The sequence below is a fragment of the Zingiber officinale genome, chromosome 8B (assembly GCF_018446385.1).
Source record: "Zingiber officinale cultivar Zhangliang chromosome 8B, Zo_v1.1, whole genome shotgun sequence".
Lineage (NCBI taxonomy): Eukaryota > Viridiplantae > Streptophyta > Magnoliopsida > Zingiberales > Zingiberaceae > Zingiber > Zingiber officinale.
Window position 1 is genome coordinate 7440471 of NC_056001.1, and position 63017 is coordinate 7503487.

At 39.4% G+C, this 63017-nt stretch overlaps 4 protein-coding genes across 4 annotated transcripts; 2 read left to right on the plus strand and 2 right to left on the minus strand.

The window, feature by feature from the left end:
* The first annotated feature begins 42482 nt into the window (after window positions 1-42482).
* Window positions 42483-43786, plus strand: LOC122015934 (acid phosphatase 1-like). Its single transcript, XM_042573042.1, has 4 exons — window positions 42483-42500; window positions 42616-43064; window positions 43168-43380; window positions 43482-43786. Exons 1-4 carry the CDS (start codon window positions 42498-42500, stop codon window positions 43657-43659), a joined length of 843 nt encoding a protein of 280 aa, XP_042428976.1. The 5' UTR covers window positions 42483-42497; the 3' UTR covers window positions 43660-43786.
* Window positions 43787-45325: 1539 nt separating this feature from the next.
* LOC122017696 (40S ribosomal protein S10-1-like) lies at window positions 45326-47612 on the minus strand. The gene is made up of 5 exons (XM_042575367.1): window positions 47534-47612; window positions 47395-47443; window positions 46990-47272; window positions 46760-46898; window positions 45326-45582 (listed from the first exon to the last, which is right to left on the minus strand). Exons 1-5 carry the CDS (start codon window positions 47534-47536, stop codon window positions 45502-45504), a joined length of 555 nt encoding a protein of 184 aa, XP_042431301.1. The 5' UTR covers window positions 47537-47612; the 3' UTR covers window positions 45326-45501.
* A 236-nt stretch (window positions 47613-47848) lies between these two features.
* Window positions 47849-50240, plus strand: LOC122015418 (60S ribosomal protein L19-3-like). Its single transcript, XM_042572290.1, has 5 exons — window positions 47849-48028; window positions 49068-49190; window positions 49258-49571; window positions 49818-49858; window positions 49938-50240. The coding sequence occupies exons 1-5, from the start codon at window positions 47917-47919 to the stop codon at window positions 49960-49962; spliced, it is 615 nt and encodes a 204-aa protein (XP_042428224.1). The 5' UTR covers window positions 47849-47916; the 3' UTR covers window positions 49963-50240.
* A 2467-nt stretch (window positions 50241-52707) lies between these two features.
* On the minus strand, window positions 52708-53986 carry LOC122015417 (stress-related protein-like). Its single transcript, XM_042572289.1, has 3 exons — window positions 53836-53986; window positions 53525-53755; window positions 52708-53150 (listed from the first exon to the last, which is right to left on the minus strand). The coding sequence occupies exons 1-3, from the start codon at window positions 53881-53883 to the stop codon at window positions 52770-52772; spliced, it is 660 nt and encodes a 219-aa protein (XP_042428223.1). The 5' UTR covers window positions 53884-53986; the 3' UTR covers window positions 52708-52769.
* Between the last annotated feature and the right edge of the window lie 9031 nt (window positions 53987-63017).

The following is a 63017-nucleotide window of genomic DNA, read 5'->3' on the forward strand; positions in this document are numbered from 1 at the left end:
CATTTGAATTTAAAGAAGCCCAATCAATTAACATAGAGGGGGCAAAAGAAAAAGTAAACTAACAAGAACATATTGAACGTTACTGATAAAGCTTGGCCACCTACACTCAAAGCAAGTATCCTAATATGTTATTTTACCGATTTATAACAAGTACATAAGACTCTTGGTCACAAGCATGTTAACTATTTCTTTTTGAAGAATAAAGAAAGTAGTAAAGAGAAATAATTGAGTAAGCAAACATGCAACCACTAACCAAGACCGCCAAATCAAGCATAGAATGAAATAAAAATACAATAAGCTAAAAGCAAGAACATCTTATCAACTCCAGAAAGAATAAAAGGAGTTCAGAAAACCACATGAATGAACCAATGAACTATTAGAATCTTGTAAAACTTAAACATTTCTAAGACCATGAATTGATTTCTTTAATAAAATGCATCTTTAGATAAAGCTACTGATACATTTGATAATGAAATTACTAGAAAAAATTCCAATAAGAGCATGATCAATTGTTTCATCAATTCTCATTATAGCAATCAACTCTCCTTCCTAATATAAAATCCACCAAGCTAAAATGGCAAAAGAAGTTTAAGAACAAGAAAATGTAAGTTCTTGCCTTGAGCCATTTTTCTTTCAAGCATGGATAGTTGATAGAGTATTCTTTTATTGGGATCATGGACTACAACACAACAACATCACAATCTCATATCAGAACATCTTAGCATCCTATCAATACAATGAATAAAGATCTAAGCGAGTGAGACAAGAAAATTACCTTGCTTAAAGCAAGCATGAAGTAATTCTTTGCAGTAGATAAATCACCCTTCTTCTAATACAATTGCACAAACTCAACCACGCATCTCCAAGAGAAGGATTAAACTTAACCTTTTACTAGTAAATAATAAGTGACAACTTTAATAACACTAAGAAAAGAACAAAAAACCCAATATTCCAAATCAAGTCAACTCGGAATCCCACCACAGCTTTAGAAAGATGACTAAAGCCATCAAAAGAGAGAAAAACAAAAGAAACCATTTTGATGAAAACTAATGCTAATCACTCACAGCTTTAGAAAGATGATCCTCTGCATCTTTTCTATAATTAGAGAAGACATCCAACACTTTCCCTCTTAAATACTCGTGCATTGCTCATTGCATTGGCGATTCCTATTTTCTGTCCAATGACCACAAAGAATTATAAATAACTATGATCTAAAGTATGAAACTTCATTCCAAATTTGCTATTTTTTCCATGGAAGAAGGGAAAAAATGTAAAAAGAAATACTTATACTTGGAGGTATAGAAATGAGGAGTTGGAATGCAAGATCATATTCAGACTGCAATATGGCTAATTTCTCATTTGGTTCAGCAGGAAAATAAGTGTCCTGAAAGTTGTAAAGCTCATCAGCAGGACTAGTGTGGTAGTCATACAAACATGAGAAGGGTCATCTACTCCGATGGAACAGTGGCGACGACAAGGGCTCGAGCGACAGTGAGCATCGAGATCTACTCGCGGTGGCGACATAGAAGTGAGCACGACGACGTTTCGTGCCTGTGGTGGTTGCGATGGCAGAGACGCTCAGACGAGAGGGGCAGTAGATCCGCGAGAGAGAGTGGTCGGCTCCAGTTGATTGGGAGGCTAGGGTTTGGAGTGAAGTGGAAGAGATAGGGTGGCGATGGTTCTCATTTGGCCGGTGACGAGAGGGCGATGCGAGAGGGAGGCGGTGGTGATGAATCGGGGAAAGAGGAAGAGGAATGGGGGAAATGGAAAGAAATCGGGATAGGGGAAACTGGGTGCGTTTGGTTTGCACCGTTTTCATTTTCATTTTCTGGAAAACGGGCGTTTTCTAGAAAACAGAAAACGACTTTTTGTCATTCTCTGTTTTTCTAGAAAACGATAGCAAATTTTTTAGAAAACGCGCGCAAAAAATGCAAACCAAACACCGTTTTTCAGAAAACGCGCGTTTTCCAGAAAATGAAAATGGAAAACGCGCGTACCAAACGCCCCCTTAGGGTTTTGGTTATTACTTATGTATTTATATTACAATATTTCTAAAAAGTATTATCTTTTCTAATAACAGTACAACACTTCTAAAACATGCGTTGCATTTTAGCTATAATGCAACACTTATTTGAAAGTGTTGCTCTCAAAATGATACCTTAGGCTCATTTTGTAGTAGTGATATACTCATACAATGATCACGTTAGATTTTTGTTAGGTATATCTCATACCTACATGCATGCAACAGTTTCATACAATTTCCTATCATAATTACCATAACATGGACATAAGCATAATCATGCACTTACTCCCAACTTGATCATTACTTAAACATTGGTATAATCGTAAATCTTAACCTAAGCATATAAATTTATAGCATAAGCTTAAGCATAGACTTATGCATCAATATAGCATGAGCATTCATGACAACTTAAACATGGCATAATCGTAAACCTAAACATAAGCATGTAAATTCATATCACGAGCTTAAGCATAAACTTGTGCATCGACATAGCATGAGCATGCATAGGAACTAACATGATGGTAAGGAAATAATATGATTAAGGTCCCTAATCCAGTAAATAAAACTAACTTTTATTAAATCTAAAACATAGAAATTATACAATCAATCTAGAGCGATAAGGAAAGTACCCCTTTTAATGGAAAGCAAATATAAGGACCTCAACATGATTGTAAGGGAAAGACATGAAAAAATTCTAGCTTAACTTGTTGAAACCTAAAGATCCTAAACTTTCATTCCATTGATGAGTTAATAAGGCTCTGATTTCATAGCATTTGAAATGATGTAAACCAAAATTTAATTGGTACATATCAAATGAACTAACTAATCAACATCATCATACAAGGAAAGGTCATCAAGGACATGTTTTATGACCTAACTTGTTAAGTCCTAAAGATCCAAAACTATTATCACTTTGATGAGTTGTTAAGGTTACTGATTTCCTAACTTTTAACATGATACAAACTGAACTACACCATAGCATGCGATATCAAACAACTAGCATATCAACAATACCATTTCAATGGTCCTACTACATGGAAGATGTATATATATATATACACACTAAAACATCTTAAAATGCTTTCTATACATTATCGCCGAGTTTCCTAATTTTAGGGTCATTGTATGCATAAAAAAATGAAAAAACTACATGAAATGTAATGATTATAAACAATGTTTTGATTTCATGAACTATGAAAAATCTTAACGTTTTAACCAGTAATTAAATGACATTAAATTCAGTTTTAATTCATCTAAATATTCCTCATACAGTCCCTTAATTTTACATATTGTAAGTAGGATTTAAAGTGACTAGAAGACAAAGAACATGCACAAACTTGTAAAGTAGAAGCATGATGAACAACCTTTAAAATTTAGTGAGGAGACTATCCCTTCAAAAAATCCAAAACCCTCTATTCATACAAACAATTTGGAGCACAAGAAGAGACCCTAAAGCGAGAGTGTCACGCCGTTGGTTGGTCCTAGGAAGATCGTACCGGTTCCACTGTACAAAAATTTTGTACAAGTGTCGAACCTTTTCCTAAACAACCTATTGTGTTCTTTAGAAGTTAAATTAGGAATCGCAAACGGAACTTAACATTATTGATTCCAAATTTAACTTATCTGTTCTTAATAGTTTAGACTTAGATCGCAAGCGAAACTTAACACTATTGATCCAAGTCCAACCTATGTTACAAAGTTAATTAAATATTTATTTCTAAAATCGGCTCCCAGGTCAAACATGGCGAGGCACAAGACCTTCTTGGGTATGGGATCATCCACCACTGCCTCGACAAAGCCTTTAATAGAAATTCAATATTTAATTTTCTAAAATAACATTAAGTTTAACCAAAAAAATAATCGAATCACAAATTCAAAAAACAAAAAAAAAAACACAAACTCGAATTACAAATTCGAAACTCTAGAATCATATGCCTCTTGTGTTTGGTATTTCCAAAAATAACTATACAAAGAAAACTAGTATGATGCGGAAAACAATGACTAGTTATACCTTTCTTTGTAAGCAAATAACCTCTTGATCTTCTACCGTATTCCTCTTCTAATCTCGGACGTTGTGTGGGCAACGATCTTCCGAGACGAGAACCACCAAGCTCCTTCTCCAAGCTAGATTTGGACACCATCAATTCTCCAAGAGAAGTAGAGGTCCGACAACCACCACCAAGCTCCAAGGAATACAAGAAACAAAGCATCCTTTCTCTCCTTCTTCTCCTAGCTAGTACCGGCCACCATCACCAACTCCAAAAGAAAGATGAAATCAGCCACTAAAGAAGAAGAGAAGAGGAAATGGAGAACCTCTAGGGCCGGCCATACCAAAGAGGAAAAGAGAGGAAGAAAAAGAATAGAGTTAGCACACATGAAGACACCTCTACCCCCTCTTTTATAATCTTTGACCTTGGCAAATAAGGAAAGTTTAATAAAACTTTCTTATTTTCTTTGCCATGAAAAAGAAAAAATTAATTGATAAAAATCAATTTTATTTTCTCAAACATCATGGCCGACCACTTTAATCTCCAAAACAAGGAGAGTTTTAATTAACACAAGAATTAAAACTTCCTAATTTGTTTCCGAAAATTTATAAAAAATTTCTCCAATAATTTTTCCCTTCGTGGTGGTTTGTAAAAAGGAAATTTTATAAATTAAAATCTTTCTTTTAAACATGTGGATGATTTCCAAAAAAGGAAAGTTATCTCTAAAAATTAAAATCTCCTTTCAATCTACAAATAAGGAAAGATATCAAATCTTTTCTTAATCTTTGTAGAAACTTATAAAAAAGAATATTTAATTTTAAACTCTCTTTTAAATCATGAATATGATTAAAAAAGGAAAGTTTTCTCAAAATTAAAATCTATCTTTCAATCTACAAATAAGGAAAGATTTCAAATCTTTTCTTAATCTTTTGTAGAAAGTTATAAAAGGAAATATTTAAATTTTAAACTCTCTTTTAAAAACATGGAATCCACATAAGAAAAATTTATAAATAAAATCTCTTTTAATGTGATGTGGCCGGCCACATCATGCTTGGATTCCAAGCATTGGCCGACCACCAACTTGGCTCAACCACTTGGTCTTGGCTTGCCCTAGCTTGGGTTCCAAGCTAGCTTGGCCGGCCCCCTTGGGTTGGGTAAGAAGTGGGTATGTGGTGGGTATAAATATCCATATACAAGAGGCTACGATAGGGACCGAGAGGAGGAATTGGTTTTGGTCTCCTAATGAAAATAAGTTTTTCGTGTTCGCCCCGAACACACAACTTAATTTCATCAATAATAATTCATACCACTAAAGAATTATTATTGAACTACTGCATCAATCCCAAATTACATTTTGGGCTCCTTCTTATTATGAGTGTGTTAGTCTCCCTGTGTTTAAGATGTTGAATGTCCACTAATTAAATGAGTTAGCAACAACTCACTTAATTAATATCTTAGTCCAAGAGTAGTACCACTCAACCTCATCGTCATGTCGGACTAAGTCCACCTACAGGGTTTAACATGACAATCCTTATGAGCTCCTCTTGGGGTCATTCTCAACCTAGATTACTAGGACACAGTTTCCTTCTATAATCAACAACACACACTATAAGTAATATCATTTCCCAACTTATCGGACTTATTGATTTATCAAGCTAAATCTCACCGATTGATAAGTCAAAGAAATAAATACTAAATATATGTGTTTGTTATTATATTAGGATTAAGAGCACGTACTTCCATAATAACTAAGGTCTAGTTCTTTTATCAAGTTAGTATAAAAAGAACTTACCTAAAATGGTCCTACTCAATACACTTAGAGTGTACTAGTGTAATTTATTAGTCAAGATAAACTAATCCCTAATCACACTACGACTTTACCGACGGTTTGTTCCTTTCCATCTTAGTCGTGAACAACTGTTTATAATTTATAAAGAACTGATAACATGATTTTCTGTGCGTGACACCACACACCATGTTATCTACGATATAAATTAATTGAACAACTACACTTAACATAAATGTAGATATTTTTGACCAATGTGATTCTTATTTCTAAATAAATATTTATTCAAAAGCTAGGCTTTTAGTATACACTTTAACAATCTTCCACTTATACTAAAAGACTATGCTACCATATATGTTGTCATACATCTGATTCACAACCCTTCAACATGCCTATCAAAAGTTCTTGCCTTAAGGACCTTAGTGAAAGGATCTACAGGTTATCACCTGATGCAATCTAGGCGGCAACAACTTCTCCTCGTTATACGATATCTCGTATTGGGTGGTACTTGCGCTCTATTGTGTTTACTTGTCTTATGGACTTATGTTTTCTTTGAGTTTGCTACTGCACCACTATTATTACAATAAATTGTAATAATTTTTGGACAAACCAGAAATCATATCTAAGTCCATCATGAAGTTTCTGAGTCATACAGCTCATATAGTTGCCTTAGAGGTTGTCACATACTCAGCTTCTATGGTGGAGTCCAAAAAACATTTATGCTTAACACTCCTCCATTGTTATGACTTTACCTCCTAAAGTAAACACAAAACTCCTAGGTCAACTTACTATTGTCCTTATCTGATTGGAAGTCAAAATCCGTGTAACCCACAGGGATCAAATTATCTGCCTTGTAAACTAGCATATAATCTCTAGTCCCTCTATGGTACTTTAATATATGCTTTATGGCAGTCTAGTGTCCTGGTCGTTACTTTGATATCTGCTAATTATGCCCTGGGCAAAACAGATATCCAGTCTCGTACACAGTCTTACATACATTAGGCTTCCGATAGCCGAAGCATAAGGAACTGCCTTCATGTCCTTTATCTCCTTTGATGTCTTCGGAGACATTTCTTTAGATAAAGCTACTCCATGCTTAAAAGGTAGAAAACTTTTCTTGGAGTCTTGCATGCTAAAACGAGCAAGGATTGTTTCAATATATGAAGCTTGGAATAAGCACAATATTCTTTTCTTGCGATCCCTTATTACTTTGATCCCAATAATATGTGTATTCTCCCAAGTCCTTTATATTAAATTTGTTTGGACAACCATACCCTTACTTCTGACAATATTTTGATATTGTTTCCAACTACCAAAAATGTGATCTACGTATAGTTCAAGAAATACCACCATGTTTCCATCACACTTCACAAGACTTATCTGGTCACTGAATAAATCCATAGGTTTGGATTACTTCATTAGACCAGATGTCCAAGACCTTGAAGCTTTGCTTCAGTCCATAGACCGATTGAGCTTACATACTAGATGCTCCTTGCCCTTTTCAATGAACCCTTCTGGTTGCTTTATATGGATATTTTCTTCAAGACTTCCATTAAGGAAAGTTGTCTTGACATCCACTTACCAAATCTCATAGTCCATATAGATAAAAGAATCCGGATAGACTTAAGCACGGCTACCGGTGAAAAAGTTTCCTTTTTCAACAAACCTTGCTTTGAAAATTTCCACCTTCCTGTCTACCCCTCTTTTCCTATTGTAGACCTATTACACCCAATAACTTTTATATCATTTGGTGGTTCTACAATCTCCCAGACTTTATTAGAATACATATATTCTAATTCTGTATTCATTGCTCTTTTCAAAGATGTTGCATCTTTATCTTGGAGCGCTTCGTCATATGTCCGAGAATTAGGTTCATGTTCACCAGGGATCAAGTCCAAAGACTCTCCCAAAAGATGAATATTTTAGGTTGCCTAACAACCCTTCCACTACGACGAGGCACTTTCTGTAATTGTGTATCATCTGTGATACGTGTTGCAGTTTCTTGTGATATTTCATCTTGTACAGTTGGTACTAGATTAGACGTGTCCTTTATTATTTCCTTAAGAACAAATTTACTTATGGACTTATGGTTTATTACATAGTCCTCTTCTAAAAATCGTGCATTAGTGCTAACAATAACCTTCTGATTTTTAGGACTATAAACCTCCTTTCATTTCTCTAGGATAACCTACAAACAAGTGAACTCCTGTCCAACTTATCAGTGTCTCTCATGTGCTAGACCACCCAAATCTGAATATTCTTCAGACTAGGCTTACACTCATTCTGTAATTCTATGGGAGTAGAGAGTTCTGACTTAGAAGATACTATGTTCACTTCCATTTCCAGTGTATATCCTCAAAATAAATTTTGGTAATTTTGAATAACTTATCATTGATATAACTATTTCTATAAGAGTCCTATACCTTCTTACTACACCATTCTGTTGGGGTGTACCAGGTGCAGTTAGTTGGGATTGAATCTCGACTTCTGATAAGTGACTCCTAAACTCTCCCAAGAGGTACTTGCCACTACAATCTCAGCGTAGTGTCTTGATACTTTTACCTTGACGTTACTCCACATCATCCTAATACTCTTTGAACTTATCAAAGCATTTAGACTTGCGGCGCATCAAGTAAATGTACCCGTATTTTGAATAGTTATCTATAAAATAGACGAAATATTCGAAACCGCCTCTTTCCTAGATAGTCATAGATCCACACAAATCAGAATGAACCAATTCTAACACATCTTTGGCTCTATACCCCTTAGACTTAAAAGCTTCTAGGTTATTCTTCCTTCCAAGTAAGACTCGCAGGTTGGAAAGGTTTCCACTCCAATGAACCCAAAAGTTCATTGGCTATTATCCATTGAATCCTACTTAAGTTAATATAACCTAGCCTTAGATGCCAAAGATATGATTGGTTCATTTTCGAAGGTTGCCTTCTCTTATTAGAGTTAGAAGATATGTTATTAATTTCCATTTGTTGCATCGTGGGAGTTATTGGATTTTAAAATTACCAACCAACATACCAGAACAGATAACTTCCCTCTTTTTCTTAATAACAACTTTGTTATTAAAAGAGGCAGAATATCAAGTTCTTTGAATAGTTTAGAAACTGAAATCTAGTCCTTTCTAAACTTGGTATGTAAAGATAATTTCTCAAAATCCATGTTTTATTCCTATCAGAGGATAAATATCTCCCACTGCAACAACTGCTACTTTTGCAGCAGTGCCCATGGTGATTTTCTCTTCATATAGTTGTCGAATTTCCTGGAACCCCTACAATGAATTGCATACATGATCAGTGGCTCCCGTATCTACACACCAGGTACTGGTAGATAACACCACTAATCATGTTTCAACCACTAATGAATAAAATACACATATATTGTTCTTGGTTCTGAAAAGACAGTCCATCTTAGAGTCCAAGTATTGTTTTCAATTATAACTAGGACTACTAAGTCTATTCAGCTAGAGGATTGACTAACATTTGAAATCCTAAGAATCACAAAAATATTTAGTCAAGACTAACACCTTAAAATCCCCATGAATTTTGTATGCCACGATAGTGTGGACGTATACAAAATTAAAGAGGAGATTTTATCCATTAATTTTATTATCTCGTCAACTTAACTTTATGACAAATAAAATTAATAGTTGGTTTATCTCTGATCAAATATTTGGTCAAAACTTTGAATTTAAAATAATATTGATTCCTCAAAACAATATCATTTAAATTCACCAACAACTCAAACACTGTGAATTTTGCATGCCACGATAGTATGGACGTATATAAAATTGAACATTTGTAAGAGGAGGGTTATACCCATTAATAACCTTGTCAACCTATCTTTATGACAAATAAAATTACCTCAAACACCGTGAATATTGTATGCCACAATAGTGTGGACGTATACAAATTCAAACATTTGTAAGAGGGGTTTTACCCATTAATTTTATTATCTTGTCAACCTGACAAATAAAATTTCCTCATACACCATGAATTCTGTATGCCACGATAATGTGGACGTATACAAAATCTCAACATTTGTAAGAGGAGGGTTATAATTTTATTATCTTGTCAACCTATCTTTATGACAAATTAATAGTTGGTTTTCCTTCGGTCACACAAATAATAGCAGTGTCTCCGATGGGGAGGATACTATTAAATGAGCCAAATGTATACCATTACTTGATACTTAGTCCATTAAATAAGATTATGCCCCTTCCAATGGGGAAGATCACACGCTCTTAATTAATTTCCTATTACCATCCAAAATGGAAGTTTGATCTAGTGATCCGCAAACAAACTCATCTGATATGGACGAAGGCACTCAGAGCCAACGCGCAAGCTTGTTGCATTACTTACAAATCAGTAATGGAGACCGTGGGATTTATATACTAATCCCTCTCCCATTTAGTTATTTAAAATGAGGAATTTTAACCTATGCTAGCATACATCACATGCACGCACACATCACAGTAAATAAAAATAATAAATATGGAAATTAATTTTCCAATTATTATAGCTTCTTCCATCACTGTCCTTCGCGTGTTGCCATCCCTAGGGATCATGTCGTCGGGTCCATCGAGCTTCCCTTTCCGCTGCGCCTTTGGTCCTCCGATAGCACCACGCCTCGCAAGGATACGATCCGTGACAAAAATAGAATTTTTACATATATCGATCCTATATTCCACAAAGGAATGTACATGTATTCTAGATCGAACAAAAAAGTAAAATTCTAAAACTAATACAGCTCCTGCTGTATTTAATATTATAATCATGCACACACAATAAAATGCCCTTGACATGCCCAAGGGTCCAATCACACACAATATCTATATGTCATAATAGTTGGAGTCTGCAACCACAAAGTTAGCACATCTTACTATTATCCTGCCTAAATTATGTATAACATGTGCATAATCTATTTGAAAACCAAACACACAGAGGCAAACCCTAGCTCTGATACCAATTGTTGGTTGGTCCTAAGAAGATCGTACCGGTTCCACTGTACAAAAATTTTGTACCAGTGTCGAACATTTTCCTAAATAACCTATTGTGTTCTTTAGAAGTTAAATTAGGAATCGCAAACGGAACTTAACATTATTGATTCCAAATTTAACTTATCTGTTCTTAATGGTTTAGACTTAGATCGCAAGCGGAACTTAACACTATTGATCCAAGTCCAACCTATGTTACAAAGTTAATTAAATATTTATTTCTAAAATCAGCTCCCAGGTCAAACATGGCGAGGCACAAGGCCTTCTTGGGTATGGGATCATCCACCACTGCCTCGACAAAGCGTTTAATAGAAATTCAATATTTAATTTCCTAAAATAACATTAGGTTTAACAAAAAAGAACAATCAAATCACAAATTTGAAAAACAAAATAAAAAACACAAACTCGAATTACAAATTCAAAACTCTAGAATCATATGCCTCTTGTGTTTGGTATTTCCAAAAATAACTATACAAAGAAAACTAGTATGATGCGGAAAACAATTACTAGTTATACCTTTCTATGTAAGCAAATAACCTCTTGATCTTCTACCGTATTTCTCTTCTAATCTCGGACATTGTGTGGGCAACGATCTTCCGAGACGAGAACCACCAAGCTCCTTCTTCTCCAAGCTAGATTCGGCCACCATCAATTCTCCAAGAGAAGTAGAGGTCCGACCACCACCACCAAGCTCCGAGGGATGCAAGAAACAAAGCCTCCTTTCTCTCCTTCTTCTCCTAGCTAGAACCGACCACCATCACCAACTACAAAAGAAAGATGAAACCGGCCACTAAAGAAGAAGAGAAGAGGAAAGGGAGAACCTCTAGGGCCGACCACACCAAGGAGGAAAAGAGAGGAAGAAAAAGAATAGAGTTAGCACACATGAAGGCACCTCTACCCTCTCTTTTATAATCCTTGGCCTTGGCAAATAAGGAAAGTTTAATAAAACTTTTTTATTTTCTTTGCCATGAAAAAGAAAAAATTAATTGATAAAAATCAATTTTATTTTCTCAAACATCATGGTCGGCCACTTTAATCTCCAAAACAAGGAGAGTTTTAATTAACACAATAATTAAAACTTCCTAATTTATTTCCGGAAATTTATAAAAAATTTCTCCAATAATTTTTCCCTTCATGGTGATTTGTAAAAAGGAAATTTTATAAATTAAAATCTTTCTTTTAAACATGTGGATGATTTCCAAAAAGGAAAGTTATCTCTAAAAATTAAAATCTCCTTTCAATATACAAATAAGGAAATATATCAAATCTTTTCTTAATCTTTTGTAGAAACTTATAAAAGAAAATATTTAATTTTTAAACTCTCTTTTAAATCATGAACATGGTTAAAAAAGAAAAGTTTTCTTAAAATTAAAATCTACCTTTCAATCTACAAATAAGGAAAGATTTCAAATCTTTTCTTAATCTTTTGTAGAAAGCTATAAAAGAAAAGATTTAAATTTTAAACTCTCTTTTAAAAACATGGAATCCACATAAGAAAAATTTATAAATAAAATCCCTTTTAATGTGATGTGACCGGCCACATCATGCTTGGATTCCAAGCATTGGCCAGCCACCAACTTGGCTCAACCACTTGGTCTTGGCCGGCCCTAGCTTGGGTTTCAAGCTAGCTTGGTCGGCCCCCTTGGGTTGGGTAAGAAGTGGGTATGTGGTGGGTATAAATATCTATATACAAAAGGCTACGATAGGGACCGAGAGGAGGAATTGGTTTTGGTCTCCTAATGAAAATAAGCTTCCCGTGTTCGCCCCGAACACACAACATAATTCATCAATAATAATTCATACCACTAAAGAATTATTATTGAACTACTGCATCAATCCCAAATTACATTTTGGGCTCCTTCTTATTATGAGTGTTGATCCGGCAGTAAGAATGGGAGTCCCCATTTAGCAGAGTCAACGCCACGTGGAGGTCGAAAGGTAAAAGGCCAACCAGAAGCTTGGTCGAGCGGATAATGATAGTGACGACCAGATGAAGCTTCCGAGCGGAAGCAATACACCCCGGTGGGAAGTCGGGGTTCCGACGCTCATGATGAACAGTATAGTAGTGCCGAGCGGATGGCCCGCTCGGCCAAAGGAATAAAGTATCAACACTGCGAACAGTCCAGAGCACATGACCAGGAATACCCCGAACGGACGTATACCTTAGTCCGGTCGGACGTGATGGGACTGCCGAGCGGCATGCCGCTCGGTGCGGAAACAGAAGGGCTAGAATGACAAGATAGAAGATTATGCTATCTCATCAGAAGATTATGCTGTCTCATCAGAAGATTATGCTGTCCCATCGAGGCGTGCTTCGACTGGGCAAGCTCCTCGACAAGCCCATACGGGTATGGGCTGAGGACACGCGTGTGCCTCGGTGTATGTGCATCAACCTCCCGAGCTCTATATAAGAGCCGCGAGACTTCGGGAGGTATGAAAACTCGATCTTGAGCTATTCATCGCCGTCTTCTTCTTGCACGACTTGGCGTCGGAGGGTCGTCGTCGGGACCCCTCCCGGCCCGACTTCGTGCAGGTTCGCCGGAGGTCGGTGTAGAGCGCCACGTGCCCGGCGTCCTTTGATTGACTCGGACGGGATCAAGTGGCGTCGTGCAGCAGCGCTGTGTCCGGCGGAATAGATGGGCGAGTGGATGACCTCACCGTGATGCTCTCCCGGGAGGCCCGGCGCTCTAATTGAGGCGGAGCAATAGAAAGAGAAGGCTCAAGCTGAGCGGACCGACCGGAGCAACAGGCGAAATGGGGGCAAAATGGGGGTCCGACCGGAATTCAAGTGGGAGCAACGCCTGCCCCGATATCGGTCCGACGAGGAAGCCTTGATGAGTTTCGACAAGTATATATATTCTTCTCACTCCACGGGTATTCGGGAGTCAAGAAATTGGGTCAGATCCCCTGCTGGTCGGCAGGTCAGTTCTTCAATTATTTCTGTTGCTCATAAATTTGTAGTTTCTTGAGTAAAAACTCCCGTGCCGCTCGGCCGGGAGTGTATTAGCCGAGCCAAAGGCTCGATGGGATAAATCCTGTGCCGCTCGGCCGGGAGTATATTAACCGAGCCAAAGGCTCGATGGGATAAATCCTGTGCCGCTCGGCCGGGAGTATATTAACCGAGCCAAAGGCTCGATGGGATAAATCCCGTGCCGCTCGGCCGGGAGTAAATAAACCGAGCCCCGAGCTCGATGGGAAGATCCCATGCCGCTCGGCCGGGAGTGTATTAGCCGAGCCAAAGGCTCGATGGGATAAATCTCATGCCGCTGGGCCGGGAGTATATTAACCGAGCCAAAGGTTCGATGGGATAAATCCCGTGCCGCTCGGCCGGGAGTAAATAAACCGAGCCCCGAGCTCGATGGGAAGATCCCGTGCCGCTCGGCCGGGAATATATTACCCGAGCCCCTAGCTCGATGGGAAGACCCCGTGCCGCTCGGCCGGGAGTAAATAAACCGAGCCCCGAGCTCGATGGGAAGACCCCGTGCCGCTCGGCCGGGAGTATATTAACCGAGCCAAAGGCTCGATGGGATAAATCCCGTGCCGCTGGGCCGGGAGTATATTAACCGACCCAAAGGCTCGATGGGATAAATCTCGTGCCGCTCGGCCGGGATCTTCCCATCGAGCTCGGGGCTCGGTTTATTTACTCCCGGCCGAGCGGCACGGGATTTATCCCATCGAGCCTTTGGCTCGGTTAATATACTCCCGGCATCCCATCGAGCCTTTGGCTCGGCTAATACACTCCCGGCCGAGCGGCACGGGATCTACCCATCGAGCTCGGGGCTCGGTTTATTTACTCCCGGCTGAGCGGCACGGGGTCTTCCCATCGAGCTAGGGGCTCGGGTAATATATTCCCGGCCGAGCGGCACGGGATCTTCCCATCGAGCTCGGGGCTCGGTTTATTTACTCCCGGCCGAGCGGCACGGGATTTATCCCATCGAGCCTTTGGCTCGGTTAATATACTCCCGGCCGAGCGGCACGGGGTCTTCCCATCGAGTCTTTGGCTCGGCTAATACACTCCCGGCCGAGCGGCACGGGCTTCTCCGGCCAAGCGGCACGGGATTTATCCCATCGAGCCTTTGGCTTAGTTAATATACTCCCGGCCGAGCGGCACGGGATTTACCCCATCGAGCCTTTGGCTCGGCTAATACACTCCCGGCCGAGCGACACGGGAGTTTTTACTCAAGAAACTACAAATTTATGAGCAACAGAAATAATTGAAGAACTGACCTGCCGACCAGCAGGGGATCTGACCCAATTTCTTGACTCCCGAATACCCGTGGAGTGAGAAGAATATATATACTTGTCGAAACTCATCAAGGCTTCCTCGTCGGACCGATATCGGGGCAGGCGTTGCTCCCACTTGAATTCCGGTCGGACCCCCATTTTTAATGCTTCTCCGGTCGTTCCTCCTGGGCCGCTCGGATATCCGCTCAGCTTGAGCCTTCTGTTTCTGTTGCTCCACGAGCTTAGCTGCTCTTGCCTCAATTAGAGCGTCGATCAAAGGCGTTCCCGACGCGTTGATCTGTCCGGTCGAATCAAGGAGCCGGGCACGTGGCGCCTCATCTCCTCATCTCCGGCTGTCGGGCGGGAGGGGTCCCGGCGACCCTCCGACGCTCAAGTCAGGCAAGAAGAAGACGATGAAATAGCTCCGAAGATCAGAGTTTTTCATACCACCGGCGAAGTCTGCGGGCTCTTATATAGAGCTCTGAGGAGGCTGATGCACATACACCGAGGCACACACGTGTCCTCAGCCTATACCCAGTATGGGCTTGTCAGAGGAGCTTGCCTGATCCCTTACTGCTACAGTCTCTGATGAGACAGCATAATCTTCTGATGAGATAGCATAATCTTCTATCTTGTCATTCTAGCCCTTCTGTTTCCGCACCGAGCGGCATGCCGCTCGGCAGTCCCATCACGTCCGACCGGACTAAGGTATACGTCCGTTCGGGGTATTCTTGGTCATGTGCTCTGGACTGTTCGCAGTGTTGATACTTTATTCCTTCGGCCGAGCGGGCCATCCGCTCGGCACTACTATACTGTTCATCATGAGCGTCGGAACCCCGACTTCCCGCCGGGGTGTATTGCTTCCGCTCGGAAGCTTCATCTGGTCGTCACCATCATTATCCGCTCGGCGAAGCTTCTGGTTGGCCTTTTACCTTTCGACCTCCACGTGGCGTTGACTCTGCTAAATGGGGACTCCCATTCTTACTGCCGGATCACTTGCCTCCCCTTCAAGTCTAGTCGAAGGAGGCGATTAGTCCGACTGACTGGACTATTGTTTCGCCGAACGACTCTTCCAGAAATAATTGAAGAACTGACCTGCCGACCAGCAGGGGATCTGACCCAATTTCTTGACTCCCGAATACCCGTGGAGTGAGAAGAATATATATACTTGTCGAAACTCATCAAGGCTTCCTCGTCGGACCGATATCGGGGCAGGCGTTGCTCCCACTTGAATTCCGGTCGGACCCCCATTTTGCCCCCATTTCGCCTGTTGCTCCGGTCGGTCCGCTCAGCTGTGTTATCCGCTCAGCTTGAGCCTTCTGTTTCTGTTGCTCCACGAGATTAGCTGCTCTTGCCTCAATTAGAGCGTCGGGCCTCTCCTGGGAGAGCATCACGGTGTGAGGTCATCCAGCCTCGTCCATCTATTCCGCTCGGATACAGGCGCGTTCCCACAGACGGCGCCAATTTGATCCTGTCCGAGTCGCTGAATCGAAGGACGCTGGGCACGTGGCGCTCTCCTCTATCTCCGACCAGCTGCACAGACCTCCGGCGAACCTGCACAGAAGTCGAGCCGGGGAGGGGTCCCCGGCGACGACCCTCCGACGCTCAAGCCCATACTGGGTATGGGCTTGTAAGAGGAGCTTGCCTGACCCCTTACTGCTACAGTCCGAGCACGTCTCTGATGGGACAGCATAATCTTCTGATGAGACAGAATAATCTTCTGATGAGATAGCATAATCTTCTGTCTTGTCATTCTAGCCCTTCTGTTTCCGCACCGAGCGGCATGCCGCTCGGCAGTCCCATCACGTCCGACCGGACTAAGGTATACGTCCGTTCGGGGTATTCCTGGTCATGTGCTCTGGACTGTTCGCAGTGTTGATACTTTATTCCTTCGGCCGAGCGGGCCATCCGCTCGGCACTACTATACTGTTCATCATGAGCGTCGGAACCCCGACTTCCCGCCGGGGTGTATTGCTTCCGCTCGGAAGCTTCATCTGGTCGTCACCATCATTATCCGCTCGGCCAAGCTTCTGGTTGGCCTTTTACCTTTCGACCTCCACGTGGCGTTGACTCTGCTAAATGGGGACTCTCATTCTTACTGCCGGATCACTTGCCTCCCCTTCAAGTCTAGTCGAAGGAGGCGATTAGTCCGACTGACTGGACTATTGTTTCGCCGAACGGCTCTTCCAGGAAATTATTATCCGCTCGGCCGATGAGGCGGTAATTACGGCCTCCGTCAACGCCATCGTCCCTCCTTTCTTGTGCTCGAAAGGGGATTTCTGTCGAAGTATTTTTGATAAGCGAGTCGAACGGCCGTACGTTGCCTTATCCTTCCGCTCGGACGTTTATAGACGCCGGCTCGTCTCTCGATATTTAACGTCGGAGCTCGACGGCGCGGATATTTATAGCCGGTCGGCGCGGCTCTCGATCTTTAGCGACGGGGCTCGTCGGTCTTCCGCTCGGACGTTTATAGACGCCGGCTCGTCTCCCGGTTTCCCGGCCGGAGGGTTTATAGACGCCGGACCGTCTCTCGATTTTTAACGACGGAGCTCGTCGGTCTTCTGCTCGGGGATTTATAGACGCCGGCTCGTCTCCCGGTTTCCTGGCCGGAGGGTTTATAGACGCCAGACCGTCTCTCGATTTTTAACGACGGAGCTCGTCGGTCTTACCTCGAGGATTTATAGGCCTCGTCTCCGGTTTCCGTAGGAGGGTTTATAGGCGGACCGTCTCTCAATTTTAACGGAGCTCGTCGGTCTTGCTCGAGGATTAATAGGCGGCTCGTCTCTCGATCTTTAACGGAGCTCGTCGACGCGGATATTTATAGCGGTCGGCGCGGCTCTATCTTCGGAGCTCGTCGGCGCGGATATTTATAGCCGGTCGGCGCGGCTCTCGATCTTTAACGACGGAGCTCGTCGGCGCGGATATTTATAGCCGGTCGGCGCGGCTCTCGATCTTTAACGACGGAGCTCGTCGGCGCGGATATTTATAGCCGGTCGGCGCGGCTCTCGATCTTTAACGACGGAGCTCGTCGGAGCGGATATTTATAGCCGGTCGGCGCGGCTCTCGATCTTTAACGACGGAGCTCGTCGGCGCGGATATTTATAGCCGGTCGGCGCGGCTCTCGATTTTTAACGACGGAGCTCGTCGGCGCGGATATTTATAGCCGGTCGGCGCGACACTCGATCTTTAACGACGGAGCTCGTCGACGCGGATATTTATAGCCGATCGGCGCGGCTCTCGATCTTTAACGACGGAGCTCGTCGGCGCGGATATTTATAGCCGGTCGGCGCGGCTCTCGATCTTTAACGACGGAGCTCGTCGGTCTTCCGCTCGGACGTTTATAGACGCCGGCTCGTCTCTCGATCTTTAACGACGGAGCTCGTCGGTCTTCCGCTCGGACGTTTATAGACGTCGGCTCGTCTCTCGATCTTTAACGTCGGTGCTCGACGGCGCGGATATTTATAGCCGGTCGGCGCGGCTCTCGATCTTTAACGACGGAGCTCGTCGGTCTTCCGCTCGGACGTTTATAGACGCCGGCTCGTCTCTCGATCTTTAGCTCGTCGGCACGGATATTTATAGCCGGTCGGCGCGGCTCTCGATCTTTAACGACGGAGCTCGTCGGCGCGGATATTTATAGCCGGTCGGCGCGACTCTCGATCTTTAACGACGGAGCTCGTCGGCGCGGATATTTATAGCCGGTCGGCGCGGCTCTCGATCTTTAACGACGGAGCTCGTCGGCGCGGATATTTATAGCCGGTCGGCGCGGCTCTCGATCTTTAACGTCGGAGCTCGACGGTCTTCCGCTCGGGGATTTATAGACGCCGGCTCGTCTCTCGATCTTTAACGTCGGAGCTCGACGGCGCGGATATTTATAGCCGGTCGGTAGCGGCTCGATCTTTAACGCGGAGCTCGTCGGTAGCGGATATTTATAGCGCGCGCCTCTCGATCTTTAACGACGGAGCTCGTCGGCGTGGATATTTATAGCCGGTCGACGCGGCTCTCGATCTTTAACGACGGAGCTCGTCGGCGCGGATATTTATAGCCGGTCGGCGCGGCTCTCGATCTTTAACGACGGAGCTCGTCGGCGCGGATATTTATAGTCGGTCGGCGCGGCTCTCGATCTTTAACGACGGAGCTCGTCGGCGCGGATATTTATAGCCGGTCGGCGCGGCTCTCGATCTTTAACGACGGAGCTCGTCGGGCTTTTAGGCCTAGTTTGGACAACGTTTACCTGGCCGAACGGCACAGGGTCTTCGGAATTGAGCCTTTAGCTCGTACAATATACCTCCGGCTGAGCAGCTCGGGGCCTTCAGATACTATACCTCCGGCTGAGCAGCTCGGGGCCTTCGTCGTCGAGCGCTTGGCTCAGATAATTTACCTCCGGCCGAGCGGCACGGGGCCTTCAGATACTATACCTCCGGCTGAGCAGCTCGGGGCCTTCGTCGTCGAGTGCTTGGCTCCTATAATTTACCTCCGGCCGAGCGGCACGGGGCCTTCGGATACTATACCTCCGGCTGAGCAGCTCGGGGCCTTCGTCGTCGAGCGCTTGGCTCGGATAATTTACCTCCGGCCGAACGGCACGGGGCCTTCGGATACTATACCTCCGGCTGAGCAGCTCGGGGCCTTCAGATACTATACCTCCGGCTGAGCAGCTCGGGGCCTTCGTCGTCGAGCGCTTGGCTCGGATAATTTACCTCCGGCCGAGCGGCACGGGGCATTCAGATACTATACCTCCGGCTGAGCAGCTCGGGGCCTTCGTCGTCGAGCGCTTGGCTCGGATAATTTACCTCCGGCCGAGCGGCACGGGCTTCTCATCGAGCCTTTGGCTCGGCTGATATACTCCTGGCCGAGCGGCACGGGCTTCCCATCGAGCTAGGGGCTCGGGAAATATATTCCCCGGCCGAACGGCACGGGATCTTCCCATCGAGCTCGGGGCTCGGTTTATTTACTCCCGGCCGAGTTGCACGGGATTTATCCCATCGAGCCTTTGGCTCGGTTAATATACTCCCGGCCGAGCGGCACGGGATTTATCCCATCGAGCCTTTGGCTCGGTTGATATACTCCCGACCGAGCGGCACGAGATCTTCCCATCGAGCTCGGGGCTCGGTTTATTTACTCCCGGCCGAGAATGGGAGTCCCCATTTAGCAGAGTCAACGCCACGTGGAGGTCGAAAGGTAAAAGGCCAACCAGAAGCTTGGCCAAGCGGATAATGATGGTGACGACCAGATGAAGCTTCCGAGCGGAAGCAATACACCCCGGCGGGAAGTCGGGGTTCCGACGCTCATGATGAACAGTATAGTAGTGCCGAGCGGATGGCCCGCTCGGCCGAAGGAATAAAGTATCAACACTGCGAACAGTCCAGAGCACATGACCAAGAATACCCCGAACGGACGTATACCTTAGTCCGGTCGGACGTGATGGGACTGCCGAGCGGCATGCCGCTCGGTGCGGAAACAGAAGGGCTAGAATGACAAGATAGAAGATTATGCTGTCTCATCAGAAGATTATGCTGTCCCATCAGAGACGTGCTCGGACTGTAGCAGTAAGGGGTCAGGCAAGCTCCTTTGACAAGCCCATACTGGGTATGGGCTGAGGACACGTGTGTGCCTCGGTGTATGTGCATCAGCCTCCCCAGAGCTCTATATAAGAGCCCGCAGACTTCGCCGGAGGTATGAAAACTCTGATCTTCGGAGCTATTTCATCGTCTTCTTCTTGCCTGACTTGAGCGTCGGAGGGTCGTCGCCGGGGACCCCTCCCCGGCCCGACTTCTGTGCAGGTTCGCCGGAGGTCTGTGCAGCTGGTCGGAGATAGAGGAGAGCGCCACGTGCCCAGCGTCCTTCGATTCAGCGACTCGGACAGGATCAAGTGTGTTAGTCTCCCTGTGTTTAAGATGTTGAATGTCCACTAATTAAATGAGTTAGCAACAACTCACTTAATTAATATCTTAGTCCAAGAGTAGTACCACTCAACCTCATCGTCATGTCGGACTAAGTCCACCTACAGGGTTTAACATGACAATCCTTATGAGCTCCTCTTGGGGTCATTCTCAACTTAGATTACTAGAACACAGTTTCCTTCTATAATCAACAACACACACTATAAGTAATATCATTTCCCAACTTATCGGGCTTATTGATTTATCAAGCTAAATCTCACCGATTGATAAGTCAAAGAAATAAATACTAAATATATGTGTTTGTTATTATATTAGGATTAAGAGCACGTACTTCCATAATAACTAAGGTCTAGTTCTTTTATCAAGTCAGTATAAAAAGAACTTACCTAAAATAGTCCTACTCAATACACTTAGAGTGTACTAATGTAATTTATTAGTCAAGATAAACTAATCCCTAATCACATTACGACTTTATCAACGGTTTGTTTCTTTCCATCTTAGTCGTGAGCAACTGTTTATAATTTATAAAGAACTGATAGCATGATCTTCTGTGCGTGACACCACACACCATGTTATCTACGATATAAATTAATTGAACAACTACACTTAACATAAATGTAGATATTTTTGACCAATGTGATTCTTATTTCTAAATAAATGTTTATACAAAAGTTAGGCTTTTAATATACACTCTAACACACGCTCCCAAAAATAGCCAAGAACATTAACTATACTACCCGAAATTCACAAATTATAGAAACCAACTAAAACATTAATAAGGTAGGGAAACACGCCTTCAATCTTTAGCTACTAACTCCTTCTTCTTGTCTTCCCTTGAAACTTTAGAACCAATGGAGAACAATGAGGAGGGGGAGCTCTTTAGGCCAATGGCAACACATCAAGGGGTGAGACTTTTGAAGGTAAGGTTTTTAAATAAAAGAGGGAGCTTAATTAGGACTTTGTCTAAATTTTATTATTCTTATAAATTTTATATAAAATCTTATACTAAGTCCTTATCTATATCCATGATTATATAAATTTCATACGTACACTAAGTCATCAATTTGAATCAAATTTCACATATCTATATATATAATTTGTATGTGATAATGTTTTAGTTCTTAGTTATTATATACAATAAATATTTTACATGTTATATATATACACGTTAGGTATATATGTTGATATATTAATTCTTATATTTTAATTTAATTTTATGTATATTATATAATTTATGTTTTATTTCTACATTGATTAGATGAATAATCTATATAAAAATTTATACACTAAGTCTTTATAAATTTTTATATATATTTATATCCTACTATTTACTTAATATAATTGATTAATCCAACTTTTATAATAAATTCTTAATTAAATCTAAGCTACTTCCTCTTAATTGAACAATTGGAATTTCGAGCACTACACTCATATCTTAAAACATCTAGAAATGCAACAAATTACTATTAATATGGCAATGTCTCTTGCATCAGGCAAATGATATTAGTGCAAAAAGCATAAATTTAAAATGACTTGAAAATAATTTCTTTAAAATATTCTTCGGTAAAGGTGATATTAGTATGTTGTATTGCTCTTAGGTTAAAAATGCATAATTATAGCACCCTAAAAAAAGAAAATCAAGTTGATGTAGTTGTCCTTTCAGTCTTCCAAATGATAACTAATTGATTAGTAATAGTAATCACACATACAGGCATTTAAAAAACTGCATCTATAAGTGTTGTTTATTGTGTTGGAATTTGATAAAATAACACTTAGTCATACTTCTAATTGTTGTAAACCAAATAATTCTTATTGTGAAACTAGTCAATATTTGGATTATTGATCCATCTTCTAGCTAGTTGTAAAGCTAAATATTTGTTGAAGATCAGTTAGATTCTACTATGCCATTTATGAAGTTGATGTCCTGCTATCACTGCTTCCATAAGTAACTATCCTCTTCTATTCATGATATTTATCTATTAAATTTTTTTGTATCAACTAAGTGTTCTATAACTTATGCTACGTAGTTGATGTATTATCAGGTGGTGGAAATGGTTACAAATGGAAGACTCAGAAGCAATTGCAGAATTTTCATCTTCTAATCTTAAAAAAAAAGAGGTACTTTTGGTGAGCATCTGTTGTAGAACAATAGCATAGAGGATTAATGAAGATGTTTAGCTGTTAAAAGATGTTCAATATTTCAAGTAATTTCATTCTTATACAAGTCATATTAGAGAGTTTGCGAGCATCATCTCTTTCACCTTTAGGGAGGCAGTGGATGATGTAGAGTGTAAAGGTATTTAATTTCTTTAAACATTAATTGTAACTTCATTTGTAGCATTTAAAGGGATTAGAGAAGTGTTAATGGATTACTTCTGTAGGATACCCTTTATTTTGTTTGTGAGATTAATAGGAAGAAGTACTCAAATAATATACTAAAAGATCTGACCATGCCAAACAAAATGAGACCCATATTACATGAGGTTTTTGTTGGGGATCGTATGATCAGCTAGAAGGGGAGTTAAATAACTCGATATCTTGAATCATTTGTTTCTCTACAAATCATTAGTTGCATAGCGGAATAAAAGTAAAATAATGAAAGTAATAAGAATGAAAACAATCAAATTATAACACATTTCTTTTTACGTGGTTCAGAGATTGTTTGCTCCTACTCTATGGCTTGTCCTTGAGGTGGACGACCTCTTAATCCATAGGTGGATTAGTTCTCGACAATCTTCAGCTAGAGCTTACTCCTTCTAGATGGAGTATAGCCTCTCACAAAGTTCTCTTCCTCTTTACAAGATGAAACTTAAGTTTAAGAGGAAGAGAAAGGCTTAGAAGCCAGAGGGATGATTTAGGAGTTTTTCAACAAAAATCAATAACTTCTTTCATCTCTCAAGCCTCCTTTAAATAGAGTAGAAAGAATTGATCATAAGACAACTCATTTCCTACACCAGTCAACTAGTTCATACACCAGTTGATTGGTGTAACCATTGGACACAGCCAACGGTACTCCGTAGAATTTGGAATTCTACCAATAGATACTAACAACTTTCTACCAGTTGACTGGTGTCACTACTAGCCGACTAGTCTTCACAACTGTCGGGCATGGAACCATTCTGTGCTCTCATGAATTTGGACCAGTCGATTAGCCTCAATACCAGTTGACTGATATCTTATATTCACTTACACTTATCTTCTCCGGAGTCATCCATGAAACCCTCTTCCTCAGCCTTCGTCCCTCAGATGCAGTTGATTCCATGGCTCCTCTCCATGTCATCCTTCACGTTACGTTGAAGTCCGCTTCCCTCGGTCCACTCCTTTGATCCTCATCTGGTAGTCCTTCAGATGCACCATCCTTCACCGATCTCAAGGACCTGAACCGTAGGATGAGATTTTGCACATGTGTTTCACCAAGTCCTACATGACTCAAACACATATCAAAACAATATGAAAGTCTAACTTAAACTCTTTGACACATATCAAAACGATGATTGTACCAAATCAAACCTAGGTTGATTGCAACCATAATCTCTCCATTTTTTATGTATGACAATATGTTTAAGTTAAACATAAATAACAACTTGAAAATTACAAGCATAGTATAAACATGAAGCATAAGATCCAAGCTCCCCCTTAACATATGCTTTATCAATTTAACTTTCAAGTTTCTTACACAAACATGGAGAAATAAAAATTTCTAACTTAAACCTTCATATTTCTCCCCCTTTGACACCATTAAAAAAAATTGCTACCAAGAATCATTCATACTATGGTATCAATTTTGACCAAAATTTGACAAAAATAAAATTTGGAATTCATAATCAGAATGCTGAAAACATAGCTACCAATCAACTGCCCTTTGACAGTTGATTGATACATGTTCGGTCCAAATTTTTATTTCTAAAGTCAATTTTGAAAATGCATAAAATTTTTTAGAAAATTTAAAAAATCATGAACTTTTGAAAACATATATCTTTTAAGTTCTTTTAACTAGGAAAAATATTTTTTTTCATAAAAATTCAATGTATTTTTGAATTTTTGATAAAAACTCAAAAACTTTGAAAATCACTCAAGTTTGTATCAATTTTAAAACTTGTTTTAAATTTATATGTTTTTCAAAAACTAAGTCACTGTTTATAAGACATATAATTATTTTCAAAACATTTTAAATGTTCAACTATGATCTATAGTTGGTATTATGATTGCTAAAATTGATACATTTGATAACTCATCAAAATGTCATAAGCATAAGTGAATTAAAAGTATCATTCTATCATCTCACATGTATATATAGAAATAAAAAACAAATCATTATGAGATGTAATGATCTAATCTTCCCCCTTTAGGTCTTAAGTCAACCATTTTTTAAGAATTTGGAATATCATCAGTGGTTGACTAAACCTTCTTTCTTTAACCCTTGAGAATTGACTTTGGTATCCAATAGAAGTTCTTTCTAATTAGGTTAACCAAGTATTCCTTAGTGATTCATTTTTTATCTATGATTTTAGTCTTGAATTGCCCCTAGCAAGTAGACAATGGCAAGCTTTCACATTGTTGGGTTCATTGTATCCTAACCCCCTTTTGTTGAAGTTAGTCTTTTGACTTCCAATGATCATGTTGTTGGTTGGTCCTAGGAAGATCGTACTAGTTCCACTGTACAAAAATTTTGTACAAGTGTCGAACTTTCCCTAACAACATATTGTGTTCTTTAGAAATTAAATTAGGAATCACAAATGGAATTTAACATTATTGATTCCAAATTTAACTTATCTATTCTTAATGGTTTAGATTTGGATCGCAAGTAGAACTTAACACTATTGATCCAAATCAACCTATATTACAAATTCAATTAAATATCTATTTTGGAAATCGGTTCCCAAGACAAACATGGCGAGGCACATGACCTTCTTGGGTATGGGAGCATCCACCACTACCTCGACAAAACCTCTTAACGAAATTAAATATTTAATTTCCTAAAATAACATTAGGTTTAACCAAAAAGAACAATCGAATCACAAATTCGAAAAACAAAAAAAAACACAAACTCGAATCACAAATTCGAAACTCTAGAATCATATGCTTCTTGTGTTTGGAATTCATACAAAAGAAAAACTAGTATGATGCGAAAAATAATTACTAGTTATACCTTCTTTTGTATACAACGACCTCTTGATCTTCTACCGTATTCCTCTTCTTATCTCGGACGTTGTGTGGGCAACGATCTACCGAGATGAGAACTACCCAAGCTCCTTCTTCTCCAAGCTAGATTCAACCACCACCAAGTCTCCAAGAGATGTAGAGCTTCGGCTACCACCACCAAGCTCCAAGGGACGCAAGAGCAAAGCCTCCTTTCTCTCCTTATTCTCCTAGCTAGAACCCGCCACCAACAAAAGCTCCAAGAGAAAGATGATCCGGCCACTAAAGAAGAAGAGAAGAGGAGGGAATAGGGCCGGCCACACTAAGGAAAAGAGGAAGAACTATAGAAGGGATGTTCACCCCGTGAAGGCACCTCTACCCCCTCTTTTATATTCCTTGGTCTTGGCAAATAAGGAAATTTAATTGTTATTAAAATTTCCTTATATTCCTTGCCTTTGGTTATTAAGGAAAAATTAATTAAATTTTCCTTTTAACCATGCTATGGCCGACCACACACCAATGCTCCAAATAAGGAAAGTTTTAAACACAAAATTAAAACTTCCTTATTTGTTCTGAAAATTTTAAAATTAAAATTTCTCTAATAATTTGTCCCTTCATGGTTGGTTATAAAAGGAAATTTTATAAATTAAAATCTTTCTTTTAAACATGTGGATGATTTCAAAAAGGAAAAGTTATCTTTGTTAGGATCCTTCGTACGGAGGCTAGAGAGGGGGGTGTGAATAGCCGACCCCAAATCGTCGCGTTTCTAAAAAATGTGTTAGCGCAGCGGAAAATAAACACAGAAACGAAAGGGAAAGAAGACAAACCTCAAACAAACCGATGTAACGAGGTTCGGAGATAAAATCCTACTCCTCGGCGTGTCCGTAAGGTGGACGAAGCCTATCAATCCGTCGGTGGATGAGTCCCCGGAGAATCGGCTAATAAATGCTCCTTGTGGGTGGAGAAACCTCGCCACAATACTTGTAACAACAAGAAAGGAGTACAAAGAAAGCAAGAAGCAAATACAAACAACAATATGAATGCAACACTCGCTTGCCTTCTCTGTCGATCGGAGGCGATGAAGCAGCAACTTCGCAACCCAAACGCAGCAGCTGATCGACGACTGGAAGCTCACGCGAAGCTTCGGAAGCGAGCTCAACAAAGCTTAGACCCTCAGAGCACAGAAGCAAAAGCTTCAATCCAAGGAAGAAGAAGAAGGAAGAAGTTGTTGTTGCGATCACTGTAGACTCCCCTTATATCCTCTGGTATCTCCCTGCACCCTGCGAAGAGGAAACAGAAGCAACAGACGAAGCAGAGACTAGCCGTTGTGTCACAACGGCTAGTGCTGGACCGATCAGGCTCCATCCTGATCGGTCCAGGAGGATCCTGATCGGTCTGTGGACCGATCAGGCAACGATCAGTGGCCTACTGATCGTTTCCTGATTGGTCTTGTGGACCGATCAGGGATCCTCCTGATCGGTCTGTGGACCGATCAGGCTTCCTCCTGATCGGTCTGTGGGCCGATCAGGCTACGATCAGTGACCTCCTGATCGTTTCCTGATCGGTCTGTGGACCGATCAGGCCCTAGGTTGATCGGTCCCCAGACCGATCCCCAACTCCTGGATTGCCTTGATCGTTTCCTTCTGCTTCGTTACTGATCGGTCTGGTGACCGATCAGCTAATCCCAGGTCTCACTGGATCGGTCACCAGACCGATCCAGATGACCACTTAGAGCTTCCCATCAGCCCTAAAGCCTCGAGAACGAGCTACCAAGCCCTTTCCGACCTTCTCATCCGGTCTAGAGAACGAGCTCCCGAGCCCTCTCTGACCTAGTCCGGAGAACGAGCTTCCGAGCCCTCTCCGACGTCTGGTCCATAGAACGAGCTACCGAGCCCTCTCTGACCTAGTCCGGAGAACGAGCTGTCGAGCCCTCTCCGACTTCCACGTCCAGTCCAGAGAACGAGCTACCGAGCCCTCTCTGACCTAGTCCGGAGAATGAACTACCGAGCCCTCTCCGACTTCGCATGCCAAGCTTCCAAACTTGGACTTCTCCCGTGCCAAGTCTCCATACTTGGACTTTTCCGTGCCAAGTCTCCATACTTGGACTTTTCACCAGATGTCTGGTCAACCTTGACCTATCTGGATTTCCCTTGCCTTGCTTCACTCACCAGGACTTTCCAACTGCCTGGCTTCACTCACCAGGACTTCTCCGACTGCCTAACATCCCAGTTAGGACTTTTCACCAGTCAAGTATCCGGTCAACCTTGACCTACTTGACTCTTCTTCATCCAACCTGATCAAACCCTGATCAGTATCTCTCCGCATGGACAACTGCACCTGCATTGTCCATGTCTACATGTCTTTCTGTTCTTGTCAAACATCGTCAAACATAACTCGTCAAACATCAAAACACAACTCGAGTCAAGTCAACTCGAGTCTGGTCAACCAGGTCAACCTTGACCTAAGGTTGCACCAACAATCTCCCCCTTTTTGATGTTTGACAAAATCCATAAACAAGTTAGATTAAACTAACTTAGGTTTTCCAAAACATTCTCCCATTCTCCCCCTTGGGACATCTCTCCCCCTTTTTGACACACATCAAAATGAGGGAATTAAGGTCAAGAGTTGCTTCCCAATGAAAGTCCCATACCTTTCATTGAAACACTTAATTTCCCCCTTGATACTAAACTCAACACTCAACTTAGTGACAATTCCATATCACTAATCCTCAAAAGTCTTAAGGAGTAAAAACTCCCCCCTTGACTAATAGGTAAAACTCCCCCTAAAGGTCAACTCCCCCTTGACCATTGCACCAACAATGTCTTGGAGAGTTTCAATCCTTTAGATATCTGAAACTCAACTCCCATAAACTGAAATTTCAGACACCTGCTGAAAATCAGAAATTCGGCACGCACTGATCGGTCCCCAGACCAATCAGAAACCCCTTGGATCGATTCCCAAATCGATCCTCGCTTTCTGGATCGTCACTGATCGGTCACCAGACCGATCAGGACTTCTCTGGATCGGTCCGGTGACCGATCCAGCCTCTGAAATCATAGATTTCTGATTTTTCTCCCCGGGAGAAATTCAGAAACTCACAGAAAATTACAGAAAATTCCAAAAATCGTAAAATTTTGAGGATACATTCCTCATACCATATACTATCATGGAAAAATAATTTCAGATGAAAATAACTTCCATTTTCAAATCTTGATACAAAGTTCAAAAGACTTTGAAATAGTTCAAAGTTAAGTAAACTTTGTATCACAATGTTCAATGATAAATGCTATCACTAGAATGGCTTCATCAAGGTTTTTCAAATCAATTTTGAAATGATTTTTAACCCTTTAATTTAGGACCATAATCTTAGGACTATATGTACATGACTTGTACACAAGTTTTTCCTATGATCCTCCTTCTTGAATTAGTCTCATCTAGGTACAAGAACTATGCACCTTGATCCTAACTCATGATCCTAATATCTCACACACATCTAAAGTGTATCAAACACATCCAAGTCAATTTTGATGTGAGATATGAGTTTAGGTTATCTTAGGCTAAGTTCTCATGCATTTTCTAAACACCAATTTGATCTCAATATCAAATTATGTTTTTATCCTTAAATCAATTTCATTGATTATTAATGCAAGAGATGATGACATGGCATGAAATAATATCATAAATAGAAGCATGTGCCAATGTCATGATGTTATGACATAAAGTTTGAAACTTAAATAAACATGACATAAATCTAACCTAAGCATTATCATGACATTTCAAAAGATAAACTTAAATATGATGTCATGACATGTGAGGGCAAACAATCATGGCAAGATTTAGCATGAATAAGACATACCTAGATTACCTATCTAAGTATCCTTAGCCTTAGCTAATACTTAAGCTTTAACCCTTGATTGCCCTAATATGCCAAAATCCTAATTTTGACACTTCTTGAACTCTAGATTCATTCATGCCACTTAAAGATCAAATTTATCCTCAAATCTTGGCATGTTTCATTTTCTTCAAGAGTTCTCTAGATTTTCCCAAATTGTGCCAATTGAAATTAACATCATCACTTTCCATGATGGCATATTTTACTCTTCCAAGGAGTAAATATTAATGATTGTTCCATTTCATTTTCAAAGGTTCCCAAAAACCTTGAAAATGCTCCTTGAGTGTCAATTTCCTCAAAGTTGGGTTAACTACCCTTCTAATCGGAGTTGACACTCTCTAACCCATCTATGGGGTAGAGAAGATGCTCCTAGGTACCCAATACCTATTTGAGCTCATTGGGTTCACTAAATATTCACTAGGGATAACTTCCCTAGCAACCCTCCTAATGACCCTCTTAGGCTTTAAAGCCTTGGTCATTTGGGACTCATCAAGATCAACTCTAGGGGTGACTCCCCTTGTGACCTTGGTGGTGGTCTTCCTAGCCCTAGATTTTCTTCCATAATCGAATGGAACATTATGATAAGTGGGCTTGACCACTTGGGACTTAGGTTTGTGACCCAAACCTCTCTTGTCCTTTGACTTGGGTTTTTGACCCTTAGACCCTAGAGTTGACTTTTCTAAGTTCTTAAGAGCCTTTTCCAAAGTATCAAGTCTTGACCTCAAGACTTGATTCTCCTTCTCTAATACCTCAAGTTTTAATTTATCATTATTCCTTGAGGTATTTCTAGGCATATGTCTAGATGATTTGGGATTTCTACCTAGGTTCTCCTTAACCTTAGATGAGTTAATCCTAGTGTTATCATTTCTAGCATTGTCCTTACCTAGACTAACATGCTTGGCACCTAAGCACATATATCGATTCCTAAGATTATCATGCTTATCATTCTTGACAATTGCAATAAAACTACTAGCATGAGTCTTATTATTATTGCAAGAATGTGCCTTAAATGTTACCTTAGGGTTTGCCTTAGCTCCCCCTATCGACGTGCTCGGTCTCTTGTCCTTGTGAGATTGCCTCCCCCTCGGACATTGACTCCGATAATGTCCCCTTCGCTTGCATTGGAAGCACACCACGTGTTCCTTGCCCTTGCGTGTCGGGACTCCGGCTTCCTTGACCTTTGGCGCCGGTGGAGTCTTTCTAATCCTCTTTGGACATTTGCTCTTGTAGTGCCCAAATTCCCTACACTCAAAGCACATTATATGCAATTTATTTGAACTTAAATTGCTTGAGTTACCTAGGGTTGAGGATGGATGAATGCTCTCTTCTTCATCCCTTCCGGAGGTAGAAGCTTCTTCCTCTTGCTCCATTCTTGAAGAAGAACTCTCCTCCTCTTCTTCCTTAGATGTTGAGTAACCCTCAACTTCTAATTCCTCTCCTCCATGATGTGAGCTGCTTGGCTCACTTGACTCCTCTTCATGGCTTGAAGTGGAGTTTCCCTCATGGAACTTTGCCAAGTTGTTCCACAACTCCTTGGCATTGTTGTATCCTCCTATCTTACACAATATATCATTAGGTAAAGAAAATTCAATGATTTTCGTTACCTCATCATTGATGGTTGATTGGTGGATTTGCTCCTTGGTCCACTCCTTCTTCTCTAGGGTTTCTCCTTTCTTGTCCATCGGAGACTTGAAGCCTAATTGAACACAACTCCAATTTTCAAGATTAGTCATAAGAAAATACCTCATTCTTACCTTCCAATACGCGAAGTCGCAGCACTCGTAGAATGGTGGAAACGTGATGTCTTCTCCGAGTCGATCCATTCTCTAGCTTGTGCTCCTCCGGATGTTAATCCGATGAAGAGCAACCTCGCTCTGATACCACTTGTTAGGATCCTTCGTACGGAGGCTAGAGAGGGGGGTGTGAATAGCCGACCCCAAATCGTCGCGTTTCTACAAAACGTGTTAGCGCAGCGGAAAATAAACACAGAAACGAAAGGGAAAGAAGACAAACCTCAAACAAACCGATGTAACGAGGTTCGGAGATAAACTCCTACTCCTCGGCGTGTCCGTAAGGTGGACGAAGTCTATCAATCCGTCGGTGGATGAGTTCCCGGAGAACCGGCTAATAAATGTTCCTTGTGGGTGGAGAAACCTCGCCACAATACTTGTAACAACAAGAAAGGAGTACAAGGAAAGCAAGAAGCAAATACAAACAACAATATGAATGCAACACTCGCTTGCCTTCTCTGTCGATCGGAGGCGATGAAGCAGCAACTTCACAACCCAAACGCAGCAGCTGATTGATGACTGGAAGCTCACGCGAAGCTTCGGAAGCGAGCTCAACAAAGCTCAGAACCTCAGAGCACAGAAGCAAAAGCTTCAATCCAAGGAAGAAGAAGAAGGAAGAAGTTGTTGTTGCGATCACTGTAGACTCCCCTTATATCCTCTGGTATCTCCCTGCACCCTGCGAAGAGGAAACAGAAGCAACAGACGAAGCAGAGACTAGCCGTTGTGTCACAACGGCTAGTGCTGGACCGATCAGGCTCCATCCTGATCGGTCCAGGAGGATCCTGATCGGTCTGTGGACCGATCAGGCAACGATCAGTGGCCTACTGATCGTTTCCTGATCGGTCTTGTGGACCGATCAGGGATCCTCCTGATCGGTCTGTGGACCGATCAGGCTTCCTCCTGATCGGTCTGTGGGCCGATCAGGCTACAATCAGTGACCTCCTGATCGTTTCCTGATCGGTCTGTGGACCGATCCCCAACTCCCGGATTGCCTTGATCGTTTCCTTCTGCTTCGTTACTGATCGGTCCGGTGACCGATCAGCTAATCCCAGGTCTCACTGGATCGGTCACCAGACCGATCCAGATGACCACTTAGAGCTTCCCATCAGCCCTAAAGCCTCGAGAACGAGCTACCAAGCCCTCTCCGACCTTCTCATCCGGTCTAGAGAATGAGCTCCCGAGCCCTCTCTGACCTAGTCCGGAGAACGAGCTTCCGAGCCCTCTCCGACGTCTGGTCCAGAGAACGAGCTACCGAGCCCTCTCTGACCTAGTCCGGAGAACGAGCTGCCGAGCCCTCTCCGACTTCCACGTCCGGTCCAGAGAACGAGCTACCGAGCCCTCTCTGACCTAGTCCGGAGAACGAGCTACCGAGCCCTCTCCGACTTCGCATGCCAAGCTTCCAAACTTGGACTTCTCCCGTGCCAAGTCTCCATACTTGGACTTTTCCGTGCCAAGTCTCCATACTTGGACTTTTCTCGTGCCAAGTCTCCATACTTGGACTTTTCACCAGATGTCTGGTCAACCTTGACCTATCTGGATTTCCCTTGCCTGGCTTCACTCACCAGGACTTTCCAACTGCCTGGCTTCACTCACCAGGACTTTCCCTTGTCTGGCTTCACTCACCAGGACTTTCCTTTCACCTAGCTTCACTCACTAGGATTTTCACCTGGCTTCACTCACCAGGACTTCTCCGACTGCCTAACATCCCAGTTAGGACTTTTCACCAGTCAAGTATCCGGTCAACCTTGACCTACTTGACTCTTCTTCATCCAACCTAATCAAACCCTGATCAGTATCTCTCCGCATGGACAACTGCACCTGCATTGTCCATGTCTACATGTCTTTCTGTTCTTGTCAAACATCGTCAAACATAACTCGTCAAACATCAAAACACAACTCGAGTCAAGTCAACTCGAGTCTGGTCAACCAGGTCAACCTTGACCTAAGGTTGCACCAACAATCTTTAAAATTAAAATCTCCTTTCAATCTACAAATAAGGAAATATATCAAATCTTTTCTTAATCTTTTGTAGAAACTTATAAAAGAAAATATTTAATTTTAAAACTCTCTTTTTAAATCATGAACATGGTTACAAAAAGGAAAGTTTTCTCAAAATTAAAATCTTCCTTCCAATCTACAAATAAGGAAAGATATCAAATCTTTTCTTAATCTTTTGTAGAAAGCTATAAAAGAAAAGATTTAAATTTTAAACTCTCTTTTAAAACCATGGAACCCATATAAGAAAATTTTAAAATTTAAAATCCTTTTAAATTGATTAGGGCCGACCACTTATGCTTGGGCTCCAAGCATTGGTCGGCCCCCTTACTTGGCTCAATCTTTGGGTCATGGCCGGCCCTAGCTTGGGCTCCAAGCTAGCTTGGCCGGCCACTAAAGAGTGGGTAAGAAGATGGGTATAGGTGGGTATAATTCTCTCTGTACAAGAGGCTACGATAGAGACCGAGATGAGGAATTGGTTTTTGTCTCCCGATGAAATTAAGCTTCTTGTGTTCGCCCCGAACACCCAACTTAATTTCATCAATAATAATTCATACTACTAAAGAATTATTATTGAACTACCGCACCAATCCCAAATTACGTTTTGGGCTCTTTCTTATTATGAGTGTGTTATTCTCCCTGTGTTTAAGATGTCGAATGTCCACTAATTAAATGAGTTACTGACAACTCACTTTAATTAATTTCTTAGATCAAGAGTAGTACCACTCAATCTTATCATCATGTCAGACTAAGTCCACCTAGAGGGTTTAACATGATAATTTTATGAGCTCCTTTTGGGGACATTCTCAACCTAGAGTATTATGACATAGTTTTCTTCTATAATCAACAACACACACTATAAGTAATATCATTTCCCAACTTATCCGGCCTTTTGATTTATCGAGCTAAATCTCACCCTTTGATAAGTCAAAGAAATAAATACTAAATATATGTGCTTGTTATTATATTAGGGTTAAGAGCACACACTTCCATAATAACTAAGGTCTAGTTCTTTTATTAAGTCAGTATAAAAAGAACTTACCTTAAATGGTCCTACTCAATACACTTAAAGTGTACTTGTGTAATTTATTAGTCAAGATAAACTAATACCTAATTACACTACGACTATTCCAACGGTTTGTTCCTTTCCATCTTAATCGTGAGCAACTGTTTTTTATTTATAAAGAACTGATAACACGATCTTCTGTGTGTGACACCACACACCATATTATCTACAATATAAATTAATTGAACAACTACACTTAACAAATAAATGTAGATATTGATCAATGTGATTCTTTTATTTCTAAATAAATATTTATACAAAGCTAGACTTTTAGTATACACTCTAACACATGTTTAGGCTCTTGGAGCCAATTTTAAATTTTTCAAGGGCTTTGGTAAGGTATTCTACCTTTTCCCTTAAATCCTTATTTTCTTCTTCTAAACATGATACATTTAAGCTAGAAGAAGAAGCATGCATACTAGAGGAATTTTTCACCTTAGATTACATGGATTCTAATTTTTCTTCTAAGCAAATAATATCTTTTTTTCAAAGACTTACTCTTTCTTTTTACTTTAAACAAATCCTTGTTTGTACTTGTAATAATCTTGGCTAAAGTTTGAGTGGGTAGATTGTATACCTCACTTACTGAGAAGTCCAAATCTGATGTTTAACCTCCTCCTTCACTTGAGCTCCCTTCTTCTTCACTTGAGCTTCCTCCTTTTTCATTTTCAGATGAAGTGGAGGCTAAATCATCAACTCCCATTAAGACAAAATGGGAGAAGTCTCCTTCGAATTTAGGTGGATGGATGCTTGAACCGACTATATTAATGATATTGCTCTTCTTGACAATTAGTCCGTTGAAGATGTTCTCTCTCTGATACCACTTATTGAAAATTATATGGTCGGTTAGAAGGGGAGGTTGAATAGCTTGTTATCTCAAATTGTTTTCTTTTCTACAAATCATTAGTTGCGTAGCAAAATAAAACTAAAACAATAAAAGCAGTAAGAATGAAAACAATTAAACTCTAATACATTTCCTTTTATGTGATTCAGAGATTGTTTGCTACTATTCCACGGCTTGTCCTTGAGGTGGACGACCCCTCAATCTATCGGTGGATTAGTTCCTGGCAATCTCCGTCTAAAACTTACTCCTTCTCGATGGAGTACAACCTTTCACAAAGCTCTCTTACTTTTTACAAGATGAAACTTAGGTTTAGGAGGAAGAGAAAGGCTTAGAAGCTTAAGAGATGACTTAAGAGTTTTTCAACAAAGATCAACAACCTCCTTCATCTCTCAAATCTCATTTAAATATAGTGAAAAGATTTGATCACAAAACAACTCATTTCCTGCATCAGTCGACTAGTGTAGCTGTTGGACATAGCCAACGATACTCCAAAAAATTCGAGATTCTACCAATAGCTTTCTACCAATCAACTGGTGTCACTACCAATCGACTGATCTTCACAACCATTGGGCATAGAATCATTCTGTGCTCAGAATTTGGACTAGTCGACTGACCTCGGTATTAGTCGACTGATCTCTTATATTCACTCACACTCATCCTCTCCGAAGTCACCCTTGAAGCCTCTTCCTCGGCCTTCGTCCCTCATATGCACTTGAGCTCGTGGCTCCTCTCCATGCCTTCCTTCGCGTTACCTTAAAGTCCATTTCCCTCGGCCCACTCCTTTGCTCCTCGTCCGGTAGTCTCTCGGATGCACCATCCTTCACCAATCTCAAGGACCCAAGTTATAGGATGAGACTTTGCTCATGTATTTTATCAAGTCCTGCATGACTCAAACACATATCAAAATAGTATGAAAGTCTAACTTAAATTTTTTGATACACACATCAAAATCATGATCGTATCCTATCAAACCTAGGTCGATTGCACCCACAGTTTTGTTCCAATTAAATAAGTCATAACACCTCCACTGAAAGATTACTATCACTTGTGCAACTATAAAGTTGTTCATTTAAATTATAATATAATAATTTAATATATTGATTATGTGAGCTGCTTTATCTTAATTATAATGTAATACTTTTCTTTCTCACAGATGAATGTGGAAAGAAACTGAAAGTGAGTTTTCTGTTTTACCAAGAAAGATACTCATATATTTTCGAGAAGATGCAATATTACCAGAAATATTCAATCCAAGAAGCAAGGTATATTGAAACTAATATGCATGTCTAGTACATAGGGTTTTTACTTTTATATAGACTTAATATGAATCCAAAGTTTATGAATTATATCTACATATTTTTATTTGAATTGTATGACACATTTTTTGTTCAATAGTAAGAAAATTGATCAGTTATACTTTTATGATATTCTAATTAGTATTATTTATAAGAGTTTAGTTAAGCAATTCATGGTGTAAATATAATAGACAACGGTTTTGTAGATAGAAATTTATAAAAAATGACAATGATTTTTAAGCGTTGCAAAGCTTTATCTTTGCAAAAAAAAACAATGTGTTTTAAACATTGTCTTTGAACGAATTTTTAACAACAGTGCTTTTAACAATACTTTTTTAGCCACATATATAAATAATACATAAAAAGTGTTATCTTTTAGCTTTTTTTTTCTTATATTGGTGGTGTGGTATTTGTAGAAAACTAAAGGGCATATGCTTACATATCGAAGATTAGATTTCTTGGACGTGATTGGATATTTGGACTTTGATTTTTCCGGATGCTTAGATAATAGGAGGTCCACTTCAGTCTACATTTTCATGCTCATTGGAGGATCGATATCTCGGAAGAGCATCAAGCAAACGCTAGTAGTCACTTCCACTCTAGAGACAGAGTTGATAGCATGCTATGAAGCATACAATCATGACATTTGGTGACAAAACTTCATCACATCACTAAAGATCATTAATGGTATTGATAGACCATTATGGATCAACTCTGATAATAAAGACGGCAGAACTTCATCACATCGCTAAAGATCATTAATGGAATTAATAGATCATTATGGATCAACTATGATAATAAAGCCACGAAACTCTATGCCAAGAAAAACCATAGTTCATCAAAGTCCAAGAATATCAACATCAAATTTCTGACTATTAAACAAAGAGTTTAGAGTCGTCAGGTCATGATAGAGCGCATCAGTACAGATTCCATGTTGACAGATCCCCTTACCAAGGCTTGATACTTAAGATGTTTCATGCATATATTGTAGATATGAAAGTTATTCTTATGGAAGAAGAATTTATCTAGTGAGAATATGTATTTTCTTTATTGCTCTATATTTTTGTTAATAAAGATAAACACTTTATTTTAATTATTATATGTACTTAAAGTTCAAAATATTAATGAGAATTTTGTTTATTTATTTGACACTCTGAAATAAAGTATCATGATTTACTATTATTATTTAACATTTAGTGTTTATAAATATGATATAGATTCACTTGGAATCATAAATCTTGGATCATGATTTGCTAGTACATGGTTTAGTATAAAGTTTTAGCAAATATGATTAGACCCTTTTGGGTCACTTCAAGACCTATTGAAAATTTACATGTACTAATCATATTTCATATAATTTCTACTCTATACATCCACATCTTGATCTATGTCATTAATGACATTGGTATTGTGATTATTGTTAGGATTTGTTACATGCATATATAGTAGGTATGATCTCTTTAGTCCTATACTAATGAAGTTAATGAACCAAATTATTTATTGAGATATTTTATACACAAAACTTGATATCAACTAAAGTTATAATTGTATTTTATATACAACTCACATGTAGCTCAAGTGGAAAATTATTTGATATTATTATTCCTTTTGGTGGACTTAATTATAAGTTGTGAATACGAATATGAAATATTTAAGTGATCTAATTTGATATTATTGGGTTTCGAGTTATTTATGTGAGTTTAAAGTATAGAACTCTTTAACTCGATCAGTTATCATAGGGTTGATAATAGATTGGAGTGTCGATATAAGGGAAAGGTCCCCAAGGAGTTAGGCATTTTGACATAACCTTTGTTTCCCATTGACGAAAGTTACATGATGTTATCAACCTAATTCCCTTGAAAGGTTTTTCTTATTGCTTCCGTTTCTTTTTCTTTTTCTTTTTCTTTTTTCTACAAGATCATTGGATTCTAAGACGATACGGCAAGATAAGGACGATAACTCTACAATCAAATTCCTTATCACTTTTAGTTTATACTTTTACTTTACTATATCATGCGTTCATTAAAGTAAAATCATACACATATGTTGTATTTCCTATTTTGAGGTTTTTTTCAGTTCCTAGAATTTGTGCGACTTACGATGTAAAAGTTCTTTCAACTTTTTGGTGAGCTTTCAAATGAATAAACCCAAGTTTCAAAAATAAGCATTCTTATGATAAATTTGATCGACCAGAAGCAATAAGATTTAATCAAAAGCATCGAGCACAAATACGTTGCTTATATGCCACTTAACTCTGACTCCACTAGAAATAGCTAAATAAAATCAAGGATACATCAGGGATAGATTATTTATAATTATGATTATATTATAGTCACAATCCGATTATAATTAATTACGATCTCTTCCTAGATTCTTTAAGTTATAATTTGGATCGGACGGATGACCGAAGGCCACTGACAATGGACAAGTGACTAGACAGCTTGACGCCAAACAGGGGTGGCCTCCGGTCATCCGTCCTGATCCAAACTATAATATGGAGGGACAGTAAATCTAGAAAAGGATGATAATCAATTACGATCAAATTGTGACCATGATTCGATATAATTATAAATAGTCTATTCCCTGATCCATCATTCATTGTAGCAAAAGGTGAATACGCTCGCCCCCAGCGCTCCCGCCAACTCGTCCTAAGGCCAACACGAAGGAGGTAAATCACGGGCGGCTACTAGCCTTTGGAATAGTGACTAGCACATAGGGAGGTATTTACCTTGGCTTTGCCGAGATTCGAACCCCAGACATCATTATGGCAACACCTTATGCGCTAGCCACTAGACCCATCCGAGGAGGCCCCTGATCCATCATTCATGGACCAAGAGAAATGAGCTCAATAAAATCATACAAACTTTTTCTGGCAAATTTGTCAAAGATCATACATTCATCCAAGCATTTCACACAATCGATTTCACATTTATTTAAAAAAATAAATAAATTAGAAAATTGAACAAATCATTAGGGCTATAAATGAACTAAACGTTCGTGAATAAGCTTGGTGTTCAGCTTGATAAGAGTTTGCTTATGTTCGTTCAATATACATATGGTTAATTAAATAAACAAGCTTGAACAGTTCGTTAAACTAAATAAATAAGCTTGAACAGTTCGTTAAGCTAAACAAATAAGCTTGAACGCATATGTGTTCAGCTCGTTAATGTTCGTGAACAATATTCGTGAACAATGTTCACGAACCATATTCATTAATAAAAATCTTTTTAATATGCTAAATAAATAATAAAATAAATAAATTTAAATTATCAAGCTCACTAATTAATCAAACAATTAAAAGTTTCAAACAATCAAACAAGCTTGAATTGAGAGCTTAATAATATCTAAACGAACTAAGCTCAAACCAAGCTCGAACCAAGCTCAGACCAAGCTTGAATTGAGAGCTTGATAACATCTAAATGAGCCAAGCTTCAAACAAGCTCAAGCTCATAAAAAATAAATCAAGCCAAGTTTGAACACTCATTTCAAAAACTTGTTCATTTTAAACTCGGTTCGGCTCAGCTTGGTTACCTTATCAAATAAACTTGAACACCACAAAACTCAACTCGGCTCGACTCGACTCGACTCGGCTCGGCTCGGCTCGGCTCGGCTTGTTTACAATCCTACAAATCATCATATGAAAAAGTATTTCTTTGAATTTATCAGCAATTATCAATCCATATCATTTGATAATTCTCCCATGCGGTGACAACTCAGTTAAACCCGGGGGCCTCTCAAATTCTTTAGAGATCTTGGTACCTCGAGTATTAAATCATGAAAAACTATTAAAAAAATTCACGTTGCTGATATAAGAGTGAGAGCTCTTAATGTGTAAAATATTTCGATTAAAAAAAAAAAGAAGACTTTTAGGCTGAAACATCTCTTACTATTTGACGATACTTATACAAAAAAAAATTGAAATATAAAGCTAAAGCATTAAATTGTATTAAATCCTTTTTACATCCAATTTTCAGTCGTTCCCAAAACTAATCATACATCTTTCTCCTTGTGAGTTCTTTTCCTCCTTTGGGCTGGATATTATAACAGAGTTTGGCCCGTGGCCGCGCTTTTGGAGCTCCAGCTTCATTAACATCCTCACCATAAATTTCATAATTCCTTTAAAAAAAACCTTAAAATTTTACAATTTATCAAAACATTATTATTATTTTTTTTTACTTTTCTCCACAAAACAAGTTCTTTAATGGATGATTTTAAATCGTTATTCTAAAATAAAATAAAGGTGATGAATACCAAGGATTTATTAATGGCGGCAAGATGACTTTAAACGAGGGCTCAAAGGTGGCAAAGAAGAAAGTGAGAAAAGAGAAGTGTGGCGATGGTGAAGGACTGAAGGTAGCAAAGATTGAAACGAAGATGACAAGGATTCTAGAGGTAAAAGTCATAGACATCAAGAGAGACTAAGTTGGGAAAAATGGCAGGCCTGAAGGACAATTTAGCAAGTGGTTCAGCCATAGAATGAATAGGTTAAAGACATGTTGATTGAAAGGATGGACAGCCAGTTGCCAAAAAAAGGACTCCTCACAACTAATCTATAGACAGAGGCAGCAAAAACAGAGCTGTAAATCACAATCCCCATTAAAAAAAAAAAAGGGAATTCTTCAAGGATACAACACAAAAGTAATCTAGAATTGCCAAAGTTTTCCAAATCCTAAATTAGTCACGATACTTTCAAATGAGCCTCAAAGATGCACGTCTTCTTTTTGAAACATGCATGCCTTGGTTTGGCTGTCATATTCCATGATCTAGCAAAAAAATGATATCCCTTACTTCAGTGCAACCCAACAAGGATTTCCATCATCTTAATGTACAGTGTCAGAGTTTGGTCAGATTGAATCGGATCCTATTCAAAGCTACCCCTGCTGAACCCAACCTAACCTAGCTAGGTGACCTCAAGCATAAACCCTATCCAAATCTTCTGAGGTGTATACCAATCGTTCCAATCTGTTTCTTTCAATAATCATGATGATGTTGATGATGATGTAGCAGGATAACTACAATTGCAACAGCAAATGATCAATAAGGAAAACAATCTAAATACTACTTTCTTTCATCATTCGGTTTACTTTTCCAATAGAAGTTCAGTTTGTCTTCAATATTATAGTGAACACAACCCCTAGGAAGATTCACTAGTCAGCGTCGAAGTATAAAAACCATATTCAAATCCAACAGTACAAAATTTTGACAAGTCTCTTGACCAAACCAATACTTTCAGTGTCACAAGGAGAAGAAGGTACCCCAAACCATCACCTTAAAACTCTAAAAGAAAGCTATTTTTTTTTCTTGATAATTCAGCAAGCTTCTTTTTTTCTGTACTCTGCATGATTTCCAGATAGCAACCTACCTTTTCTGACCTTCATGAAACCCCTCTGTGATGCAAAAGGTGATTAGATTTTCTCTTCAGGTACTCTGTCAAGAACACAAGTTATGTTTCTGCAACAGCGTGGAATTGGAAGCTAAGTCAATCCGGCTGGCATTTCCATGTGATCGTTGACTACTCCGGCCATATTGTTTAGAACTCAAGTTAAATTGACAATGGTAAATCTTTTGCAACTCTATCCGATCTCACAAAGCGACAAAGGGGCAACACCAAAGCCAAATACATCGGCATCTTTGTTTATTTTATGTTTTTTCATTTCTATATTTTAAATAGTATAATTCCAATCTTCTCGCCAAAGTCAAGAAGTATTGGCCGCATTTGGTGCGAGTGCTCTGTCTTCTTCCTCCTCTGTCCATGGTGGCTATTTGGGAGTTGCTACTTCTCGTGTTGGCCAACCACCTCTTGAGAGCATCCGAGGCTGGAGCGAGGCCGTGCCTGAGGTCAGCCATGGGCCTCGACCCGAGCTACTGCCTGAGCTGGAGAGTGGCGGTGGAGGCCAACAATGTCCGCGCGTGGCGCACCGTCCCGGCTCAATGCGTCCGCTACATCGAGGAGTACATGGTCGGCGGTCAGTACTGCCGGGACCTCGACACCGTCGTCGACCAGATCTTGGCTTACCTCAACGGGATCACGGCCGCCGCGGACGGCTTGGACGCTTGGATTCTCGACGTCGACGACACTTGCCTGTCCAACACTCTCTACTACAAGGACAAGCATTTCGGGTAACGCGCGCAGCGCGAATCCATTCATATATTTTAAAATCAAGCATGCTTGCCCGATCGAGAAGAGTAAATTCATAATTTTGTCAATTCGCGATTCTGTTAGCGGAGATCCATTTGATCGGATGGCATTCAAGAGTTGGGCTCTGAGGGGGACCTCGCCCGCCATTCTCGCGGTGCTTCATCTGTACAGGAAGCTAATAGAGAGAGGTTTCAAGGTGTTCCTGATCACCGGAAGAGATGAAGAGGTGTTCTGCTCGTCCACGACACAGAATCTTCATGCGCAGGGCTTCACGGGGTACGAGAGGTTGATCATGAGGTGACGATAAGAGTTTCAATACGATTGAAATTTGGATTCCCCTTCCGAGAAGAAATAGTAATAATAATAATAATAATGAATTAATTGTGAGATGTGTGCAGAAGCGCAGAGTTTAGAGGGGCAGGAGCAACAGCCTTCAAATCTGAGAGGAGGAAGCAGTTGGTGGCTGAAGGATTTAGGATTCGAGGCAACGTCGGCGACCAGTGGAGCGACCTCCTGGGCGATTGCGCCGGCGATCGCATTTTTAAAATCCCGAATCCCATGTACTTTGTTCCATGAACAACAATTCTTAGCTCCTTTACATGGAAAAACAATAACAACAACAACAACAACAAAAGGGAAGTTGTTCTTGATTTCTGACTTTTGCTTGGTCGATAGAAATAATATGTACCAACGAAGTTCTCAAGTGTAAATCTTATGTAGTTTTAAATTATGAAATTTGAGAAACTGAACAGCTTATTGAACTGGACGAAGAGTTTAAGCTGCAACCGACTTTAAAAGGATAAACTTTATGATTTTCCGATCATATTCGACCGTAGAAACTTGAGAAACAGACTTCCACTTAACTCAGAGCAGTTTATTTTGTTCAACGTCATTTTTGGCACTAGCAAGAGAATTCATTTTGTTGCTTAATGGAGAATAATTCTATATTCATTCCACATAGGATTTGTCATTACACCACATCCGTGGGGAGAAAAATTCCTCTTACTTTATTGTATAATAGTGTAGTAGATGAGTATGGTTTGGTTGTTGTATATTGATATTGTAGGTAAGTTTATAGTTTAACTATAGTAAGCCATATATTAGGTGTTAGATTTTGATTAAGGTGCTATATTAACCTAATAGATATGTATGAGAGTTTAATTATAATAGAAGCTAAAGTTTCATATATGAAATAAAACTATTTTAAATTAGTCTTACATGTGTCAATACATAATAATTGCCTTCGTTAAATATTTAGGTGTGAGAAGGCATTCATATAAGCTTTATCCTATTTATCTTAGCTTTTAAAAAAAAAGTTATTTATCTATTTGGATTATTTTCCTTCACAATTTGATCGAATATTTTTTATCATGCTATACCACATCCATTAATGAAGTTAAACACTTCATTAGGTCCTCTAATGAATAATTAAAAGATTTAAGGTTGAATATCAACTATGGGTCTAAGAATGCTAACCGTGGATAGTTTTTATGAGCGAGAAATCTCGATTTACTTAGATGGTTAGTGTAAAATTTCTATAAAATCAGATTGATCATTCAAAATTAATAAGTTCGAAAAAATACTAATTATAAAAAACACTTAAAACTATTTAAGCATTAGGAAAACCATTTCATAAGGTGGATGATGGTGAAAAAGAACGGAGGGACAATTGAAACTTAAAAGAATTAGCTATTGATTCCCCATTATAGGTTTAAAGAAACGTAGCACAAGTTGAGGAGCATTGACTTAGGAAAGAGATTATTCGTGAAACTTTTAGGGTTTCTACTCTTTGTCTACCAAAGGAATCAATTCTTGCTCTAAGAAGCAAAAGTCATATGCATATTAAGAAATCTAGCTAAAGAATATATCTTGCTAATGGTGCCAATGTTATCCATGGGAATCTTTGGATTAAAACATTCACCTCGTTGTCCATTAGAAGTTCTATTAGACATGCCTAACTTATATATGTTTTATTAGTTCTTTGCATAAACGTATCATCTATCTTCCTAAGAAGACATTTTCTCATCATAGTGCTCCATCGATCATATTATTCTAAAATAAAAGTGCAATTATCTTTTTCAGTTAATAAGGCTTTTATTGCACGAGTAACTGAATTGTGATTCAAATTGAAAACTTTGAATCAAAATTCTTACCCCTGCACAAGTCTGTTTGGGAACGCAAGAACAATCAAAATATGTTAACCATCACACGATCAAAGAAGATGCAACTGAAAACGTCAATATAGAAAAAAATTCAACTGAAAATTGCAACTTCTAATCAAGGGCAAGTGTCAACTACCAATGTATCATGCATCTGAACTGCAGATACTACAAACACCAATCAACTCAATAATCACCAAAGCAAAAGCATCACTAAGTGCTCGATGTGTTTGTGCGCACAGAGTAACTTTGGCTAAATCTACTGGAATGTAGCAGACGCAGAACCACCTCCATATCCTCCACCTCCGCGGCCAAATCCAGGCCGCCCACCACCTGCACCCTGCATAATTTGACAATTTCAGTAGTCATAACATCAAATTCAAAAGAAACCAAAATGTTGACAATAGTTTACAAGGTGCAGTTGACATCTTTGAGCTCATTCTTGAATTTCAGACTTTACCATACGTTACGGATTGCAGTCTCCCCAATGAAATAGCCTCATAAACAAATAGGAATGCAGGAACATAGTTTCTATAGAATTTATATACGAGATTCTATTTAAGCTTTTGTAAATAATTGTGGTAGTATATGTCAATCTCTATCGCAAGAATACTAAGAATACAACTATTGAACATCATGGCTGTGTAAGATACAAGGGAAATACATAGGTAAAAAGAGAGGAGATTGGAAATTTTATAAGACAGAGATAGTGGAATTTTTCACTAGATTGTGTTGTGTTCTATATGAGGGAAGGAAATTAGGAGCGTGACATTTGTTTTTCCACATCTTCTTGGAGAGAAGGAAAAAGGGAAACATAAATCTCTAAAATGTTTTTTTTTAAATTGATTCGGCAAAAAATAATATTTTATTAAGTGGATTTAAGGCTTGGTTTTCATGGAAACCAGAGAAGGGTCGTGAAGTTCTTTCTCTAATTACATTTCCTTGTGTTTCCACCCAAGGAAACACGGCATAAAGGATTGCTTTATTGAGCCTCAGGTAGAAAGATGGGGAGGGAGGAGGAATAAGGTTATAGTCTTAAAATTGCACATGGATCATGGGCCACATGTAAATTTCTGTTCCTTTCCTTCTATGTCCCCCCTATACCCTCCTAGTTATCCATCAAGTGAACTAAGCCTAAGGAAATTTCACACCTCAAATAATCCACCATATGTATTCAACTTGTGAAGAAATCCTTGAGTTTATTTGCGACCATAATATGCTAAATTATATAATTTAGATTCCACCATCAAATTGAGCTCAATAAGAGTTCATTTGAAAAATCAACCTTTAACATGATATTTTTTAGGTGAGCTTAAGCACAACAAGAGCCAAACTTAACATGCTTCTTGAAAATGATTGATATTTAGTGTGTATGATATGACATTTTTTACTACGTTACTTAAAAGATTACCATTAGAAGCATATGAACAGTATATTTATCCATGATAATAAGAAGTTGTGACTCGGCTCCAATAACAAAATTGCAATCACAAACAATTCAGAGTGGAAAAGTATACCCTGAAAGAAGGTTGGAATTCAGGCGGCGCACCGCCCTTGTCACCAGCTTCACCTGGGGGGCCTCCAGGCCGAGGTCCTCCACGGTATCCATCCCTATCTCCAAATCTTGGTCTATCACCCTCAAACCGTGGTGGCCCTCTGGAGAGAACGGTATACCAAATCAAATGATAACCAAGACTCATTAAGAAAGAAGAAAAAATGAACTTAAGCTTGGAGCAATTTGCACCACCTTGGGCGGTCACCAGGAGGGCCAGATCCAAATGGACGTGCAGGCGGTCTTGCAGATTTTTTCAAGGTTGCAGGGACAATTTCCGAGGGAAGATTAAGATAGGTTCTTAGGAACTCAATGCCATCATTGGTGAGATACCAATAGTAGTGCTGCCACGCAAAGGTCTCCCTCACGTACTCTCTCGACTTGAAGCTTTGCATCAGTTTGATCACCTGAAGGTTCGGCACGTCGATCTCCGGGTGCTTGGCGAGGTTATAATCCTTCTTCGCGTAAAGCACCCCCTCTACGAGCACAGAGAGATGCATCAAACCGCATCCAATGTGATAAAAATTGGATCTTCGACCAAAAAAATTAATAAAGGAGCAAACTTTATGCATTAACAATCGTAATTAGAAGGAGATATACCCTGGAAGAGGTACTTGCAGATCTCATGACGGTTCTTCTTGGGAATGATCTGATAGCGAAAAAACAACACGGTGAGATCAATCAACGAAGAATAAAAGAAGTAGAAGTTTTTTTTTTCCTCCTTTCTTTTGTCTCTCACCATGGTTGCTCACGATTGAGCGCGGCTTCCGAAGGTGAAACTACAAGATGAGACCGAGTGAGCGAAGCAAAACCCTAATTCGACCAATCTTAACTGACTTAAATATTGATGTTAGGCCAATGGGCCTGGGCTAATACAGGCCCATCTTATTTTGTAAAGGATAATTTCATTTTATTTCATATTTTTGTTTTGTTTTAGTATTTAAAAAAAAACAAAATGATGACGTTGGGTACTTTGACTGTCGGCCCATTGGGCTGGCGATGTGAAGTATCAAATAACCCATAACGAAACCCTAGGGTGACCCATATACATATATATGTTCTTCCGCTACTTACTTCCCTTTGATTCATTTCTTCCCGGACGACTGCCTAAAAGCAAAGGGAATGGGATCGCTCAAGCTCCAGAAGCGGCTTGCCGCGAGCATCCTCAACTGCGGTCGCGGCAAGGTGTGGCTCGATCCAAATGAGGTCAACGAACTCTCCATGGCCAACTCACGTAAGCCTTCGCCGTCTTCTCCTTGAGCGCTGGATAGAACTGGTGCCCTGCATCCGTGAAATGGTTCAGGATTCTTATCTCGCAGTTCTTTCGATCAGCAAGCAGCAGTACTTGTTTTCGTTGAAATAGATAGAAAACGGAAGTATTTTGCCGTCCATGCCATTAGCCCTATGTTTACTTGGATTGGACGGGAGAAAGTTGAAGGGTAAAAGGAAGTATTTTAAAATAGACAGAAACAACCTAGAAGGACATATTATCTTTTTTCTGTTCCAATTCCATTCACTTGGATGAGAATTGATGAACATAGATATTATCTCATTGTATTTATACGATACTTAAATTTTAAAATTTTCCGTTTCTGCTCGATTTGGGTGGAAACAAATAAAAAAAATGGATGGAATCCAATTCTTTCATCCTATCTATCTTTCAAACAAACAAAATTAATTGATTTTTTCTTTATACTCCTACTTTATCCAAGTATACACAACAATGATGTTTCATTTTGGCCATGAAAGCTTATGTTTATGTGGTTCATTCATAAAGCTTTCTGCTTTTGAAAAAAAAAATGTTACTTTGTTTATGCAAGTAGTGTACTTGTGGAATTTTGAATTGTTGATTTGTTTTTTATTTTTATTTTTATTTTTATTATTTTGCAGCATCTTACTATTTCTAACTACGTAATGCCTTTTGGGTTATAATCTGTGTTTCCTTCTAATGGGATTGGAATTGGGACACGAAAATGTTACCATAATTTTTTTTATCCTTTTTATGGGTTTTAACAGCCCCTTATTCATTCGGTATGCATTTGCATTTGTTATTGTATTGAATTGTTTGAATTAGCTGCTAGAACTCAAGTAATTCTTGCAAGATAGTAGTTCCTTTTATTCATTTTTGATTTACAAGTCATTGATTTCGGCAAAGGTAAGTGATCAGTTAGAATTTGTTATGATTCATCATAAGATATAATTTTGTATTATTTCTTATCGATGAAATCTATTGATCTTGAAATTTATAGTAGACTATTTTGTTTCTTGATCAGGCCAAAATATTAGAAAGCTGGTCAAGGATGGTTTTATCATCCGGAAGCCAACCAAGATTCATTCACGTTCACGAGCAAGGAGGGCACTGGAGGCAAAGAGAAAGGGGCGCCATTCTGGATATGGTAATAGCTACTATCTTCTTGTATGTAACATTTCCTTTGTTTTTGACCTGTTTTTCTTTTTTAACAGGGAAACGCAGGGGTACAAGGGAAGCTAGGCTTCCAACAAAAGTGCTTTGGATGCGCAGGATGAGAGTTCTTCGGCGGTTGCTGCGGAAATACCGCGAGTCAAAGAAGATCGACAAGCACATGTACCATGACATGTACATGAAAGTGAAAGGTAACGTCTTCAAGAACAAGAGAGTCCTGATGGAGACTATCCACAAGTCCAAAGCTGAAAAGGCCAGAGAGAAGACCTTATCTGACCAGTTTGAAGCCAAAAGAGCCAAGAGCAAGGCTAGCAGAGAAAGAAAAATTGCTAGGCGAGAGGAACGGCTGGCTCAGGTCATTTTTTTCCTCTTTTCCTTCGTTTTCTTTTATAGAATGTGGTGTGTAATTCTCAAAGTTTGTTCTTCACTGTTTGATTGTCCATGTCAGTCTTTTTAGATGAAGTTTGGCAATATTGTTTCTTCTTCTATGCTTTATTTATTATTAATCTTTGAATCAATTGGCAAATCTCATAATTTGTTTTTTTAATAATTGCGAAATGTTAATTTGTGCTCACTATTACTTGTTTTTGTTCCCTAGCAGGGGCCTGGAGACCGAGTACCCGCTCCTGCTGCCCAAACGGAGTAGAACTCTTTTACACCCCTTTCTGCAATATCTTTCCAGCACAATGTTTAAACTTATACTGGTACTCTGATCGTGCAGGTCTTCCAAAAAAGCAAAGAAGTGAAGGCAACTAAATTTATCTGCTTCTAAATCTAAAGATCCCAATTAGCTCCAAGCTTTACTCACATAATCCGTCTTTGTACATTTTTGATTTGGTCGTGTATGTGTCCTTTCAGCGGTGTTGTTTTATCAGAAAGTGCTGTAATGCTCGTGCGCTGCACTATTTTTTAATTTTTGTTTTGATAATGAGGTTTTAGAATCCCGCTTATTGATTGGAACGGAATTATTGTCTCACTACGTATGTTATTAACTGCTCTAGTTTTTTGGGCTATGGTTAACTAATCTTTTTTCTTAGTGCAAATGTTTGATCGGTTCTTCATACCTGTGGCACCACAGATGTCCAATTACAGGTTGAAAGTATAATGTGACTTTTCATGTCAAATTATAAACAAAGTAGATCCGTATCTTAAATTAATAACATACGAAATAAACTTAACTTTTTTACCCATGCATAGACAAATAAATTCAAACAAAACCATCACAGCCTCCAATCCATCTTCACCTTAATAATATTTAATTAAAGAAAGAGAATTCTAAGCTGTCGCAATTGTGTCAAGAAGAATTCTGTGGTGCAAGCCTCCTCTGTCCAATATTTAAGAGTTAGCACTTAGCTGAGTTGGTAGTTGGATGATGGTTTATTACTTGAGGTCGAGTGGTTGAACTGTGGGATTGGTAGAATGGAATTTTTTATCATCTCGTATAACTCAGTGCTTCAACTACTTCCTTACAATCTCGTATAAGTTTTGAATGATTTATCTTCTTCATGTTAATCTTAAAATGGATTAATAGGAGTGTTGGACAACTGAATCATCTTTCACCACTTATTTAGGACTTACTACTGCTGGTGTTGCCCAACCACCTCTTGAGAGCCACCGCCGCTGGAGCAAGGCCGTGTCTGAGCTCCGCCATGAGACCTGAGCTACTGGTGGAGGCCAGCAATGTCCGCGTGGAGCACCGTACTGGCTCAATGCGTCCGCTACTGCCTGAGTTGGATCGAGGGATCTGGGATGGATTCAATTGAGGCACAAAGTCGTAACTTCCATAAGGGCAGAGAGGTAACCGCCTCAGGGCCCAGCTCAATGAAGGGTCCATTTTTTTTAATTATACTAAAAAAAATGAGAGTCATGGATCTTAAATGGCCGTTAAATCTATTCTCATGGCTCCGAGGCATACACCGACGCATGACTCTTCTTTGCATGCAATTTCTTCTCCGGTGTTGCTCTTCTTTGCACGTGATTTTTTCTACAACGTTCTTTCTACCAAGGCACGAATTTACGAAATAAGAGGTAATCATAATCTTCTTCTTCGACCATCTTCTTCGTCTTGCAACACTTGACACTAATTGTAATCTAATTGTGCAGCAAGGATCATTTGTGCGACCTAATCGCATCGATTCTCGCAGTGGTTATCTCACTCGACGCGGGTTGGCGGTTGGCCTTTGCTCGCGTGACCTAATTGCGTAGCACGGGGCTGTCGCACGCTACCCCAGTCGCTTGTGGCAATTGCAACCTAATTGCATGGTGGTCACTACTTGTCGTCTTGCTACTTCTTGCGGTCACTGCATTGGTCTCAGTATTACAGGATACACTAAATGGGCTATCAATATTATCGATTGAGAAAGAAAGAGTCCGACAATTGAATTATACAGATTTAATAAATATTTTTATCGTTAAAGCATCTAGACGAGTAGTGTTTATACAATTATTTTAAATATTTATTAACTTTTTATTGATGTAATATATTTATTTTTTGTTTATTTATATATTTAGTATATATGTTATTGATAAATTAAACTTTATTATTAGTTATCGTAATAAAAAAGTCATTTTTTAATATGCGCTTTTAGGTCTCGTCGAACATAAGTACAACCCTGTAATGAGACAGTTGATCGTAAATTGAAAGAGTTTACACACTGTTCAATTTTCACCGGATTGGACTAGTTTGATCCAAGTTGAAAAGAAATGAGAAAATTATCTATAAAACCATTCCATACGTAAATTTTGTCGAGTTATTTCTAATGTTATTTTCCTAATCAGATTTTAAAATGGAAGAATAATATATATTACAAATTTTATATATTCTAATAAATTTGTTAGATTTTTGTTCCAAAATTAATAAATCTATTATTCTTATTTTTTGTTAAATTATTATTCAGTGGAGCTCCAGATTTATCTATTGCACCTCTTGACGCCATTGCCGACACTCAAGCATCACCTCATTTGTCCGTCGACGGCGTTTCCATCGCACGACATGGCAAAATCAATATAAAAACTTCATATTTTATATTAATTTCCATCAAGAACATATTTGGTACCAAAAAAAATATAGATTATTAAGAATTAAAATGACATTTCATTATCAATATAAATTTTAATGGCAATATTTTTGAAATTTTTCCATTAAAATGAAACAAAAAAACAATTTATCATTGGCACAATTTATTATAAAAAGAAAAAGGTTTTCTTAATTATAAAATCAAACGAAAACCTGCAAGAAATCCTACAGACGAATAAGATGAACAAGAAAAAAGAGATTTCTAGGATACTCAATCGACGTGCAATGAGAATATATGCCATTAAGATATGTTCATTAAACTACAACTTGTATAGAGAAAGCCAAAAAACAAGCATCTTCACCAGGTACCCAACAAACAACAAAGCGAAATAGACCCTAACATGCAAGACAAGGATAAAAAATAAAAAACAAAATAAAAAGACAATTTTTTTTGTTTTTTTTTTATTTCTTAAGCTAATTTCTTAAGAAATTTTATTAAAGAGGGATCGACGGGACGGTTATTCGAGCATCAGAACATCACTGAGCAATGGCCTCGCCCGAGAAAACGCGGCTGATACGCTCCGTGGGGAACAGGGGGAGGTAGGCGGAGAAGGCGTAACCCTTCGCTGCGGTGTAAGAGACGGTTTGGTTGTACTTCTTGGCGAGGTGGGCGGCGGTGGGGAGGACGATGTGGGCCGCCTGCGGCACAAGAGGCAGGCGGTTCACGGACCGCCAGAGCGACACAGCAGCCTGCTCCGCCGCCGGCTCGTACTTGGTGTAGACGTAGCGCGAGAGACTTGTCGCAGAATTGACCAGACCGTTGCGCTGAATCTCGCCAGCGGCCGACCGGGCAACCGCTGAGGCATTCTTTAGCGACGGGGGGATGTGGTGCTCCAACTTCTGTGCCGATTCTCCAACCTACACAGCAAAGTGAGACAATTTTCTATACTGCAGTTCTTGTTTTAATTCAGTAAAAAGATACATAGGATTTACATATCTTGACTGCAATTTTCAGGATTGCAGTTTAGATTTTCGCTAAACAATCACATCGGCATATCTTTTGCTTGCAAGAGCAATAAATTTACCATCTTCAGTAAGCGACCTTTCAAACTTTGTAATGAAAGAAACAAAATACTTCTCAAGGCGTCGACAAAATTCTCTATGGATAATATTTTAGCAAAAAGAAAAATAAATCAATTTTGAGCGAGGTCGTGACAGAGTAGCCCACCAGGGCAGCAGTTAGAGAGAAAAAGAAAGAGATCGCAAACGGAGCAAACAGAAAGGGGGCGAACCTTTTGGTCAACGAACTTGAGAAGCTCGAAGGGGACGTCATGAAACCTGTCGTAGACTGGTCCAACGACTCCTTTCACAGTGCTCTCGACGCTCTGCACGCGGGGCTTCAGAGGCCCCGATCTCTCCTTGGCGTAACTGTAAATCCTCGCCACGAAAAGTACCGTCTGAATCGCTGCCACATGCAAGAACTCCAGGTATCTCAGCCTATCTCTCTTCACCGACGCTTTCTCCTTCATCCCAACCCAACAAAGTTCGTCAGATCTCGAACAATCCAGAGAAAAACCGAAGGAAAACAGATCAATATACTCACCGATCGAGCAGGTTCAACGATTTGGGGGACGGATTCGTCGTCGGCCATCGTTGGAACAATCGTATTGGGAAGATGAGAAGAACGACTAGGTTTTTTGTTTGTGGGATAAGAAATGGACTGGAAGCGGTTTTAATAGAGAGGGTCGATCGGATCGGACGGTGGGGAAGCGATATGATGCGAAATTTTCGTAAATAATTTACTTCGTATTTCCTCTGTTTTCTTTACTTCGTATTTCCTGCACCTTCTAGCGGTTTCCTGTCGATCGAATCATCGATTGCTGGGTATTCGAGAGACGATCTACGAGGCCCCACCACAACACGTCGACAAGTCTCAACCATAAATCAGACCGGCCCCCGCATGGCACCGACCCACCACCAGCCTAACGGCACGAGAAATAAAAATTTTAAAATCAGAAAAAAAAATTAATAAATCTTACTAATCATTATCTAAATTGTTTTGCTCGACAAATTGTATAATTAAGAATTTAAGATTAGATTATCGATCATATATTATAATCACAACGAGCACACGACTGGTGAATATTCAGTAACTTGCTGGAAATATTTTGACACTTTTTTTAATTTAGATTTGGTTGAATTTCAATTTGAGCCAAATACGTCTCTCTTTCAAAACCATTGATGGAAACGTGGAGTTGCATTTAATGCAACCTCAACATATAGAAAATTTCCACTCTAACACTGATTTTACTAATCTTGAAGTCTTTTAATTTGGCGTTACGAAATGTTTCTTTTATTTAAAAAATATTAATATCTTTTTAATTAATATAACTTAATTTATTTATTTTGATTTCCATAGAGTGACGCCCTCTTTGTCCAGTATTTTTAGTCAACCCTACTGTCTCTGCTTGTCTCCTACTGCAACCCCTCGAGCTGCACGCAATGTACGAAGGCGACGAGTTTGGCTCTGTTTTGGTTCGATATTATACTTTACATAATTCTCTCTTTTTAATTATTTATATGGCAAGTAAATTTAGTGGCCACTTAAATCAGTTCATTCTTTTCTTAAAAAAATAAATAAATTATCTAGCCAGGAAGAATCAGAGCCGGCCCATGATGCTGCTCCGGCCCAACAAAATCCCTGAACCTTCTCACTTCGGCTAGCTCCTTTATCTCTCTCTGTTCTTGATTTGTTCAGGTTTCCTTATCAGGTAACCTTCTCTCTGACCTCTCCATCATTGAATTAGACCTCATCATTTCACTAATTTGGATAAGCAACAAAATAATAAATGAAAACTATAAAAACACTGCCAAAGACCTTTAATCCTCCAACTAAACGAGATGCATGAGAAAGGCTCGCCCTCAAAAAGCAAGCAGCAGCCTCTGCATGATGTGCTCCACATGGAGCGCAATCGGAGGGAGAAGATGATCGAGTTCTACTCCGCCCTGCAGTCTCTCGTTCCGAATCTTCTCCCAAAGGTACTCGTCTCCAGCATCACAACTCAATCGACCTCGATCGATCGAAAAGTGTATTATGTAACGGCACACATTACTCCTTTACCTGTTTTCTGTAGCCAACGAGGACAAGGATAATCGACGAGACGATATCGTACATCAGGAGCCTCGAGGCCCGCATCGCATCGCTCGAAGCGAGAAAGGCGACGACCATCGCAACCGTTATGGCGATAGAGGTGCAGCGAAGCACCACCGTGGATGTTGTGGCTGTGTCCGGCAATGCATCCTTTTTCTCGATGCGCTTCACGTCGAGTCGGGTCGGGACGGTCACCGAACTGCTGCGGGTGTTCGAGACGCACGAGGCGGAGGTCCTGTGTGTCACGGTGGTGCGAAACGAGGGAGATGCGACCACCAATGTCACTGTGACGGCTTTGGTTGAGAACGCCGGCGCCGAGAGGATTAAAAGGGATCTCATGAAATTTTAATAGCCAACTATCATACACTTGTTTCGGGCTTTAATTTCCGGTGTATGGGATTTATGCTTGTTAATGGGATTATTTAGGTCAGTTTTGTGTGATAATTTACTCGAGGTTAGATCAGTAATTGAGTATTCATTTTTTTAATCTATTTATCCAACTTTTACCATACTAATTTATGTGGGACAAAAGGTCTGACTCACTCATCCCAATTATTTCTCACCGTTGGTCCTATATATAGCTAGATGAAGGAAATAAATAACAATGATCGAACAACTTCTTTATATGAGAAGAATTTTATTCTTTAAAATTATTCTTCAAACATTCTATTGATATTAACTATGCTAATTCATGGGGCCTCAGCTCGGTTAAGCACTTTATAATAACCAATTTGGTTATATCCTGAGGTAACTCAACTCATTTATGCATTATAATATAATAAAATGTGATTACACTCACTCCTAATGGTTTTTACAATATGTCTCTAAATTATATGAATAAAAATAATTATAAAATTAATTTATAGTCGATCACTAATTTGATAAAGGATGAGAAAAGTTCAGAAAAAGCTCCAGTGATTTAGAGTAATTCCGGAGGAATTTTTTTATAGTGTGTCCGAGGTCAACTCGGTTATGCATGTTACTGTGTCAGGTTGTTTGTTCTTCTCATAATTGCCAATCGGAACTGTCAAGCTTTTACTTTTATTGCTGCTTGTTGGGCAAGTGAGAAGTTGTTAATGTCTATATTTGCATATATAATTACGAAAGAAGCTTTATGTACTTCTGTTAATAAAGGTTGAATGCTATTTATATTTACGCAAAAAATATACGAGCTTAAAAAAAAAAAAAAAACAAATTTTAGCACGTTATGTTCTTTTTTAGGATTTTTATTATTATTATTTTTTAAGTTTTTAAACCACTACTCTAGGGCTCGACGGGGGCTAAATTTCCACCGGATCAGGACTGACTTAATTAACAAGGAGAGGACCTACTATACGATCTATTAAACCCGGCCCATAGAATAATTTCCTATAAGCCCATTAATAATACCAAAATTTTCTTACTTCGACTCTTCCCGGCAGAAACCCCATTCCATTTCTACCCTTCCGACATCTGCTTTTATTTTTTTTTTTAAGTTGCGCCGGGTATCAAACTAATCATGGCAAGGTGTAGTTACGTGGGGACCATGGCGCGACCGCCCCTGGAATTTGAAAAAAAAAAAATACATTGGAAAAAACAATTAAAAAAAGGGCTACTTTTATATTACAAAATTCGACTTTTTTTAAAAAAAAAAAACAAAACAAAAAACAGCGACGTTTCTTTATTTACTTAAAAAAACACCCTGATTTAAAACTATAAAAACGAGTACACAAAATAATACCTTTTAAATCCTACGCTATTTTTCAATGCATACCTCAAACTCAAGTTGCCCTAATATGGAAAATGTTAGGCCCAGACTGAGCTTTATATAAAAAATATCAGGTCCAATTTGAATCTGATATTGGACCATATCAGGTCCAAAATAGACTTGATATGTGAAAATATCAAGCGCACCATGGATCTGATATGTGATCATATCAGGCCTAACGATTGATCTGGATCTGATATGTGATCATATCAGGCCTAACGATTGATCTGATATGAGAATATATCAAACCATTTTAAATCTTGGATAGAGGGGATCAGACCCGGCTCAAGGCATAGGCCTTAATGGCCTATGCCTAGGGCCCCCAAAAAATTAAGGCTCATTATTAGTTAAAAATAAATAAATATATTTAATATCTAATATTTGCATTTAAAAGATATACTGTGAAGTCCTAAACTGCATTATGCACGCATGCATACATATTTTGCTTTAATTTGACTTGATTCGATTTCCGTTCTAGTGACATATTTTGCTTTAATTTGACTTGCTTCAATTTCTATTCTAGTGCTCTCTATATTTTGCTTTAGATTTTGCATTGATTCCAATGCAACGATTTAACTTGATTTTATTTTATTTCAATTTTCACTGTGCTCTTCAATTAATTTCAATGACAGTTATATTTAATTACATATTAATTATAATTATTATATTCTCTAATCCTAAAGTTATAATATAACTATATAAGATCTTACATCTAATTTCTTTTCTTTAGTCTCATTTTATAATTAATTGAATATCTACTAATTCTCTCATTAATGTTCTATGTATTTTTTCCTCTTTCATCATTGGTTCTCTAAGAAGACATCCTTCTCCTATTATACTCGGTAATATTCTTTTTACTCTTTTTTAAAAAAATTATGGAAGAAATGGACTATGAACCCAAATCTAAATTATTAGCGATTGTATCATAATTTTTTTATATATTTGTGCCGATAATAGTCAAATTTTGAAATATCATCAAATTAAAATTACACGACATGAATTTTTAAATCTAATTTATTTTTTTAAAAAAATCGTCGTTATCGATTCCAAGTCCGAATAAAAAAGAATAAAGAAAATTTTAATTTTTTTAAAAACATTATTAAAGATTTTTTTTTTGCCTAGGGCCTCGTGGAACCTTGAGATGGCCTTGAGGGGATGCATTGGAAAATGGAGAGAGAGAGGATTTAGAAGGTTGACGGGAGAGGTAAAAAGGGAATAACACTATTTTGTGGCTTTTTTTATAGTTTTAAAATTAGGATGCTCTTTTAGGTAAATAAAGAAACGTGATTGTCGTTTTGATAAAAAATCATACCAAATTTGCCGGATGTTTTTCTATTTTTTACAAAAAGTCCAATTAAATTCCACAAGCAAATAATTTTTCGACTTCCAAGCCAAATTTATTTTTTCCCCTCTCTTTCCATGTTTTCTTCTACCTCTCTAATTTAACCCTCAAAATTCTCATCATACATCATTATTTTTACCGCCCATATCACTGTCACCACATGCTAGTGTCGTCGTACGCTATTGCTATCAGCGCCGCCATCATTTGTTGCTAGTGCCACATCATCGCTTAGTCAACGCTTCACAAAATATCTTTTGATTGAAGTGAAGTTTTCTTACTTAATCTCTTTCGATTGCGGATTTAGGTGTTGAAAAAAATATAGTGTTAAATTTTTAGATATTTATGTTTTTTTGGCTAGTCAAGTATGTCATTATTTATAGATATTAAGGTATTCGGTCCATTTGATATTTATTTTATTATATGAAGATGATCAATTTTATAGTTTTATCAATTTAATTATATTATTTATTGCATTGATAGATTTATCGTATAATTCATTACAAGAAAATATATAATTAATGATGAAATTAAGTTTTCATCACTATTTTAATTAAGTAACGGAATTAAGTTTCCTTCGCTAATTAACTTTCTAAACAAGATTTTCATTTCTGATTTTTTTTTCATGCATGTATCAACGGATCAACCTAAAATATACTTCTCCAATCGACCACCTCTTCGGGCTTCGACACACTCCTGTATTCTCCACTTTGATCTCCAATATTTACATGCATCATATCGGTATGCTCAATCCTTTCCCATTATTTCTCCTCTCTTAGTGACAGTTTGGCAGCGACCTCACAGCAGGGTCTCGCCTTGGCTGCGACCTCGGAGTAAGGTCGTGAGGTCGAGCGCTACATCAACAACATGCCCTGGTGGCTTGAATTCACCTCTTGATTGAAAATCTTGCTACGCCACTAAATCTTAAGATTATTAGTATTGCTCTATGGAAGCGATCAATGGTGAAGCCAACCCGGGTGACTACCCGGGCTGATTCTAGGTTGTGGGCAACGACTGTCAACCTCGACGACGTCGCCCCGGGCTAATTCCTTATTCCCTCATGTTTTTCTTTTTTTTCCACTGTAAATTGAAGATTTTATCTTATTCGACATCGTCAGCCCCCGAGGTACAGCTCGGGTAAGCCATAACCTAGCTTTGCCCTTGTCAGCGATTAAGATAAATCATAAAATGCTTACAAACGGTCCATCAATTTAGTATGCTTAAGTCAATCTTCATATTTATCCAGCCTGATAGCCCACTGCTTATGCTACGGGTGCATGTACTTGGCTCTCAGACAGCGCCTGCTGCTGTTGTTGCTCCACTATTTTTGCTACTTTGGCATGTATCAGCATATCCAGCTCTTCCTTTGTTAAAGTCATCGTGGTGAGTCGTCCAGCGTCCTCCATCTTCACATATCGGATGCAGGTTACATTCCCATAGACGACGTCAATATGATCCTATCTAAAAATCGGGAAGATGGCTAGATGGGGATGTGGCCGCTGCGTTGACTAGATGTAGACCCCGCTCCGCTCTGCAACACGAGATGCATCAGTGTCAAGCCAGGGAAGAGGTCCCCGGCATTGGCCCTTCGACACTCAAATCAGTCAATGGAAAGAGGAAAGAAGATGGAGCAACAGTGAGCATAAGCCTGAATAGTGAATAATATGTACCTCCACCGGTGTATAGGCCCTCCCTTTATATAATGCCCCAGCGGACAACGTGCATGCTCCTCGAGGTGTGGGCACATTCTCCAATTTGTCCAATGAAAGGACCTATCAGGAAATTGCTTCTGACACCATACCTTAACAGAGCATGCATATCCCTAACAAGACAGTAGAAGTTTTCGTCGTACGATCCGTCTGTTGACTATGCCTTGTGTCATCGATATTATCTCCCAGAAATATATTAAGAGATACATCAACGATCCCTTTGCTCGGCCGAGCGGGATAGCCGCTCGGCTGGGAACTCCTCCACTCGGTCGAAGTCGACTGCTCTCCCCTGCGATGACTCAACTCAGTAGCTTCTTTCCGCCCAACCGGACTAACGCTCCGGTCGTCCCAACGTTTCTCTGCTCCATGATGAGTGCCTAATGATCTTGGTTGTACGGGCATTCTATTTGAACCAGTCCTTTGCTGGTTGGACGGTTCATGCCCGATTGGCCACTGCAGGAGAGCTCCGCTTAGCCCAACTTTGGTGAGCCCGTTGATTCTCTGACGTTGACCTCCTTAACTTTGACCTTCACATCGACTGTTATCTCCGTCCTTTGACTTGCACTTAGTGGGGCCCCCTTTATCACCGCATCATCAGTATTTACAGATATTAAGATATTCTGTGATTTTTATGTTTGTTTTGTTATATGAACAAGAAAATCTATAATTAACGACGAATTTAAATTTCCATCACTATTTAACAACCGAATTTAGTTTCTTTTGGTAATTAACTTTCTAAATAGGATTTTCATTTCTGAATTTTTCTTCATGTCAACCTAAAATCTACCTCTCCAATCCAATGTTCTCCGATCGACCTCCTCTTCGACCTCTGACACACTCCTCTATTATCTTCTTTCATCTCCAACACCGACATGCATCCTATCGGTATGCTCAATCCTTTCCCAGTATCTCTCCTTTCTTAGTGATGGTTTGCCAGCGACCTCACAGCGGAGTCTCGCCATGGCCACGACCTCGCAGAAAGGTCGCGAGGTCGAGCGCAACATCAACAGCATGCCCTGGCGGCTTGAATTCACCTCTTGATTGAAAATCTTGCTACACCACTGAATCCTAAGATTATTAGTATTGCTCTATGGAAGTTTCTTATCGGCGATCAATGGCGAAGCCAACCTGGGTGATATACTCGGGTTGATTCCAAGTTGTGGGTAACGACCACCAACCCACAGACAAATACTTCAGAAATGTTTTACTTCAGAAATTAAAAAAAAATAGTTCATGTCTTCAATATTTTACTTCAGAAATGTTTCATCAATCAAATGTATTCATAAACATGTATTTTAAATATAAATGAATACAAACAAATACTTATGTTGGATCAAAAGTATTATTTTTATTTTAAAATTGTAACAAAGAAATATAATAAATTGACATAAAATTGTGCAACGAAGAGGAATAGTAATTAGGACCCCTAGTTGTGTGTCAAGCAGTTTAGATCAGTGGTATCCTGGCTGCGCATGCGTAAACGAATCAAATAAGTATGTCATCTACTTTTAAGAAGGTCATCTAGTTTGGGTACGCACACCAATCTCTGCATTGTGCATAATATATGTTTCAGATTTATCCCATAAACGAATCAAATAAGAAAGTCATCTACTTTTAAGATTAATCCACTTTAAAGTGTGCATATATATTTCTATAACTTTTATCTATCACACTCAACTACACAAGTATGGATTTTTCCTAATTAGTATTCCTCTTTACAAAGAAGATAATGAAATGTTACAATTTAACCCCTTGTACTCTCGCAGTTGCAACATTGACTATTAATCTAAACTGCTTACATGTGTTTCTCAACTCACGAGCCAATCCAAGCCCATCGCGGGCCGACCCGTGCGGGTCGTGGGCCTAGGCGGGTAAGCTCGCGATGGAAAAATCATGAAAAATATGTTCTTTTCTGTAAGCTCTGTCCGATAAAATCCAAAAATAATTTGTGATTTTACTTTGGATTCTCATTCCTTGGCCGCAAGCTTGTAAGTAATATGCATGCATTACAGAAATAACGTGTCATATGTATATAATTGGAGGCTTGATCCTTCACTTGCAAGAGTTGCCACTATAATGCCTTTCCATACCAGTGTGCTTGACCATTTAGTTGGTGCCCAGAGATTTGGCACCAAATTGTACAATAAATTTAATATATCTCTAATTATTATTGATCATGTTTGGAAGCGATGGATCGTTGATGAGTTGGCCTGGAGGTTGATTGGGAATAAGATTTTCGTTGAAGAACTCCAGGAATTACTTGCAAATACTAGCAAAGGGGGAATCGTTAGTAAGCAGGTCAGGGAGTCCCTAATATAGCTACTTCGATGATCAAGTCAGGATTTGAAGGAAAATGAACTGGTGGCATAATGAAGGAAATACGTAGAGCCGTCAATTTGGATTGGGTTCGTCGGGTTGGCCCGCCCCACCAAATAATTTAAATGGATTGAGTTAAATTTTATCAACCCAAGCCCACCATGGATCGACTCGCTTAGGCCTGCAACCCATGCAAGTCAGCTGCGATGAACTTGGGTTGACCCGTGGGGTTGAGAAACATATGTAAGATAAGTTTTATGTCAATTTATTATTTTTTGTTATAATTTTAAAATAAAATAATATTTTCATCAAACATAAGTACTTGTTTATCTTCATTTATATTTAAAATACCTATTTATAGATACATTTGATTATGAAACTAAATATTTTATACGGTTAAAATAAAAATATACTATTTATGATTTTTCTTATATGGTTGATATGTAAAAAAATATTCTAATTTTTATAAATATAAAATCATTTCAAATTATTTTTCAAAATATAGAATTAATTGATAAAAATT

Excerpts from the sequence above, each read along its gene's own strand:
- LOC122015934 (XM_042573042.1), top strand. Across the intron at positions 43,065-43,167 it reads TACAAGGACAAGCATTTCGG|CGGAGATCCATTTGATCGGA; the intron begins GTAACGCGCGCA and ends CGATTCTGTTAG. Across the intron at positions 43,381-43,481 it reads TACGAGAGGTTGATCATGAG|AAGCGCAGAGTTTAGAGGGG; the intron begins GTGACGATAAGA and ends AGATGTGTGCAG.
- LOC122017696 (XM_042575367.1), bottom strand. Across the intron at positions 47,273-47,394 it reads CTGCAAGTACCTCTTCCAGG|AGGGGGTGCTTTACGCGAAG; the intron begins GTATATCTCCTT and ends CTGTGCTCGTAG. Across the intron at positions 46,899-46,989 it reads CCTCCTGGTGACCGCCCAAG|AGGGCCACCACGGTTTGAGG; the intron begins GTGGTGCAAATT and ends CGTTCTCTCCAG.
- LOC122015418 (XM_042572290.1), top strand. The coding sequence starts at position 47,917 with ATGGGATCGCTCAAGCTCCAGAAGCGGCTTGCCGCGAGCATCCTCAAC. Across the intron at positions 49,572-49,817 it reads GAGAGGAACGGCTGGCTCAG|GGGCCTGGAGACCGAGTACC; the intron begins GTCATTTTTTTC and ends GTTCCCTAGCAG. Across the intron at positions 49,859-49,937 it reads GCTCCTGCTGCCCAAACGGA|GTCTTCCAAAAAAGCAAAGA; the intron begins GTAGAACTCTTT and ends CTGATCGTGCAG.
- LOC122015417 (XM_042572289.1), bottom strand. The coding sequence starts at position 53,883 with ATGGCCGACGACGAATCCGTCCCCCAAATCGTTGAACCTGCTCGATCG. Across the intron at positions 53,756-53,835 it reads TCGTTGAACCTGCTCGATCG|GAGAAAGCGTCGGTGAAGAG; the intron begins GTGAGTATATTG and ends GTTGGGATGAAG. Across the intron at positions 53,151-53,524 it reads TCAAGTTCGTTGACCAAAAG|GTTGGAGAATCGGCACAGAA; the intron begins GTTCGCCCCCTT and ends TTTGCTGTGTAG.